At 43.7% G+C, this 72089-nt stretch overlaps 1 non-coding gene and 1 pseudogene across 1 annotated transcript; both read left to right on the forward strand.

The window, feature by feature from the left end:
- The first annotated feature begins 25685 nt into the window (after nt 1–25685).
- LOC139257855 (probable G-protein coupled receptor 139) lies at nt 25686–30664 on the forward strand (annotated as a pseudogene).
- A 21315-nt stretch (nt 30665–51979) lies between these two features.
- trnaa-ugc (transfer RNA alanine (anticodon UGC)) lies at nt 51980–52052 on the forward strand. The gene has a single exon. It is a non-coding gene; the product is annotated as a tRNA-Ala (tRNA).
- Nucleotides 52053–72089: the final 20037 nt, after the last annotated feature.

The raw sequence follows: 72089 nt of genomic DNA on the forward strand, positions 1-72089 counted from the left end.
GATGTGCGGAATGATGTTTGGAATGATGTGTGGAATGATATGTAGAATGACGGATGGAATGTGTTGTGGAATGAGGTTTGGGATGATGTGTGGAATGAGGTTTGGAATGATGTGTGGAATGAGGTGTGGAATGATGTGTGGAATGCGGATTGGAATAATGTGTGGAATGAGGTTTGGAATGTTGTGTGGAATCGTGTGTGGAATGATGTGTGGAATGATGTGTGGATTGATGTTTGGAATGATGTGTGGAATGATATGTGGAATGAGGTTTGGAATGATGTGTAGAAAGCTGTGTAGAATGAGGTGTGTGGAATGACGTGAGGAATGAGGTGTGGAATGATGTGTGGAATGATGTGTGGAATAATGTGTGGAATGAGGTATGGAATGATGTATGGAATGATGTTTGGAATGATGTGTGGAATGAGGTTTGGAATGATGAGTGGTAGGATGTGTGGAATGAGGTGTGGAAAGTGGCGTGGAATGATGTGTGGAATGATGTGTGGAATGAAGTGTGAAATGATGTGTGGAATGAGGTGTGGAATGATGTGTGGAATGATGTGTGGAATGATGGGTGGAATGATGTGTGGAATGATGTGTGGAATGATTTGTGGAATGAGGTGTGGAATGAGGTGTGGAATGATGTGCGGAATAATGTGTGGAATGAGGTGTGGAATGACGTGCTGAATGATGTGTGGAATGATGTGTGGTGTGATGTGTGGAATGATGAGTGGAACGATGTGTGGAATGAGGTGTGGAATGATGTTTGGAATGATGTATGGAATGAAGTTAAGAATGATGTGTGGAATGATGTGTGGAATGAAGTGTGGAATGATGTGTGAAATTTGGTGTGGAACGATTTGTGGAATGAGGTTTGAATTGAGGTGTGGAGTTAGGTGTGAAATGAGGTGTGGAATGATGTGTGGAATGATGTGAGGAATGAGGTGTGGAATGATGTGTGGAATGATGTGTAGAATGAGGTGTGGAATGATGTGTGGAATGATGTGTGGAATGATGTGTGGAATGATGTTTGGAATGAGGTGTGGAATGATGTGCGGAATGATGTGTGGAATGATGTGTCGAACGATGAGTGCAAAGATGTGTGGAATGAGGTGTGGAATGATGTTTGGAATGATGTATGGAATGAAGTTTAGAATGATGTGTGGAATGATGTGTGGAATGATGTGTGGAATGTTGTGTGAAATTTCGTGTGAAATGAATTGTGGAATGAGGGTTGAATTGATGTGTGGAGTTAGGTGTGAAATGAGGTGTTGAATGATGTGTGGAATGATGTGTGGAATGATGTGTGGAATGAGGTGTGCAATGATGTGTGGAATGATATGTGAAATGATGTGTGGAATGATGTGTGGAATGAGGTTTGAAATGAGGTGTGGAATGATGATTGGAATGATGTATGTAATGAAGTTTGGAATGATGTGTGCAATGATGTGTGGAATGATATGTGGATTGATGTGTGGAAGGATGTGTGGAAAGATGTGTGGAAAGTTGCATGGAATGAGGTGTGGAATGATCTTTGGAATGATGTATGGAATGAGGTTTAGAATAATGTGTGGAATGATGTGTGGAATGATGTGTGGAATGAGGTGTGGAATGATGTGTGGAATGAGGTTTGGAATGATGTGTGGAATGATGTTTGAAATGATGTGTGGAATGATGTGTAGAATGACGGGTGGAATGAGTTGTGGAATGATGCATGGAATGATGTGTGGAATGAGGTTTGGAATGATGTGTGGAATGAGGTGTGAAATGATACGTGGAATTATTTGTGGAATGATGTGTGGAATGATGTGTTAAATGATACGTGGAATGATTTGTGGAATGATATGTGGAATGATTTGATGAATGACGTGTGGAATGATGTGTGGAATGATGTGTGGAATGAGGTTTGGGATGATATGTGGAATGAGGTTTGGAATGATGTCTGGAATGAGGTGTAGAATGTGTTATGGAATGATGTATAGAAAGCTGTGCAGAATGAGGTGTGGAATGATGTGTGGAATGATGTGTGGAATGAGGTTTGGAATGATGAGTGGAAGGATGTGTGGAATGAGGCGAAGAAAGTGGCGTGGAATGATGTTTGGAATGATGTATGGAATGAAGTTTGGAATGATGTGTGCAATGATTTGTGGAACGATATGTGGAAAGATGTGTGGAAAGTTGTATGGAATGAGTTGTGGAACGACCTTTGGAATGATGTATGGAATGAGGTTTAGAATGATGTGTGGAATGATGGGTGGAATGATGTGTGGAATGATGTGTGGAATGATGTGTGGAATAATGTGTCGAATGAGGTTTGGAATAATGTATGGAATGAGGTGTGGAATGATGTGTGGAATGAGGTTTGGGATGATGTGTGGAATGAGGTTTGGAATGATGTGTGGAATGAGGTGTGGAATGAGTTGTGGAATGATGTGTAGAAAGCTGTGTAGAATGAGGTGTGGAATGAGGTTTGGAATGATGAGTGGAATGATGAGTGGAATGATGTGAGGAATGATGTTGGGAATGATTTGTGGAATGAGGTGTGGAAAGTGGCGTGGAATGATGTGTGGAATGACGTGTGGAATGATGTGTGGAATGATGTGTGGAATGATGTGTGGAATGATGTGTGGAATGATGTGTGGAATGATGTTTGGAATGAGGTGTGGAATGAGGTGTGGAATTATGTGCGGAATAATGTGTGGAATGAGGTGTGGAATGATGTTTGGAATTATGTGCGGAATAATGTGTGGAATGAGGTGTGGAATGAGGTGTGGAATTATGTGCGGAATAATGTGTGGAATGAGGTGTGGAATGATGTTTGGAATGATGAATGGAATGACGTTTAGAATGATGTGTGGAATGATGCGTGGAATGATGTGTGAAATTTCGTGTGGAATGAGTTGTGGAATGTGGTTTGAATTGAGGTTTTGATTTAGGTGTAAAATGAGATGTGGAATGATTTGTGGAATGATGTGTGGAATGATGTGTGGAATGAGGTGTGCAATGATGTGTGGAATGATATGTGAAATGATGTGTGGAATGATGTGTGGAATGATGTGTGGAATGATGTTTGGAATGAGGTGTGGAATGATGTTTGGAATGATGTGTGGAATGATGTGTAGAATGAAGGATCGAATGTTTTGTGGAATGATGCATGGAATGATGTGTGGAATGAGGTTTGGAATGATGTGTGGAATGATGTGTGAAATGATGTGTTGAATTATTTGTGGAATGATGTGTGGAATGATGTGTGGAATGAGGTGTGGAATGAGGTGTGGAATTATGTGTGGAATAATGTGTGCAATGAGGTGTGGAATAATGTGCGGAATGATGTGTGGAATGATGTGTGGAATGATTTGTGGAAAGGTGAGTGGAAAGATGTGTGGAATGAGGTGTGGAATGATGTTTGGAATGATGTATGGAATGAAGTTTAGAATGATGTGTGGAATGATGTGTGGAATGATGTGTGGAATGACGTGTGAAATGTCGTGAGGAATGAGTTGTGGAATGAGGTTTGAATTGCTGTGTGGAGATAGGTGTGAAATGAGGTGTGGAATGATGTGTGGAATGATGTGTGAAATGATTTGTGGAATGAGGTGTGCAATGACGTGTGGAATGATATGTGAAATGATGTGTGGAATGATGTGTGGAATGATGTGTGGAATGAGGTTTGGAATGTGGTGTGGAATGATGTTTGGAATGATTTATGGAATGAAGTTTAGAATGATGTGTGGAAGGATGTGTGGAATGAGGTGTGGAATGATGTGTAGAATGATGTGTGGAATGAGGTGTGGAATGTTGTGTGGAATGATGTGTGGAATGATGTGTGGAATGATGTGTGGAATGAGGTTTGGAATGATGAGTGGAAGGATGTGTGGAATGAGGTGTGGAAAGTGGCGTGGAATGATGTTTGGAATCATGTACGGAATGAAGTTTGGAATGATGTGTGCAATGATTTGTGGAATGATATGTGGATTGATGTGTGGAAGGATGTTTGGAAAGATGTGTGGAAAGTTGTATGGAATGAGGTGTGGAATGACCTTTGGAATGATGTATGGAATGAGGTTTAGAATGATGTGTGGAATGATGGGTGGAATGATGTTTCGAATGCTGTGTGGAAAGATGTGTGGAATAATGTGTCGAATGAGATTTGTAATAATGTATGGAATGAGGTGTGGAATGATGAGTGGAATGAGGTTTGGGATGATGTGTGGAATGAGGTTTGGAATGATATGTAGAATGAGGTGTGGAATGAGGTGTGGAATGATGTGTAGAAAGCTGTGTAGAATGAGGTGTGGAATGAGGTTTGGAATGATGAGTGGAATGATGAGTGGAATGCTGTGAGGAATGATGTTGCGAATGATGTGTGGAATGAGGTGTGGAAAGTGGCGTGGAATGATGTGTGGAATGACGTGTGGAATGATGTGTGGAATGATGGGTGAATGATGTGTGGAATGATGTGTGGAATGATGTGTGGAATGATGTGTGGAATGATGTTTGGAATGAGGTGTGGAATGGTGTTTGGACTGAAGTGTGGAATGATGTGTAGAATGACGGATGGAATGTGTTGTGGAATGATGGATGGAATAATGTGTGGAATGAGGTTTGGAATGATGTGTGGAATGATGTGTGGAATGATGTGTGGAATTATTTGTGGAATGATGTGTGGAATGATGTGTGGAATGATGTGTGGAAAGATGAGTGGAAAGATGTGTGGAATGATGTGTGGAAAGATGAGTGGAAAGATGTGTGGAATGAAGTGTGGAATGATGTTTGGAATTATGTATGGAATGAAGTTTAGAATAATGTGTGGAATGATGTGTGGAATGATGTGTGGAATGATGTGTGGAATGATGTTTGGAATGAGGTGTGGAATGGTGTTTGGACTGAAGTGTGGAATGATGTGTAGAATGACGGATAGAATGTGTTGTGGAATGATGCATGGAATAATGTGTGGAATGAGGTTTGGAATGATGTGTGGAATAATGTGTGGAATGAGGTGTGGAATTATGTGCGGAATAACGTGTGGAATGAGGTGTGGAATGATGTGCGGAATGATGTGTGGAATGATGTGTGGAATGATGTGTGGAAAGATGAGTGGAAAGATGTGTGGAATGAACTGTGGAATGATGTTTGGAATGATGTATGGAATGAAGTTTAGAATGATGTGTGCAATGATGTGTGGAATGATGTGTGGAATGATGTGTGAAATTTCGTGTGGAATGAGTTGTGGAATGAGGTTTGAATTGAGGTGTGGAGTTAGGTGTGAAATGAGGTGTGGAATGATGTGTGAAATGATGTGTGGAATGATGTGTGGAATGATGTGTGGAATGAGGTTTGGAATGAGGTGTGGAATGATGTTTGGAATGATTTATGGAATGAAGTTTAGAATGATGTGTGGAATGATGTGTGGAATGAGGTGTGAAATGAGGTGTGGAATGAGGTGTGGAATGTTGTGTGGAATGATGTGTCGAATGAGGTACGGAATGAGGTGCGAAATGATGTGTGGAATGAGGTGTGAAATGATTTGTGGAACGATGTGTTAACGATGTGTGGAATGATGTGTGGATTGAGGTGTGCAATGATGTGTGGAATGATATGTGAAATGATGTGTGGAATGATGTGTGGAATGATGTGTGGAATGAGGTTTGGAATGAGGTGTGGAATGATGTTTGGAATGATTTATGGAATGAAGTTTAGAATGATGTGTGGAATGATGTGTGGAATGAGGTGTGAAATGAGGTGTGGAATGAGGTGTAGAATGATGTGTGGAATGATGTGTCGAATGAGGTACGGAATGAGGTGCGAAATGATGTGTGGAATGAGGTGTGAAATGATTTGTGGAACGATGTGTTAACGATGTGTGGAATGATGCCTGGAGTGATGGGTGGAATGATGGGGCCCCAGCCGTTTACATTGTACATTAATGATTTACACAAGTGGATAAAATGTAGTATCTCCAAATTTGCGGATGACTCTACGTTGGGTGGCAGTGTGAGATGCGAGGAGGATGCTATGAGGCTGCAGAGCGACTTGGATACGTTAGGTGAGTGGGCAAATGCATTGCAGATGAAGTATAATGTAGATTAACCTGAGGTTATTCACAGACAGGAAGCAAAAAGGAAGTTGGGGAGCGTTTCTGGTTAAAGAGGAGATTAACACAATAGAAAGCAAGGATATTAGTGTGGAAAATGTAGAATCTATATGGGTAGAGATGCGAAGCACCAAAGGGCAGAAAACCTTAGTGGGAGTTGTGTACAGGCCACCAAACAGTAGTACGGACGTTGGGGATGTCATCAAACACGAAATTAGGGACGCGTGCAAAAAGGTTCCAGAATATAGCATGGGTGATTTTAATCTACATATTGATTGGGTTAACCAAACTGGTAGCAAAAATGTGGAGGAGGTTTCTGGAGTGTATGACGGGTGTTTTCTGGAACAATATGTCGAGGACCAAACTAGAGAGACTGGGCCTTTTGTATAGAGAGAATGAATTAGCAATCGTATCGTTCGGGGCCCTGTGTGGAAGAGTGACCATAATATGGTAGAAATCTTCATTAAGATGGAGAGTGACACCATTAATTTAGAAACTAGGGTCTGAACTTAAAGAAAGGAAAAATCGACCTTGTGAGACATGAATTGACTAAAATAGACTGGAGAATGATACTGACTGTTTTGATGGTACAATGGCAATGGCAGACATTTAAATATCACATGGATGATGTACAACGATTGTACATCGCTGTGTTGGTAAGAATAAAAAAGTGTGCGTAGCTCAACCGTGGCTAACAAGGGAAATAAGAAAAATTTTAAATTTAAGGAAAAGGCATAACAATTCGCCAGAAAAAACAGCAAACCTGAGGACTGGGTGAAATTGAAAATTAGGCAGAGGAGGTCTAAAGGTTTAATTAGGAGGGGTAAAATAGAGTATGAGAGTAAGCTTGCAGGGAACATAAAAACTGACTACAACCGCTTCTATAGCAATGTGAAGATAAAAGGTTTCGGGTTGACAAATGTAGGTCCCTTGCAGTCAGAATCAGGTGAATTCATAATGGGCAACAAGGAAACGGGCGTCCAATTGAAATTTGGTCCTGTTTTCAATGTGGAACAAAAGAATAACCTCCCGAAAATAACAGGGGACCGAGGGACTAGCGAGAAGGGGGAACTGAGGGAAATCCATATTAATCAGGAAATGTGTTAGAGAAATTGAAGGGACTGATGGCCGATAAATCCGCAGGGCGTGATAGTCTGCATCCCAGAGTCTTTCACGAAGTGGACTTGAAATAGTAGATGCAGTGGTGGTCAGCTTCCCACATTGCATGGACTCTGGTTCAGTTCCTATTGCTTCGAGGGTAGCCAAAGATACCGCACTTTTTAAAAATGGATGGAGGGATAAAATACACCGGTAAGCCTAAAATCGGTAGTGGGGAAAATGCTTGAATCAATTATAAAATATGTAATCGCAGCGCATTTGGAAAGCAGTGACAGGTTCGGTCCAAGTCAGTATGGATTTGTGAAATGGAAATCAAGCTCGAAAAATATGATAGAGTTTTTTGAGGATGTAACTCGTGGAGTGGATAAAGGGTAACCAGTAGATATGGTGTATTTGGAATGACAAAAGGGTTTCGACATGTTCACACACAAGTGTTAGTTTGCAAAAGTAAGGCACATGCTATTGGGGTTCATGTATTGACGTGCATAGAGAACAGGTTGGAAAACAGGAAGCAAAGAGTGGGAATAAACGGGTCCTTTTCAGAATTGCAGGCAGTGACTAGTGGTGTGCCGTCGCATTCAGTGCTGGGAGCCGAGCTATTTACAATATACTTCAATGATTTAGACGAAAGAATTGAATGTAATATCACGAAGATTGCAGATGGCACTAAGCTGGCTGTCAGTGCGAGCAGCGAGGAGGACACTCAGAGACTGCAGTGGGATTTGGACAGGTTAGGTGAATGGACAAATTCATGGCAGATACAATATTATCTAGCTAAATGTGAGGATATCCACTTTGGTTGCAAATACAGGAAGGCAGATTATTATCGGAATGCTGACAGATTAGTAAAAGGAGAGGTGCAACAAGACCTGAGTTTCATGGTACATCAGTAATAAAGCAAATTGCATGTTGTCCTTCGTAGCGAGGGATTTGAGTAAAGAAGGAGGGAGATCTTACTGCAGTTGTGCAGGGCCTTGGTTATACCACACCTTCAGTATTGTGTGCAGTTTTGGTCTCCTAATCTGAGGAAGGACATTCTTGCTATTGGGAGAGTGCAGCGAAGGCTCACCAGACTGAATCCTGGGATGGCAGGACTTACATATGAGAATAGACTGGATCGGCAAGGATTCTACTCACTGGAATTTAGAAGAATGAAAGTGGAGCACATAGAAACTTATACAATTCTGACGGCACTTGACAGGTTAGATGCAGGAAGAATGTTCCTGATGTTGGGGAAGTGCAGAACAAGGAATAACAACTAAGGATACGGGGGAAGCCATAAAAGACCGAGATGAGGAGAAACATTTTCACCCAGAGAGTTGTAAACCAGTGTAATTCTCAGCCACAGAAAGCTGTTCAGTCCAGTTCGTTGGACATTTGCAAAAGCGAGTTAGATGTTGCCCTTCCGGCTAAAGGAATCAGGCGATATGGAGAGAAGGAAGTGTTGGGGTACAGAGGATGCATGATGAACCATTATCATATTGAATGGCGTTGCAGACTCAAAGGGTCAAGTGGCCTGCTCCTGCTTCTATTTTCTATGTTTCTTTGTTTCTATGTCTTTGAATTCTCTGGTGTTGCTGGGGATGTTGCATTTTATCAAAGTGGCTCTGAGGGTGTCCTTGCAACGTTTCGTCTGCACACCTGGAGCTCGCTTGCCGTGTAGGAGTTCCGAGTACAGCGCTTGATTTGGGACTCATGTGTCAGGCATGTAGACAATGTGGTACGCCAAACAGAACTGGTCGAGTGTGGTCAGTGCTTCAAGGCTGGGGATTTTGGCATGATCGAGAAAACTGACCGGGTGCGTGTATCCTCCCAGGGTTTTTGCAGCATCTTCCGAATACATTGCTGTTTGCATTTCTCAAGCGATTTTAGATGTTTGCTGTATGTGGTCCACGACTCTTTGTCATACAGGAAGGCGGGTATCACGACAGCCCCGTAGACAATATGCTTGGTGATCTTCCATCTTACGCTGTCCAACCTATGCTATTCCGGCTCCATTGATCCTGAAATTTGCCATAATTATAGGCAGAGAGAAGCATAGGGGTTATTTGCCCTCCTAATCAGAATTTCCTCAATCTAATGGATTTTAAACCACATCGGACCTTCATCACAGCTGAGCACCTGTCGATAGAGAATAAATCTTCCCTTTACCTTGTCGTAATGTTACAGTTACTGCCAGGATCTGCTAGTTTCAGAATATATTCTTGTATATTAATCATTTTGGAGCACAGGGACAGATGGGATGTGCTGTTCCATCAGCAAGTTGACATTCCCTTCGCAGAGGATTCCCGAAGAAAATTTCGTGAAATTTCGTGGTTGGTTCCTTCCGATTGCGAGCCCTGCTTTCCGCCTGCTTGTCTCTCGAACTGTCACGCACATTTGGGAACTAATGAATCAAGGGATGTGGGGATAAGGCGGGAAAGAGGTGCAGATGATCAGCGATGCTAGTCTGTGGATGTGCAAGATCGATGGGCCGCATGATCTACTCCGGCTGCTATTTTTTATGCACTGGTGATCATATGATGGATCAATGTAGAACAATATGGATACCATCTGCAGTAAAGTAGCGCAGGAAGTCACTGTAATGACGCATATTCAGGTACCATTCCCCAATATCATCGAGATTATTTTCTATGCAGCAATAATTTCAAGGTTGTAATACTGAAAATGACATTTGACTATACTCATGGCAGAGGCGAAATATTAATAACTTAACTGGAATATTGCCGGAACGGAAAATATATATTCTACTGTTCTTGGTTTTGCGGCACACTGAGTAGAAATTGGTACAATCTTTAAATGAATGAGCAGGCTTGAACATGGTCAATACAATTGCATGAAAAATGCAACTGAAGCTGCTCATTATTTTTGAATTTGTCAAGTATGAATACAGATTAAAGTCTCATTCCCGAGAGATGTCTGATTAGGGTAATATTGTGGATTTGAGATGTTTGTGTTTCATCGTCCACGTTATTTACATCAGAGTCAAAGCTGCTGATGTAATGTGTTTGTTCTCGTAATTCCAACTAATTGCAATGATCCGTGTCTGTGGAGGCATATCCCCGAAAAATCAGGGCCCATTGCAATGTATAAGCTTAGAATGCCTGCCGGAGCTGTGGGTCTCACTCTGAAAGAAGTCACTGCTTCTCACATACATGGGATATCCTGTCATCCACCAGATATAAAATATTTACTGTCTTGTTCTTGCAGCCGTTGTAGTTCCTGGTAAGTCGTTACCACAGCTTCAAGCGTGTAAATCGATGTTAACTGCGACTTGAACCTGACACAAATTTCTACTCCTACCAGATATGAAAAGCCGCCTGTTTTGTTCTATTGTTTGATGGAAGGATTGCTTTAAGTGTCTGCTCTTTACTTCTTGGATGACTAGTTATAACTGTAATAAGCTTTATTTATCCAAACCAGAAATTTTTGCTGGAATATTTTCTGTATGGAATGCATTGGAATCAAGTGTATGAGTTAAGAGCAGGTATATTTTCATCAGGTCCTGTTATCCTTACAGTTTGCAGAACTAAGATTCCTGGAATATTATTTCATTAATGTGTTTCAATTATTAATATTAAGAGAGCTAACGTACTCAGTGTTAAGAGGAGGCAGCGAAATGTACTCTCTCCGAAACAACCTTTAAGTACACTGAGATTTCAATGTAGTTATTACTTATCACTTTTTGGAAATATTATTTCACTGTGTCTGTATCTGGCGCCGCTTCAGTGTTCTGGCGAATGAACTAAATTTGCTGCTGAGTCTTTCTCATCTCCTTCTCTGGTTCGGTGTGAGTTAATTATCTGACTGTCACTGGACTTCATTGTAAAATGTAATGTTTATGGTTATGCTGTATCAGTTTGCACTGTATCTGTTGGAAACAGGTGTCATTGTATTAAATTGGAGGTTATACATAGCAGCGTTGATGTTGGTGCTACGTTAATTGCAAAATCGCACCATCTCATGCTTTATGTATAATTAAGTGTAAGGAGCTTCAATCATCGTGAGGTTTTACTGGAAGAGACATTAGATGCTCTTTACTCCACGCATTGTAGATGAAGTGAACAGCGTAGTGGAGCAGTTTGGAGATTTAGATGATGTCTGGAAAGAATACAACCTTCCACACAGATTAACACTGAGAATAGGATAGATTGAACACGGGTTGGTGAACTCTAGCAGCTCAGGATATTGAAATTAAATCGGAAGTGAAAAGGAACATTTCGAGTAAAGAGAGTAAAAAAATGATATAGAGAAGAGTGGCAACGTCTGAGGGAAGCAAAATATTTCAATGTTAATAAATTAGCATGAACAGCTTCTTAAACCATTACAGTATGAATGGAAAATACAACTTAAAGATGTTTTTGGTGAGTTGCTAGATTGCTTGAGCCTTTTATTGTTGAACAACCTTCTCATGTTTATTTACCTATCAGTTCCTCTGTCCTTTTTGTTCAATCTTAGATTTTATTACTCTCTATGTTATAACTAAGCACAATTAATTAATTTAAAATTAAGTCATGAGTATCTTCGGATCATAGGAACAGTAATAGGCAAATTAGCCCCTGGAGCCTGTTCCGTCATTCAAGACATATTGGTAAATCTGCTATTGGAAGGCGTATACCCGGCTTTGGCCCATAACCATTAATGCCTTTGGTTCACCGATATTTTTCTAAATTAGAATTAAAATTAGCAATTGACCGAGTACCAATTGCTGTTGGCAGAAGATAATTGCAAAGGCCGTCAATCCTTCCTGTGTAGAAGTGTTTCCTAATCTCACTCATTAAATTTGTGGCTCTAAGTTTTAGACGATGACCCTTGGCTAGACTTCCCAACAGGTGGAAATATTTTTTCTCTCTCTACCCTATCTGTTTACCTTCATATCTGGAAAACGTTGATAAAATTATCCCATTAACATCTAAATATCACGGGATACAATCACAATTTGTGTAAGCTCTATTCGGAAAGAAATAACAAGGGTCCGATTATCAATCTGGTAACGCTATGCTGCACTCCCTCTAGGATTAATAGATCCTTCAACGGGTATGCTGACCAGAACTGCTTTAGTACAGCAGCTGTGCTCTTGCCAATAGCTGCAGAGTATCTTCTATTCCTTGAATTCCAGTCCTCTAGATCTAAAGACCATTAGGCTTGTTGATTATTTCCTGCAACTGTGCGTGACATTTTAATGAATTAAGGGAGGCTGTGAAATTGCGTGGGAGCAGCAGCGGGACCTGATGCAGGGTGGTGCATATAAAAGTAGTGCAGCAAGTGCAGGCTCGACAGAGATAGTGGACCTGTATAGGAGCAGCATTGAAGCTCACGCAGGGTGGAGCATATAAAAATCGTGCAGCAGGTGCAGGCTCGACAGAGAGAGTGGAACTGTATTGGAGCAGCAGTGAAGCTCACGCAGGGTGGAGCATATAAAAGTAGCGTGGCAAGTGCAGGCTCCACAGAGGCAGTGGACCTTGTGTGCGAGTAGCACGGCGAGCTAAAGCAAGGCAGAGCACGTTAAAGAAAGGTTCAACAGTACACATTCGAAAGGAACGTCAGAGATTCAAAGTGACGTTGGCACAAGGGCACGAGCTGATTGAAGACTAGTGGGAGAGTGCTTTATTTTTAATTTAAGTTATTTTTCGTCTTTAAATAAAAGTTTGTTTTTAGTCTTTTACTAAAGGGTGAGGCTTTGTCTTTTAAATAAAGGTTCGCTCTTAGTCTGTAAAATCAAGGGATTGCAGGAATGGCATGGCAGCGCAATCTAGCGGAGTGCACATCCTGTGATTTGTGGAAAGTCATGGACGCTTCGTGCAGCATGTATGACTACAGTTGTAGTAAGTGTACCCAGCTGCAACAAATCGAGTGATGGATTACCGAGCATGAGTGGCAGCAGGAATCACGTTGTGGATCCACGAGATGGGACCTAAGTTCATAGAATTGTTAAAGAGGTGGTCACGCCGAAGACTAAGAGAGAGTGGACAGAGAGCAAGTGGTCGACACCACACAATAGAAGACGAGGCAGATAGTGCAGGAGGCCCTGGAGGGCATCATGCTCACCAACCGGTATTCTATCCTGAGTACTGGTGGATGCGATTGTTCGTCTGATCAGTGCAGTCAAGGCCACGTCCACGGCAGCAAAGGCCGTCTCAACTACACAGGAGGAGTGGAAATAGTGTAAGGGTTGTCGGGGATGCAATAGTGAAAGGAGCAGACAGACGATTCAGTAGACGCAGAATTGACTCCAGGATGTATGTTGCCTCCAAATGCCAAGATCAAGGCGATCAACGAACGGTGGCTTGGCATTCTTGGGGAAGAGGGTGAACAGCCAGAGGTCTTGGTGCATATTTTTACTCGAGACATAGGTAGAAATAGGGATGAGATCCTGGAGGCAGATTTTAGGGAACTTGCAGAGAGATTAAAAGCAGCACCTCAAGGGTAGTAATCTCCAGATTACTCCCGATGCCATGTGCTAATGTGTAAAGAAATAGAAGGATGGATGCGTGTCTGGACCGTTGGTGCTGGAGGGAGGGGTTTGGTTTCCTGAGGCATTGGGACTGTTTCTGCGGAGGCAGTACCTGCAAAAATCGGACGGATTGCCCCTCAACAGAGCTGGGACCAATATCCACGCCGGGAGCTTGCTAATGCTACTGGACAGTGTTTATACTAGCTTGGCAGTGGGATGAGACACCGAGAATGGAGTCAGTGGAGAGGGAGGAAAAACTTGAATTGGAAAACAAAAACGTCGAAGGTCAATTAGAGGACAGAGAAAACAAAAGTGAGATTGCAGTCAACAAGGATGTATGCCTGTATCAAATGGTATATACTTCAAAGGGAGGAGTATAGCGAATAATGCAGATGAGCTGAGAGCACTGGAAGACACTTGATGTACGATATTATAGCTAGTACAGAGACATGGCTAAAATAGTGGCCGGTATGACAGGTCAACATTCCTGGTTACAGGAATTTGAGACGGGATAGAGAGGGAAGAAAAACAGAAGGCGGTTCGTAGTACAGATTAATTAAACTACTCCGTCTATGAGGAGGGATGATATGTTGGAGGGAACATCCAAAGAGGGATGTGGGTCGAAATGAAAAACAAAACAGGGGCAATCACACTGCTGTGAGCATAATCTACACGCTGCAAACAGTGAGTGGGAGATCGAAGAGCAAATATGTGGGCAGATTTCTGAGAAGTGTAAAATCTATAGGGCTGTAATAATAGCGGATTACAACTATCATAATATTAACTGGCATAAAATTTGTGTGAAGTGCATAGAGCGTGCTGAATTCCTAAAATGCTTTCAAGAGTTAATTTGCAGCCTGCACGTCGTGAAATCAACTCGGGAGGCGGATGTTCTCGATTGAGTTATACGAAATGAAGCTCAGCATGAGGAATGGGTATCAATGGGAGGGCATTCAGCCACCAGTGACCATAATTCTTTCAGATTTAATGCAGTTATGAAAAAAGACAATGATAGACCAGGAAGGAAAGTTCAAATTCGGGAACAGCCAAATTTGCTAAGCTGAGAGTTGATTTGGCCACAATGGACTGGAAACAGCGACTTGAAGGAAAATGCGTGTCTGAGCAGTGGGAGTACTTCATGGAGGAGATCTGGAGGTTTCAAACACCTTTGTGCCGTTAAAGATAATGGTAGGGACGAGCACATCCGATGTCGCCTGGATACCCAGGGCATATAAGGTCGAATCAAGAAAAAAATGGAGACTTATGACGGATTCCAGGGTCTAAATCTGCAAAATTTCTGGAGGAGTACAGAAATATAGAAACATAGAAAATAGGTGCAGGAGTAGGCCATTCGGCCCTTCCAGCCTGCACAACCATCCAATATAATCATGGCTGATCATTTTTGCCACTTTAGTACTTAATTCCTGCTTTTTCTCCAATATCCTTGATCCGTTTAGCCGTAAAGGCCACATCTAACACCATTTTGTATATATCTAGCGAATTGGCCTCAACAACTTTCAGTGGTACAGAATTCCACAGGTTCAATATTCTCTGAGTGAAGAAATTTCTACTCATCTCGGTTCTAAATGGCTTAACCCTTACCCTTAGATTGTGACCCGTGGTTCTGCATTTGCCCAAAATCGGGAACATTCTTCCTGCAACTTAACTGCCCAATCAGATCAGAATTTTATATATTACTATGAGATCCCAACTCATTCTTCAAATTACAGTGATTTTAAGCCTAGTCGATCCAGTCTTTCCTCTTATAGCAGTCCTGCCATCCGGGGAAACAGTCTGGTGAACTTTCGCTGCACTCCCGCAATAGCAGGAATGTCCTTCTTCAGATTAGGATATCTAAACTGTACACAACATTCAAGGTGCGGCCTCACCAAGGCCCTGTACAACGGTAGTGAGACCTCCCAGCTCCGATACTCAAATCCACGGGCTATGAAGATTAACATGACATTCGCCTTCTTCACCGCCTACTGTACCCGCATGCTAACTTTCAATGACTGATGTACCATGACACCCAGCTCTCGTTGCACTTCCCCTTTACCTAATCCTTTACCATTCAAACAAAATTCTCTCTTCCTGTTTTTGCCACCAAAGTGGGAAACGTCACATTTATTTTCGTTATACCGCATCTGCCATGTATTTGCCCACTCACCTAATTTGTCGACGTCACTCTGCAGCCTCTTATCATCCGCCTCACAGCTCACACTGCCACCCAGTTTAATGTCACCTGGAAACTTAGAGATATTACATGCAATTCCTTCGTCTAAATCGTTCATGTATATTTTAAAAAACTGTGGTCCCAGCATTGAACCTTGCGGTCCCCGACTAGCCACAGCCTGCCATTCTGAAAATGAGCCATTTATTCCTAATCTTTGCGTCCTATCTGCCAACCAATTCTTTTCCACGTCAAGACATTACTCCCAATACCATGTGCTTTAATTTCGCACACTAATCTCTTGTGTAGGATCTTATTCACAATCCAAATACACAGCATCCACTGGTTCTCCTTTGGCCACTGTAACTTTTAAATCGGCAAAAAATTCTCGAAGATTTGTAATGCTTCATATCCCTTTCATAAATGCATGCTGACTTGGACCGATCCTGTCACTGCGTTTGAAACGCGCTGCCATTACATCTTGAATAATTCATTCCAAAATTTTTCCCACTACCAATGTCAGGCTTACTGGTCTATAAATCGCTGTTTTCTCTCTCCCTTCTTTTTAAAAATGTGGGCTTACATTAGCTGCCATCCAATGCATGGGAACTGATCCAGAGACTAGAGAAGCAAAGCATTTGTTCAATTGGTCTGCCATTTCGTTTGTCGCCATTATTAATTCACCTGATTCTGAAAAACAGTGACCTACACTAATCATTTTCTCTTCACATAGGTTTTTGTAGTCAGTTTTCTGTTCTCTGCTAATTTAATCCTTTTTCCTCCTCTGCTGAATTCTAAAGGTCTACCAGTCCTCAGGTTTGCTGTTTTTCTGGCCAATTTATATGCCTCTTCCTTGGATTTAATACTATCTTTAATGTCTCTAGTTTGCCACGATTGAACCACCTTCCACATTTTATCTGTATGCCAGACAGGGCTGTACAATTTTTGAAGTTCATTCTTGTGTTGTTTAAATGTCTGCCATTGCTATTCCTAAATCAACACTTTAAGTAACATTCGCCAGTCTATCCTACCAATTCACGTCTCATACCATTCGAAGTTACCTTTCTTTAAGTTCAGCACTCTAGTCTCTGAATTAACTGTGTCACTCTCCATCTTAATGAAGAAATCTACCATATTATGATCACTCTTCCCCAAATGGCTGCGCACAATAAAATTGCGAAATAATCATCTCTCATCACACAACACACAGTCTAGGATGGCCAGCTCTCGAGTTGTTTCCTCGATGTATTGTTCTAGAAAACCATCTCTTATACACCCCAGCCTATCCTCCTCCAACGTATTGCTACCAGTTTGGTTAGCCCAATCTATATGCAGATTAAAGTCACCCATGATAACTACTGTACCGTTATTGCACGCATCCCTAATTTCCTCTTGATTCCATCCCCTATCTCACTACTACTGGTTGGTTACGTTTTCCGTAGCTGTAACCATACACATTCAACATTATCAAAGCTAATTTACTTCCTTACAATTGCATCAGTCACCTTTTTAACCAGCAACGCAACCCCACCTCCTTTTACTTTCTGTCTATCCTTGCTGAATATTGAATACCCCTTGATTATGAGTTCCCCGCCTTGGTCATGCTGGAGCCATATCTTCATAATCCAAAATACATCATGTCCATTAACAGCTATCTGTGCAGTTAGTTCATCCATCGTATTACGAATGCTCCTCGCATTGAGACACAGAGCCTTCAGGCTTGTATCTTTAACAATCTTTGTCCTTTTAAAATTGTGTTGTCATGTGGCCCTTTTTGATTTTGCCAGTGATTTCTCTGCCCTGCACTTTTCCTTATCTCCTTTCTACCTTTACTTCTGCCACTATTTTACTTCCCTCTGTCTCCCTGCATAGATTTCCACCCTCCTGCATATTAGTTTAAACCCTACCGAGCTGCACTAACAAACACACCACCTTGGACATTGGTTCTGTTCCTGCCCAGATGCAGAACGTCCGGTTTGTACTGGTCCCACTTTCCCCCAAAACGGTTGCAATGGCCCAGGAATTGGAATCCTCCCTGTTGCACCATTCCTCAAGCCACGTATTCGTTGTAACTATCCTGCTATTTCGAGTCTGATTAAACCGTGGCATTGTAGTAATCCTGAGAACAATCTTTGAGGACCTACATTTTAATTTAAACACCTGGACTCCCTAAATTCAGCTTGTCGGACCTCATTCAGGTTTTTACCTTTATCGTTGGTACCTGTATGTCCCACGACAACTGGCTGTTCACCCTACCCCTGCAGAATTCTGTGCAGCTGCTCCGAGACATCCTTAATACTTGCACAAGGGAGGCAACATACCATCCTGCTGTCTCGATTGCCTTCGTAGAAGCGCCTATCGCTTCCTCCTACAATAGAATTCCCAACCGCTAAAGCTCTCCCACTCTTTTTCCTGCTCTCTTCTGCAGCACAGCCATCCATGGTGTCATGAATTTAGCTGCTGCTGCCTTCCGCAAATGGGTCATCTCCCCCAACATTACCCAACACGGTATATCTATTTTGGAGGGGATGACCGCAGGGGACCCCTGGACTACCTTCCTTCCACTTCTCTGCCTGATGGTCACCCATTCCCTATCTGCCCATGTAACCTTTACCTGCGGTGTGACCAACGCACGAAACGTGCTATTCACGACACTTTGGAAGCTCCAAAGTGAGTCAATGCGGAACTCCAGTGCCATAATGCAGTCTGTCAGGAGCTGCCGAATGGACACACTTCCTGCACACATAGTACTCAGGGACATTGGAAGCGTCCCTGCTTTCCTGCATTACACATGAGAAGCACGACACGCGTCTGGACTCTCTTGCCATGATGTAATCCTTAAATTAACTTAATTTGGCAAAATTGCCAAAATGTTACCTCCAAATATGAAAGAAAACGAAAATGTTTAAATAATCACCAATCCACTAGCCAATCACTTACCCTCTTGGTTGTGACGTCAAACTTCGATTTCTTATTACTTCTTTGTTTACTTTTGTCCCTGCACCAGCTCCTGTTCCCGAACTGCCGCTCCCGAACTGCTGATGGCCTTTTAAAATCCTCGTCCTCGAACTCCCGCTGCACCCGACTGCTGCTCCGACTGCCCAAACTTCAGGCCTTTTATAGGCCACGATCCTCGACCTCACGCTGCTCCCGATTACTGCGTGCAGGGGTGAAATTAAAAAGGATATTAGCTCAGTAAAGGAAGAGCATGGAAACTTCTTGGCAAGTAAAATCAAGGAAAACTCAAAGATTATTTATAAATATATTAAGAGCAGAATTACAACGAAGAAAAGTGGGGCCAATTAGAGAACATGAAGGTGATCTGTGTTTGGAGACGGAAGATGTGGGCATGGTTTTTCTTGAATACTTTACGTCTCTTTTCACAAAGAAGCGGGGCGATGCAGACACTGCTATCGGCGGGGGCGGGGTGGGCGGGGGGAGACGTTTGAAAAAATAGATTAATAAAAATTGTGAGAGAAAAGGTATTAACTTGTTGAGCACAATTTCACGTGGATAATTCCCTTGGCCCGGAAGTAATGTATCCCAGGCAATTAAATGATGCAAGAGAGGAAAGATCAGAGGCTTTGACCATGATTTTCCTGTTCTCTCGGCTTTGCTTTCAGAGGACTGGAGGACTGCTAATGTGGTACCAATATTTAAGAAGCGAATAAGGGAAATGCTGAATATTTGGAGGCCAGTCAGCCTAAACTAGGCGGTGACAACCGTATTGGAAACAATTCTGAAGGACAGGTTAAATCATAATTGATAGAGGCATGGATTAATCAAGGACAATCAGCATGGATTTGTTATGTGAAGGTCGTGTCTGACTAAACTGATTGAATTTTGTGAGGATTTAACAAGCAGCGTCGATGATGGCAGTGACTTTGATATATTGTATATGGATTTCACCAAGGCTTTTGATAAGGCTCCACATAGCAGAGTGGTCTCGAAGATATAAACCTATAGGAACCAGTGAGATGTGACAAGTTGGATCCAAAATGACTCAAAGGCAGGAATCAGTAATGGTTGATGTGTGTTTTTGTGACTGGAAAGCTGATTCCAGTGGGATTCCACAGGGCTCAGTACTAGGTCACTTGATTTTTGTGCAATACGTCAATGATCTCGACCTGAATATAGGGGGTATGATTAACAAGTGTGCAGATGGCACGAACTTCGGCTGTGTGTTCGACAATGAACAAGAAAGTTATTGACTGCAGGAAGATATCTGTCAACTAGTGAGGGGAGAGCTAACAAGTAACACAATACACCTTAAAATGTAGGAAACTGAGAAGTGTTGAGGAACAAAGGGATCTTGGAGTGCAGGTACACAGATCCCTGAATGTATCAGGCAATGTAGTAAGGTGGTTAGGAAGGTAAACGGAATGCTTGACTTTATTAGCCGAGGCCTAGAATAAAATAGCAGGGGGTTATGCTTGAACTGTCTAAAGCAATGGTTGGTCACAGATGGAGTACTGCCCATAGTTCTGGTCACCGCAATACAGGCAATATGTGATTGCTCTGGAAAGGGGTACAGACGAAATTTACGAGGATGTTGCCGAGCGTGGAGAATCTTAGTTATCTGGAGAGACTGGATAGACTGGATTTGTTTTCCTTTGAACAGATGAGGCTGTGGATGCCTCATGGAGCTATATAAAATTATGAGGGGGCTGGACATATTGGATAAAAATGACCTATTTCCCTGAGCAGTTTGTTCAACAAGCAGGGATGATACATTTTAAGTAATTGTTAGAAGATTTAGAGAGGATGTCAGGGGAAATTTCTTCACCCAGAGGGCTGTGTTGGTTTATGCCTCAGTTCCTGAAACGGCGTTAGAGGCAGAAACATTCAACACGTTAAAAAATGCATTTGAAGCGCTGCAAACTGCAGGGCTATGGACTCAGAGACGGAAACTGGGATTAGGCTGGATCGCCTCTTGTTGGCTGACACGGACACGATGGGCCAGAGTGGCCTCCTTCCCTGCTGTAAATATTGAAGGTGCTTCCATTCTACGTACGTGGAGCCTGGACACTTTGATTACCTTCATTGTTTTTAGCGTTTCAGCATTTAGAAAGTAGGCTATGCACAATTTTCTATTCCAAAATAGATGACCTTACAGTTGCCAACATTGAAACCTTTTTGCAAGAGTTTTGCTGACTCACTTAATCAATCAACGCATTTTTGTAATTGTATGCACTGACCACAATTCCATCAATCTTTGTGTCAGCGGCAAATTTTGATGTGTTTCTTTCTATCACATAATTTACTTCGCTAATCAATAGGGAATAGTTCAGGACCCAACTGAGATCCTGCAGGTCACCATTAGTCACATCCTGCCATTAGGAAAATCTTCCCATTGTCCCCGTCTCCGTCTGCTCGGCCAATTTCCTAACAAACTCAATAATTGGCCTTCATTTCCATGGGATTCAATCTTAGATAACAGTCAATTATAACGGACATAATCAAGTGACTTCTAGAAGTTCACATAAATAACATCCATTGACATTCCCCTATCCACTACCGAACACAACACTTTAAAAAAATCTTCAGCTTTGTCAGGCTTGATCTACATTTTTCAAATGCACGCTGGATCTCTCTGATCAGCTAAAATTGTTCAAGGTGTTCAGTCACCCCATCCTTATTTCTGGCCAATTTCCCGATACGAGGTGTTCCAAACATTTCCTGGTTTCACTTGCTCAACATTGCAAAATAACGGAGAGACCTGCGCAATTTTTACATCAAAATAAACATTTATTCATTGAGAGAATTGACAAAGTTTACAGTTAGAGCATTTTCAATGTGCTCGCTTTATTTATTTAAATCACTTGGAAAAAAACCATCTGGTCCTGCGGATCTGTTGCTCCATAGTGCCACTAGTTTCTACATTACAGCGATTTTGCTCTGTCAATTAGATTGAGTCCCTAGTTCATTACAGGATTGCTTATAACTTCCGACATGCTATACTCTTCCTCTACTGTAAACGCTGAAGCAAAGTCGTTGTTCAACATGTCGGCCATCTTAAATGATCATTGACATAACACCGTTATCAATTTTCGAAATGCCAACATTGATCACGAGCAGCCTCTTTTTCCCATTATCATTGTTGTAATAACGTATTTGTTTAAATTGGTAAATAGTGAGTAAACAATATAGGTAGTGTTATTTTATCAGGCTGAATGTGAACATACTTTTCTTATTTAATAATTTAAACTTTTAAGTTAAAACTGAAAGTCAGTGGCAGTTAACATTTAACAGACAATCACCTGTAATTAGGCTAAGGTTAGGGAGTTAGTTATTGTGCAAGCTGATGACAGACTAGTTGTAACTCGCATCGTTTTTGCAGGTAAATATAGAAGGGATATCTGCCAGACACTGAGCTACGTGCGCAGAGCATTGAACATTTTCGAAACGGTGTGGCATGCTCCACAATATGGTAACATAAATTTGGTTAGACAGGAAATTCGGTGCAACAAAACCAACTATTATATATATATCATCATCATCATCGGCAGTCCCTCGGAATCGAGGAATACTTGCTTACGCTCCTGAGGTGAGTTATTTGTTGGCAGAACCGTCCAATATGAGACACAGACTCTGTCGCAGGTGGGACCTTCACACTTCGAGGGAAGCGGTGGGTGGCATTGGTTTGCCTCACGCTCCTTCCACTGCCTGCGGTTGACGTCTGCAGGCTCTCGGCATTGAGCTTCGAAGAGCTCAACGTCCTCGTGGATGCATTTTCTCCACCTAGGGCGGTCTTCCGCCAGGCACTCCCATATGTCCGTGGTGAAGTCGTACCTTAGCAGGGAGGAATCGAGCGTGTGCCTCTACCGGTTCCGATGCCCACCTTTAGTTCATTTACCACGAAGAAACTCCATATAGAGTATTTGCTTGGGGCGTCTCGTGGCTGGCATGCGAACTTTGTGGCCTGGAGCGAAGCTGATCGAGTGTGGCCAGTGCTTCAATCCTGGGGATGTTAACTTGAATGAGGATACTGATGTTGTTAGCTTGGACAGTTATCAAGACGAAATATATATATATAGCACCTTTAACATAGCAAAACATTTCAAGGCGCTTCGCACCAGTGCTGTAAAAAACATTTCAAAGCTGAACCATCTAAGGAGAAATTAGTTCAGCTGAACAAGACATGGCAGTGGAGGTACGTTTGGATGAGTGGTTTAAAGGATGAAAGAGAGATTAAGAGGCAGTGAGGTTTGGGAAGCACTCCAGTATTCAGGGCCATGCCTGCTGAAGGCTAGGCCATCAATAGTTGTGCAATTAAAATCAGGATGCTCAAGAGGCCAGAATTAGAAGAGCTCAAATAGCTCGGGATGGGCAGCGGTGATGTGGGACTGCAGCAGATTACAGAAATAGGGAGGGGCAATGCGATGGAAGGATTAGAAAAAAAATGAGAATATTATAATTGAGGCGTTGCTTGATCGTGGGGCAATTTATGTCAGGGAGAAAACTGGTGATGAATGAACCGAACGTGGTGCGGGTGAGAACACGGGCAGCAGACTTCTGGATGACCTCAAGCTTATGTAGGGTAGGACGTGGGAGGTCAACAAGAGTGCTTTGTAGCAGTCAAGTCCAGAAGTAAATAAAGCATGGATGAGGGTTTCATTAGCAGATGAGTTGAGGCAGGGATGAATTTGGCGATGGTAATTTCAAAGTTGGTGTCCAATATGGCACCAAAGTTGCAAACAATCTGGTTCAGCCTCAGCTGAATGTAAACGAGAGGAATGCAGTCGGTGGAATATATGGATAGCAGTCTTTTGGCACTGATCCTTCCCTAATGATGTGATATGTGTGTAATAGTGCTTGTGGTATCCCGTCGATAACTTGATTCAGTACGCACCTTTTATAAAGTGATTCGTTTATAAATTATTTGCACCTTTTTGTCTTCACTGTCTTTGGGTTGCAGTGGATCTGACAATCAGGTACTGCGCATAACTGACGTCCGATTTAATACCGCCCAATTTGCGCCACAGCCCGTGATTTATTTTCATCCTACATTATACCAGTTTTCATGTTTACATGTTTAGAAATGAAGGACGCTTAGCAGGTGAAATATTTAATGTTTGAAACTACAACGCACCTGACACCGTGTTAAATTAGTTAACGTTAGTGAATGAGCACCAGGAGCCAAATACAGCCAGTTTGGTATGTGCAAAAAATGTTGGTAAGAAGAACGTGCGATTTCCACAGTTGCAAGTAGGTGCAAGAATTGAGATACAGCTAGGGGCTTAGGACTAATGGGCTACGGGAATGAACAGGACTGCGTCCAAAAGCCTGGCGCAGGTGAAAATGGTTGAATATCCCCCTATGTAAATCTATGCGACTACAGTCTGAATGTGCATAAGCATGTATCAGTTTTTTCTTTGACAATGCAAAGGTGACGGTGTTGAACATCTATGAATCCATATCCACCTAATTAGGTGCAAATGTAAGTTGTGAGCAGGATGCAACGAGGTATCAAGGGGACTTAGAAAGACTAGCCGAATTGGCAACAACTTGGTAAACGGAATGTAACATGAAGAAATCTATGTTTCCTCTTTGGTAGGAAAAATAAAAAAGCAGAGTATATTTGAAATGGTGAGAGAAATGCGAAAATGGTGGTGTCCAGAGGAACCTGGGTGTTCTTGTACACGAAGCGCTGCTCGTTAACATACAAGTACAGAAAGCTATTAAGAAAGCAAATGGTGTGTTGGCCTTAAATTCAAGTGGATTTGAGAAGGATAACATTGCTATAGAGGAGGTGCAAGGAAGCTTCGCCAGCCTAGTCCTGGGATGGGGTCAGTTGTCCAATGATGAGAAATTGAGTAGACTAGTGCTATATTCTCTAGATTTCAGAAGAAAAGGAGTAGATATCATTGAATATACAAAATTCGTAAAGGGCAAATGTCAGGAGGCCGTACCCTCTGGCTGGGGTGTCCAGAACCAAGGGACATAGTCTCAAAATGAAGGCATGGCCAGTTAGGACAGAAATGAGAACGAACTTGTTCATTCAGAGAGTGATGAATCTTTGGAATTCTGTCCCCCAGATGAGAATGGACGCTCCGTCTTTGAGTATATTCGCGGTGGATGTCGGTCGATTATTGAATCTTAGGCGAATCATGGGATATGATGACAGTGCTGCAAACAAGAGTTGAGGTTGAAGATCACCCATTACTTTCTTTTATTGCAGAGCAGGCTCGAGGGGGCCGAATGGCCTATTCTGTTCCTAATTATTATCATGTTCTTATTCACTTCTCACGCTTAAAAATGGGGATGCCAGCAATAGACACGGCGAATATCATAAGCTTGTGAATTCTTTTTTTGAAAACAAAAATATTTGGTAAAGCCCAGTTCTTATTTGATACTTTGTATGACAAGATATGAATTGACATATCTATTTGCATTGCAAACTTCCACGGTACTGACTTTGCATGTCTCTAATCTATGCACAATGTTGTGAGTGCAAATTCTGGAAGAGTTAATACAGAATTGACATAACAGCCCATTTGGCAATTTAAAAGCATCATATAAATAAGAAGACTCCTGTAACACAACACTGGTGTTTCGGGAAAACAGTTGTATTTTTATTTATTGTGAATAAATAGGAAACAATATGTTATCGTATGTGTCTGAATACTCATAAAGCTATTTGTATTGCTCAATAAAAGTAGAACATTAAGTGGTTAATGAATCTAGTTGTTCGAGCCAATGTAACTAACATAACGTGTGGCACATTCCCGCGAATTAGCTGCATGGAGGTTCTCTCGTATATCAGTCAATTTCCTTTGAACTAATCTTAATATTTGATCATTTTGCAGCCTTCTGATTAGCAGCACAGATATCGCTGTTTCTCGCGGAAAATGGGATATCCACTAATATATCGAATCGAACGAATCTACTACCCTATGCTTGCAGTCTTTGGTGTCACCGGTAAGATATTACATCCAGTTAGTCATATTGTAACGCCCTATGTGATGATTACTGTTCCTGTAGGGTGGCCAGCCCAGCGACACCTTTGTTACAAATTATTTTCTGTACAGCTTACATTGAACTGGATCATCGAAATGTGCAGGCCAATAAATCCATCTCGGGCAGTGGTTCAAAACGGGCGGTAGAGGATCGGGTGCCCGTTGGTGGCAGCATCAGCTATTCGGTCCCACGTGCAGTCAAAGTTACTATCTATAACGGGTGGACGATCCGTTACCGCCCATTTTGCGAATCGCCCTAGAGCCATTTCTAGAATCAAATGCACTTCTTTGTCGAAAGGTTAACGTTTGTTGAGTATTTGGCAGAAGCAATATTGCCGAATTAGCCTAATCTCATGTGCATTGTGGAATTTTCCATCTAAAATAGACATAGACATCTGATCAGAAATAGTACAGAAACGCTTTGGGACATGTTGGTTTACTGTAATGATTTTAATTAAGTTGTACATGCGAGGACGATTGGGGACAAAAGGGTAGCAATTAACATTGCAGCAGAAAGTAGTTTCCAGTTTCCTAACTCATAAGGTTCACTTTGTTCATCAGTTAATTTGTCTCTGCATAAAAGTGGGATGTTACATATATTCGCTACAGTCGCATCCTGCTCTTCACTTGCTCAGTTAAAGTCTTTGAAGGTGAAATTGTCACCAATATTCAAGTTGCACTGAATCGTATCACAATGAAACAAATCTGATTCTAGAACTTGATGGAAGAATAACCTCATAGACCCCATTCCAGTTGTGTTCACATATTTCTTCATTAACATGATAGCTTGTTATATTATCAAATGTGTTGCCCTCGGGCTGTAAAAGCCACTCCCTTGTTCTTGCCATGAGGTACCATGGAACGATTGAGTCGCCCTGCTGCGAGTATTGCGTGGAATATGTGCTATTGGCCTGGAATTTGTTGTGATTAAGATGGCGAACTAAAATCATCCACAGTTATTATCCCTTTGAACCTGACCACTTGATCATGATTAAGGGCATATGCATCAAACAAGAAAATCCTGAATTTGTAGTCACATATTCACTATTTTACACAGGCTTTGCTGAGCCCCGCCCCTTCTCCACCTCCATTAGCCTGGTTACACTGTAAGCAGGGAAAGTCCAACTAACCAAGACTTGTCTTTTCTGTCTAATCTCGCTGTTAAACGAAAGATTAACATATAGCCTTGTTGCAATAAGGTAACTGGGGTGTAATCGCCTATTGCCAGCTAAAGAAAAGTTATGCTCTTGGAAAATTAATTTGGATTTGTAGCGTGATCAAAGTTTTGCATAACAATGAAAATAACAATTATTATTAAACTTAAAAATATACATTTTTTAAATTATTGCTAGTATTTATATCAGTTTTACCTTGTCCCATGCGAGAACCTCAATATTTATTCTGCTGCCAACAACATTTTTAAACTGTCTGAATAAAAGCAAAATCGCCACATCCTGTTTGCTGGTCGGTGAGAATTATGGATTTTGATTGTCTGCTCAGACAGATTGTTGATGTCACGACAGTTCTCATTTGGGTGTTCCCCCCATTCTGCACTGCTCTGACTTGCACGTCGTCAGAGAGATCGCAAGATGGTTTTGTGCAGCTGTCTTCGGGACCAACAATGATTGCCTTTGCGTCGCTGTTGACTGTATATGCCAGACCAATTCTTTACCTGAAGAAGAAGTAGTGCAGCTGAACCATATAGATGCACGTAAAGTTTGCAACCAACACAAAACTCCACGAAAATAATGTTATTTAAGTTAATTGAGCTGGAAAAGCGATAGGTTAGCGCCTCCTGTCAGGAAGCTAATTGTTTAGTGATTGGTTGCGGTGAATGCAGCAACACACGCAAACCTCGGTGCCGAATTAGCACTTGCGCTAACTCATCGTACCTGTGCCTCTGGTAATTCGCAGATTGTGATGTCATAAAGTGCGCAGTGCTCCATTAGTGCCCTGGATAGAACATTAACTCGCGCACCCTGCAGTATCAATGCACTCCGAAGTTGACAGCGAGAGGATGCGTTACAAATCCGGATTGCCAATAGGCGAGCAGTAATTAAAGGATCTGCTGTTCAGCTCGACTACACTTTATTATTTGCACTCGTCTGGTGACTGTGCAAAGTTTTTCCTGTCTCAGTCGTGCAAGGTGTCCAAGCCCTTCACTTTGTAGAAGTGTTCACGACGATAATGTGAGTCATGCCGGTCGCCTTCAAAACAGAGCTGGCGGACAACTAGCTGATGCAACATCATTGGGCTTTCCATTATGCGTTGGACACAGCTTCACATGCCGTTAGCACTGTGCTCGTCATGGTTTAGTGTTCTTTGCGGCCTCCCCTCTCTCGCACGTTATAACCCTAAGAGAAGATTGGTGCTTGAATTAGCACTCCACTTTCCACTTGGTCTGCCAAAACTAAATACCGCTTAGAGCGATTGATTTAAGTCTAGTACAAATTTTTCCACTTTTTAATATTTAACGCCCAACTGCGGCATTACCGAATTTCTAGAGGATTAATAACTCCGCAGATGTGTATATTGGGCCTTGCACATGATTATTGCTAAAGGGCTGGAATGCAAAGTCGACTGCCGTGGAAATCAGATGAAGCGGATCAGAACCCGATATTCGCACGGCTGATTTCCTTTTTATTTGTACTGCTATTATTTCACTTTTAACGTGACATCTCAACTCATTATTTCATGATAATATTTTATTTCCTTTTTGATATAATGTCTTATATCAATAGTTGATGTTTCCATAATTTCATCGTTCTATGTTCTAATTATTTTAAGTACCTGTTGCTTTTATATTTTTATTTCATTGCAATCTCTCAAGTCAATATGCTACTTCTGTTTTACTGTGTGTTTTACTTTAATGAATGAATCCCTGAATTTACTGCATATATTTGTGATATTTATTGTACTTTCCAAAACCATTACAGGTATTCGTGTTTCAGTTGTCTCCTTACTGTGAGCTGCTAAACCTTTCTTGGATTTATTTATTTTAGTGTTCTTCACTGTCCTCTCAATTCAATGACGTTTGAATACACCTCATATAAACATTCTTATCGTCAATGATCTGAGCCAGGGTCTGCAGTCCAGACTTTATCTCCTCTCCTGTACATTAAGGTGCACGCCCGACTGATATTTTGCAGCACTTTATCCTGGATTCTTCCTAATTTGCACTTTTTAAACTTCCCGGTATATAATCTCACAATTCCACGTTATCTCTCTTGTTTTTAACATAACTCCTTATCTCAAATTAGTATTTGTTACAGCTGTTTTATTTCACACTGTACATGCAACTTCCAAAATCATTATCATTATATTCCGAGCATAAATATTCAATTTGTCATTGATTGTCTACAGTTGACTCTTACGTTATGTTCATCACTGAATCCCTTCTTGCATTGTGATACTTTATATCTTCCATTTAGAGTAATCTCATAAACCTTAATGATTGTCCGACTGTTAAAGGAGTTGCCTTTCTTGAAACCTGGCGATTCGTTATTCAATTCTATTGTGTCATTTCATCCGCCAACAAGATTATTTTAGAGGTCATTATTGATTTGTGGTTTTACTTTAATTCACAAAGCTAGCCATGGAAAAAATATTGTATAAGCCACTCAATTTATTATGGCTCTCTAAATTTTATTGCATAGCTCATCACTGTGAACTTTCCATTCTTTACATGTTTTATTTATTTTTAATATTTCAATCCATTTGAATCCAACCTTTCTTAGTCTCCAATGAATTTCACCATGCTCTTCTATGCGGCTCATTGAAAAATGCATTATATAAATTTCTCTATTTTGTGGTTGTCCAATTTTGCTATTATTTTCATAATATGAAACATGCGTGGGCTACGAGCGAAATAGTCATTTACCAACGGCACAGACCAAAAACCTAGCAGCAATTGACACGAGATTGTGGTAAACAGAACATATTGGCAGAGTCTAAACTAAATTTTGTATTCCTATTTCTTCAAGTTAACATGGTGGCGATTGTGATACTCTCCCGCAGAAAGTGTGGTCTCTCCAAATGCATCACTCGCTATCTGGTGGGAATGGCAGCGGCCGATCTATTTGTTGTTGTCACTGATGTAATTCTGAATCGCATTAATATTATGTATTTTCCTGTTAATTTCTTGTCCATCACTCCTGTATGCTCTGTGTTGGTTGTGTTGTGCATTGCATCCATTGATTGTTCGGTATGGTTTACGGTTGCTTTCACCTTTGATCGCTTTATAGCCATTTGCTGTCAGAAGCTCAGAACGAAATATTGCACGCAGAGAACTGCGACTGTGGTTTAGGAGCCGTGTGCGTGGTTAGCCCTATTAGATGTATCCCCTTTTACTTTACATTCCAGCCTAAAATTATAATTGATCAAGTTCCCTGGTTTTGTTTTTCGAATGAAAGCACTATAATTCGCCTTTTTGGAGCGCATATGAGTGGATTGATAGTATTATAACCCCTTTAGTACAGATCTGTTTAATTGTTTCGTTCAATGCACTAACGGTCAGACACATTATAGCGGCAAATAGAATCCGCAGGGGTCTCCGGAACAATGGTCAGGATCAGAATGACCAAAAGATGGAGAACCGGAAAAAATCCATGATATTGCTGTTTACTCTATCTGGTAATTTCATACTTTTGTGGATGATATATGTAGTTTATTCGCTAAATTGGTTAGTGGAAAACTATAATTATATCGACAAATACCTCAATACTCCGCTGTATCGGGTTCAGCAGGTTGGATTCATGCTGCAGCTTCTTTCTGCTTGGACAAACACGTGTATCTATGGATTAACCCAGACGAAATTCAGAGAGGAGTTGAAGAGTGGGATGAAATATCTGTTTACTCTAAATGGAAAATGACTTAAATAAAAGCATCAAAAGCAATATTTTTTCAATCAAGGTCACTTTTATTTTATTTGGAATGGCTGCTTGGGTAAGTATTGGCCCGAGGATGAATGATGTATATGAGCTTTTTTTAAATTCAAGCACACTGGTGGATTTCAATCGATAGACTTTTCCTCCCACCAACATTACTGCTACCCATTGGTGTTGTCAGAAACCAGCTAATCTGAATATTTATTGATCTACTGCAACATGTGGACAGGAGTTGTGGGTTTACTGAATGTAAACTGGGAGAATTTGACAAGGAAAAAGAGAGAAATAAGTATGTCGACGAAGGAATTGCTGACACAGGAAGCAGATTAATAATATTTTAGTATGCAGGATGTGGCGTGCGTTAGGGCCACCTCCTTCAAGTCGACATGGCACTAGAGTCTCAAAACTCATTTAATCAGCTGATTAAATTGCCAAGGCAGATCGTGATGTAACACTCTGTCAGGAGCGCTCTCGGGCCCCACTTTACTAACTGAAGTTCCGCCTTATGACAGAGGACCTGAAATGTGTATGTAATCGTGCCTGGTCCCGATACATGAATTGGCGTCTTCACTTCGAACACTGAGCTGCGTAGCTTCAGTCTCAGTGGAATGCCCACATCAAGCGGGACTCCAGAAAAGGCAACGTTGGTTTGGGCGGATTCTCATCAACAGAGTATCCACAGGCGAATCTCCCTCACACTGGCTGCATTGACACTGCAACATTATCACCATGAAAAAATGCACTAACTCCGTAGGAGCATAGTCCTTACAATACGAAAGTCTATGCATATGGGCTTTCAATATACTCTTCTGCACCCTTTCCCATCAAGAGGATATAATTCAAATCATGTTGATACATTTCATAGACGTCGCTGTTGATGGGTAAGTGGAAGCACCACGGGAGCAGCAGGTTAGATATTCTATTTTGAAAAAATACATGTTGCATACAATGTTTACATCATGGGTAGATTATGAACATTTATCCCCTTAGAATGGAATTTGCTTAATTTATATAACGACTGACAGAACACCCAACATAGGAACAGGGTTAATTTCTTGAGCCTTTCGAGACTGTTCCACCATCCATCATCATAGGCGGTCCCTCGGAATCGAGGAAGACTTGCTTCCACTCTAAACATGAGTTCTTAGGCAACTGAAGGCCCCGCCTGCACGCTGAAGTGGATGGAAAAGATTGAATAAGTGCAGGGGACATATCCCCGGAGACCTGACCAATATTAATCACGCAACCAGCTTCATTAAAAAAAACTGATGATCTGGTCATTATCATATAGCTGTTTCTGGGAGCTTGCTGTTTGCAAATTAGTTGCCGCGTTTCCTACATTGCATCAGTGAATGCACTTCAAATAACACATCATTGCCTTTAAAGCGCGTTGGGACTTCCTAAGGGCTTGAACGGTGCGCTGTAAATACAAATCTTACTATTTTTCCCCTGCAGTGACATTTTGCTCTACATTTTGTTTTGGAAATAAATCCCCAGCTGATTTAGGGTGGTACCGATGCAAACATGAAACCTCCGTTCAAAGTAACTGTTTAGATTCCCAGCTCAGCGAGCAGGACATGGTCACAATCGCGGGTTAATGGAGGAGAGCAGCGACTGTTAATCTATATATTCATCGCTCTTGGTATGCAGAAAATCCCCCTTATATCAACAAAACTTTATTTAATCCTGGACACGCAAACTGATCCTTTACTGCCAACTTCACCACTGATCGTATAATCGTAGAGCGATACAACACAGAGGATGACTGTTCGGGCCCATTTTACTTGTGCTGGCTCTTAGAAAAGCTTTCATATTCATCTCATTAAGCTGCCTTTCAACCGTATCCTTTCACATATTTCCCTTGAGTATTTATACAATTACATTTTCAAGGTTACACTACACTTTCATTGCAGTACATTACAGACGATAAGAACTTACTGTGTAAAACCTCACCTTCTCCCCTCTGGTTCTGTTGCGAGTTACCTTAAATCTGTATTGTCCAGTTACCAACTATTTGGCACAGAAAGCAGTTTCTCTATTTTTGCTCAATCGCAGCTAATCGTTAAATATATTCGCTTCTTTTAAATCTCCGACCATCCTTCTCTGATCTGAGGAGGAAAGATCAACTTCTCCCGTCTCACCACAGAATTGAAATCTCAAATCCCTGGTACACTTCTTGTCAATCTCCGCGTTACCATCTCTTTGTCCATGACATGCTTCCTCAAGTATGACGACCTGCGCTGGACACAAAATTCCATCAGGGTTAAATAAAGTGATTTTTGAAAAGATTTAGCATATCTTACTTGCTTTTATATTCTATCCATTTATTTACAAATTTTACATAACAGCCTTTTGAACTTTTCCCGCCATCTTAGAAGACATGTGCATGTCTCCCTGAGCATGCACCCCGTGTAAAATTGGTTTATATTTCGTTTAGTTTATTGCTCCTCATCCTGCCTTCTAAAACCCCTCATTTCACACTTTCCTTTGTGACATTTAATTATCCATATGTCAGCCCAATTTTTGAATCCGTGCATGTTCTCCCCCTGTATGTTACTCATCGTCACTGGCTGTCCCTCGAGCGAGTTTGACATGATTCCACACCAAAGGGAAGGAGTTCGCAGATATTTAAATGAAGGTTCCGTTATTCCAGATGTGAAGTCCACGATTGGAAGATGCCTGTGCGTGGATTCTTTTTATGTCTGCTGACCGTTGCACATCAGCGACGGCACGAGTTTGAGCCGGTGCTTTATTCTTTGCAAGGGTCAGGCAACTAGATCTGCCGCACCGACCTCGTACAGCAGGAGTATAAGAGCTGGAGCTCTGGCCCCTGCAAAATAATCGTCTACCCCGACCTGCGGGAGGACACCACTCCAGTCCCGGAGTGTAAGCCTTTCAGTATGTTACTAACCTCCAATTGTTCTTTGCTGTTATCTGCATATTTATGTCCTGTATACCGAAGCGTAGGTCATTCATATTACAGTTCGCAAAGTAAGTTTGTGTTGCATTTGAAGTCGACTGTCGCGACTATTTGTTTCCATTTACAGGCCGTCACAAAACAATTATTTCTGTGGATTACAGTGTAATATCCCCCGGGACATTCCTGCCCTCACATGTTGCTTTTACAGACAAGGAGAAGCAAATTACATGGATTGCCAGCTTGCAGCTGCAGGGAGCAAATCTGTCACCATCACCATCAGGAATATAGACCACACCAAAGGAGGAAATTATACCTGTCTGCATGAAGCGGAAGTGCGGGGAAAGCGGTAACATCAGATCGGAGTTATCTTGCAAATATAGCTGTAAGAGGTAACTGCGATTCAAAGTGTTATTTTGTTCATCCGATCCCAGTTAAATGTGTTTCTGTTTCATTTGTAGGCTGCATCAGCTATTTTATTTAAGGACAGAGAAGGAAGTATTTTAAACTGGAAGAAGGGGTCTACCCAGCCATTATATGACAGTCAGAATAATCTCGGTGTTGGTAATATTATTGTAAAAAATCCACTCAATTTAGAAATACATTGTTTGATGAATGGCATTTAATACGTAATATTAAGGCAAGGTCGCATCTGACCAACGTGATTGAAACTTTTGAGAAGATATCGAGTAGTTTCAATCAGCGTAGTGCATTTGATGTAGTACACATGTTTTCAGTAAGGCTTTTGACAAGGATATACATGATAAACAGGTCAGAAAATTAAAAGACCACCGGATGAAAGGAAACGTATGTTGGATCCAACATTCACTCAGTGGCAGGAAGCAAAGGTTAATGATCGGCGCGTGTTGTTGCGAATGCAAGGCTGTTTCCAATGTGGTTCCGCCAGGATGAATACTACGTTCCTTCTGTCGCACATAGCAGTGATTTAGATTTCGAAGTAGTAGGCATAATCAAGTTTGCAAATGATGCAGAATTTGGCTTTGCGGTTAATATTGAGGAAGAAAGCTGTGGACTGCAGGGGAAGATACAGTGGAATGATGAGCTGGGCAGAAACGTTGTAAATGAAATGAAATCCGGAGAAGTTTGCGATAATGCATTTGGGGAAGGCTGACAAGGAAATACACAAATACTGAGAAGTGCAGTGGAACGCAGAGACCTTGGAGTTCATGTCAATATACTCCTGAATGTAGCAGGACAGTGGAAAGTTGCATAAGAAGGCACATGTGATAAATATATGTTTTTTAATTAGCAGATTCATAGATGTAAAGAGCAGGGAGGTTATGCTTGAATGGTTTAACACAATACAGCTAGAGTATCTCGCGACGTTTTGGTTTCCACAATACAGGAAAGATGTGATTGTGTGAGAGAGGTTACAGAGATTATAAATGATTTGCCAGGACTGTAAATATTTTGCGATGATTCGATAGGCTGGGTTTCCTTTATTTGGAACAGAGCAGACCTGGGAAGGTTTGTTGATATGTAAAAAGTTATGAGTAGTCCAGACACAATGGATAGAGATGACATTTTTCCCGTAGCAGAGAGGTCAATAACCAGGTACATATATTTAGTGTCATTTGTAGAATGTTTGGAGCGGAGTGGAGGGGAATATTTTTCGCCTGTAGGGTGACGGGGTCTGGAACGCACTGCCAGAAAAGTGGTAGAGGCAGCACACCTAATCAGTTAAAACGAGTGCTTGTATATGCATTTAAACTGCTGTAACGCACAGGGCTATAGAAAAAGTGCTTCGAAGTAAGTTTAGCCTGAATAGGGTTTTCTGCGGCCTGCGCAGTAAACATAGGCCGAATGGCCTCCTTCTGTGCCATAAATTGCTATGTTTCTATGATTAGAACAGGTGCAAAAATGATATTCAGATGTATCAATTCGCCATGGATGGAACGCGTCAGCCGTCCGGTTTACACCCCGCCCAATATTCAGGTGCATTGGCTTTAAAATTCGTCTCGGCTTGTGGCCCAAATCGGACGATATCGGATCGGTCCCCCGGTATATGAAGCACATGAGATCCATCGCCATTGTCTGAAATAGAGCTGACTATCAGGCAGGGCATAAAAGAGGCAGCTGATGTTGCCACGGATAAATATCGCTACCAGTCAAAGAGTTTCCAATCAATTTTTTGCTATTTATTCATGTACTGAAGGAAGAACGAATGCAGTAAACATCGAATGACTTAACTTCTACAATACCGATTAAAGGTTCGATTCACTAGTTTTGTCCTATACTTCTTCACGGATCTCCTCAACATCTAGGATAAAGGAGAGACTGTGAAGCAATAGCATTTCAGCTGACTATATTTTGTAAAAGGTAATTTTAACCCTGCAAGCGAAAAGCACAGAAGGGTCAGATGTTGGAAACAAACAGGAAGTCTGTCGACGTCTGGGTAGCGAGCCGAATGTCCTGACCAAGACCCGCACCTAAAACTTTAGCTCATCTGTTTCTCTCCACATTTGACTCAGTGATCATTCAGAATGAAACTAACATAATCGAACTGATTAATTTCCACACTGTCTCTAATATTTTTGCTGCCAACGAGAATAATTAAACACTCGAGAGGTTCCAGAACCATGGTTAAAATCCAATGACGGTATCAATTAATGAGGCAATTAATACATCGACCAAACTCGATTAATACATTGAGTTTGCACAACACCATATTTATCAAGGTGCACTGTGACATCACCTGCATGACAAACCCCTGCCAACTTACTGATAGCTTTCTTCTGTGGCACTGCATTACTGTTTTTAATTAAGAATACACTGTGAGACAATGTGTCAGTAACTGAGCAATGTTTTCGTAAATGCGCAAAACTAAATAATCGCTGAACAATGATCGTGAGTTTTAGAAACGCTCAATGATGCTATATGGAATGGTACACCTTCGAGCAGAGAAGGATATGGAGGAATTAATAGAACAGTTCAAAATTATGAAAGTTCTTCAACGGCTAGATAATGAGAAACTGTTTCCATAGGCAGGATTGTGAGTAACCAATGGATACAGATTAAAGTCGTTTGGCAACAGAACCACGGCGAAGATGAGATGTTCTTTGATATAGCGAGTTGAATCGAGTTGTTACGATCTGGAAAGTGCTGCCTGAAAGGATTGCGAAGGCAGATTCAAGAGGAACTTTCAAACGTTAACTGACAGGCAACAACAAAATCGAAATTGCAGAGCAAATAGGAAGGGACAGGAGAATGGGAAAAATTGGATAGCTCTTTCAAAGAGCCGGCTCGGGCACCATGGGCCGCTTCAGCTACGTCTGTGCTGCAACATTCTGTGATGCCACCTCAATCATTGAAATTACAACGTTTATTCTGGAGCTCACTTTAGATAGGCTAGTTGTCCAGAGACATTTGTTGTCCTCCCTCAAGCGGCAGATTCTTGATTCTTTGTAGAAGCTGTTTGATAGCTTTGTTCCAACGTGAACATTCATGACATTTAGAAAAATCCATGGTGCTGGAAACTGGTTTTGGCTCTGCTGTGGGTCTGATTTTGATTCTTGCTCTGTCGGGTGTGTGCTTCTGGAAACATAGAAAATAGGAGCAGTAGTAGGCCATTCGGCCCGTCTTCCTGCACCGCCATTTAAAATATTATAGCTCATCCTCTGACACAAAACCGCTTTTTCCAGAAACACCTTGATGCCTTTTGTTTCTAGAAATCTATTCAGCTCCCTGCTCAATATATTTAGTGACTTGACATCCACAGCCTTCTTTGGTAGAAAATTCCACAGGTTCACCATTTTTGAGTGATTTCTTTTCATCATCTCGGTGCAAAAGTTCCTACCCCAGAACCTGAGACTGTGAACCCTTGTCTTGACTACCCAGCCAGCGGAAACATACTCTCCGCATCCAGTTCATCCAAACCTGTCAGAATGATATACGTTTCAATGAGATCCCCTCTCATTCTTCTAAACTCTAGTGAATATTGGCCCAGTCAACCCAATCTCTCCTCATATGACAGTCCTGCCATCCCTGGAATCAGTCTGGTGAACCTTCGTTTCACTCCCTCTCTGGCAAGTATATCCTTTCTTAGGTAAGGAGACGAAAACTTCATACAATAATCTAGGAGCGGTCTCACGAAGGCTCTGTCTAACTGCAGTAAAACATCAATGATCCTGCGCTCAAATCCTCTTGCAATGAAGGTCAACATACCATTTACCTTCTTAAGTGCTGGCTGCACCTGCATGTTTGCTTTCGATTACTCGTGTACAAGGACACCCAGGTCTCTCTGTACATCGACACTTCCCAAGCCATCAGCATTTAAATAATATTGGTCCTGATGTTTTTCATAACAAAGTGGATAACTTTTATTTTATCCACGTTATATTGCATCTGTCATGTGTTTGCCCACGCACTAAACCTATCTCAATCGACTTGCAACGTCTTTGCATGTTCCTCACAACTCAAAATCCCACGTAGTTTTATGTTGTCAGCAAACATTAAAATAATGCATTGTGTTCCCTCATCGAAGTCATTGATATATATTGTGAATAGCTGGGACACAAGCACTGATCTCTGTGTCACCCAACTAGTCACTGCACGTCCCCCTGAAAAAGACACGTTTGCTCATACTCTCTGTTTCCTGTCATTGACCAATTTACAATCCATGCCAAAACATTGTCATCAATCCTATGTGATTTAATGTTGCACACTAATCACTTACGTGGGAGTTTTCAAAGACCATCTGAAATTCCAAATACACTATATCCTTTGGTTTTCCCTTATCTATTCTATCTGTTACATTCCCAAATAACTCCAGTAGGTTTATGAAACATGAATTTCATTTCATAAATCCATGTTGACTTTGTTTAATCCCGTTGATATTATCTAAGTATGCAATTATCACATCCTTTATTATAGACTCCAGCATTTTCCCTACTACTGATGTCATGCTAACCGGTCTGTAGTTGCCCGTTTTCTTCTCCCACATTTTTTAAATAGTGGGGTTACTTTTGCCACCCTCCAATCTGCAGGAACTGTTCCACAAACTGCAGAATGTTGGAAGATGACAAACAATGCATCGATGATTTCCATAGCTACCTGTTTTATTACTCTGGGATGCTGATCATCAGGCCCTGGATATTTATCAGCATTTAATCCCATTAGTTTCCCCAGCAATATTTTCTTAGCAATAAGCTTTTCTTTTATTCCACTTGTTCACTAGTCTCTTGGTTCCCCAGCATTTCTGGGCCGTTATTTATGTCCTTTTCCATGAAGACAGTATCGAAGTATTCATTTAATAGTTCCGCCATTTCTTTATTCAGTTTCTGGCCGTAATGGATCTATATTTGACTTCTGAAAGAAAGGTGGGTTCAACAATATGTCGCAGCTGTTCCATACAGACACACTGTCTAGGGTAACTTTCACCTGTTCTTCACTAGTAGTAACCATCTCCCCCAACCATCTGTTCCCTTTAACCTCTGGCAGTCGGTGTATAGCGATCTCAGCCTCAAAGATGAAATAGCAAATGTCGAAGCGAAGAGAGACTGCAGTAAAAATTCGATCTGGGTGTCAGCAGAACATTGGCCATATCGTACAAGCCGCTTGTTAACTCTCCTCTTCCTCCTGAACCTCTTCTCTCGTTTTAAACGTTGGTAATTGCAAAGTTATTTCTGGTTCTTCATAGACAGCGTCCCTGCATCCATTCTCTGCCATTTGCACAGCAAGCTGCAGCAGCCTAGTCATAACATTGCATCCGATGACATCTTCAGCCTTTGCTGGGAAGTCACAATTGCTGTGTCCATGATTGTGCACTTTGAACCACCCATTTACATCAACTATATCCTGCACATTAATTATTTGGCTGATATGTCTGTGGCAATCTTTACTCGCTACCTTCACTGCATTCAGTTATAATTCTTAACCTCCACAATAGGAAAGATGCTTCATATGGCCCAGAAAATCGTTTCTGACGGTGGCGCAAAATCGCCTCTCTTTATATGCAGCGCGTGATATTCAGTTTCTTTGCAGTAAATTATCTGATACCGCACTTTTCACGCCCCAGGCCAAGACGAAATTATAGGCTGGGGTCTGACATAAGAAAGCAAGAACTTAAGATTTTGGTGCAGGGGCAGGCCATTCAGCCCGACGAACCTGTCCGTCATTGAATAAAATCATGGCTGCTTTGACCATGGACTCAGCTCCAATTCCTTGCCCTGTGCTAATAATCCTTCAATCCATTATGGAACAGCAATTGTCTATCTCTACCTTAACTATGTTCAATAACCCATTCTCCACAGCTCTCTGCGGCACATAATTCCACATATTTCCTACTCTTTCAGAAAATAACTTCCTCCTCATCTCAGTTTTAAATGGGCGACGTTATTCTTAAACAATACCGCCTCGTTCTGGATTCCACATCGAGTGGAAACATCCTCTCTGCATCCATCATGTCGAGCCTCACCAGGACGTTATATGATTCAATAAGATCTGCTCTCATTCTTCGAAACTCTAATGACCATATGCCCAAACAATTTATCCGTTTTTCATATCTGCTGATTTCCTGAATCATTCTAGTGAACCTTCCCTGAACTGCAAGCATATCCTCCCATAAATAAGGAGAGAAAATTTGCACCCAGTGCTCTAGGTGTGGCCGCACCAAGACCCTGTGCAGTTGTTCCAGGACTTCCCTGCATTTATACTCACCCTCTTGCAATAAAAAAATAACACTCTATTTGCCTTCTTGATTATTTGCTGGAACTGCCAACGAACATTTTTTTATCATGCACAAGGACTCCCAGGTTCCTCTGAATTGCAACTTTTTTTAGGTTCTCTGATTTAAATAATAATTAGCTTTTTGTGTCATGCAAAAATGCATAACTCAGTCATTCCCACATGATACTCCATCTGCCAAATTTCTGCCAAACTTGCTTATCCTGTTTATCTCGCTTTGATGATTTTTGTTTCCTCCTCACAATTTGCTTTCCCACCCTCTTTGTATCATCGCCAAAATTGGCTACATTCCACTCAATCCTCAAAGAACTCCAGCAAATTTGTCAAACGTGATTTAATTTTCACAAAGCAATGCTGAATCTGGTTGACACTATTATACACTTTTCCAATTACCATGGTTTCAGGGTGGCCAAGTCTGGGAATTAAACATACAGGGTATCTGACGATTCGGAAAGATAGACAAGAAGTGCAAGGAGGTGGGGTAGCTCTCTTAATAAAGGATGATATCAGGACTATTGTGAGAGACGATATTGGCTCGAATGAACAAAATGTTGAATCATTTTGGGTGGAGATTAGAGATAGTAAGGGGAAAAAGTCACTGTTGGGTGTAGTTTATCGGACCCCAAATAATAACTTCACTGTGGGGCGGGCAATAATCAAGGGAATAAAGGAGGCATGTGAAAAAGGAACGGCAGTAGTCATGGGGGATTTTAATCTACATATCGATTGGTCAAATCAAATCGCACGGAGTAGCCTGGAGGAGGAATTCATAGACTGCATACGGGATTGTTTCTTAGAACAGCATGTTAAAGAACCTACAAGAGAGCAAGCTATCTTAGATCTGGTCCTGTGTAATGACACCGTAAAAATAAACGATCCCTGTGTAAAAGATCCTCTCGGAATGAGTGATCACAGTATGGTTGAATTAGTAATACAGACTGAGGGGGAGGAAGTTTTGTCAAAAAAGAGCGTACTATGCTTAAACAAAGGGGACTACAGTGGGATGTGGGCAGAGTTGACGACAGTAGACTGCAAACACAGACTAAACGATGGCACAATTGAGGAACAGTGGAGGTCTTTTAAAGAGCTCTTTCATAGTGCGCAACAAAAATATATTCCAGTGAAAAAGAAGGGCGGTAAGAGAAGGGATAACCAGCCGTGGATAACCAAGGAAATAAAGGAGGGTACCAAATTAAAGTCCAATGCGTATAAGGTGGCCAAGGTTAGTGGGAAACTAGAAGATTGGGAAAATTTAAAACAACAGCAAAGAATGACTAAACAAGCTATAAAGAAAGGAAAGATAGATTACGAAGGTAAACTTGCGCAAGACATAAATCAGACAGTTAAAGCTTTTACAGATATATAAAACGGAAAAGAATAACTAAAATAAATGTTGGTCCCTTAGAAGAGGAGAAGGGGGATTTAATAATGGTAAATTTGGAAATGTCTGAGACCTTAAACAATTACGTTTTATCGGTCCTCACAGTGGAAACCATGCCAAAAATTGCTGGTCAAGGGAAAGTGGGAAGGGAGGACCTTGAGACAATCACTATCACTAGGGGGGTAGTGCTGGACAGGCTAATGGGACTCAAGGTAGACAAGTCACCTGGTCCTGATGAAATGCATCCCAGGGTAATAAAATAGATAGCGGAAGTTATAGCAGGTGCATTCGGTATAATCTTCCAAAATTCTCTGGACTCTGGGGAGGTACCAGCGGATTGGAAAGCAACTAATGTAAGGCCTCTGTTTAAAAAAGAGGGCAGACAAAAGGCAGGGAATAATAGGCCGGTTAGTTTAACAACTGTAGTGGGGAAAATGCTTGAAACTATCATTAAGGAAGAAATAGCGGAACATCTAGATAGGAATAGTGCAATCAAGCAGACGCAGCATGGGTTCATGAAGGGGAAAGCATGTTTAACTAATTTACTGGAATTCTTTGAGAATATAACGAGCATGGTGGATAGAGGTGTTCCGACGGGTGTGGTGTATTTTTATTTTCAAAAGGCATTCGATAAGGTGCCACACAAAAGTTTACAGCAGAAGGTAAATGTACATGGAGTCAGAGGAAATGTATTAGCATGGATAGAGAATTGCCAGAAGAACAGAAAGCAAAGAGTCGGGATAAATGGGCCCTTTTCGGGTTGGAAATCAGTGTTTAGTGGTGTGCCACAGGCATCGGTGCTGGGACCACAACTGTTTGCAATATACATCGATGACCTGGAAGAGGGGACAGAGTGTATTGTAACAAAATTTGCAGATGACACAATGATTAGTGGAAAAGCGGATTGTGCAGAGGACACAGAAATGCTACAAAGAGATTTAGATCGGTTAAGCGAATGGGCTAAGGTTTGGCAGATGGAATTCAATGTCGGAATGTGTGAGGTCATCCACCTTGAGAAAAAAAAAACAGTAAAAGGGAATATTATTTGAATGGGGAGAAATTACAACATGCTGCCGTGCAGAGGGACCTGGGGGTCCTTGTGCATGAATCCCAAAAAGTTAGTTTGCAGGTGCAGCAGGTAATCAGGAAGGCGAATGGATTATTGGCCTTCATTGTGAGAGGGATAGAGTATAAAAGCAGGGAGGTCCTACTGCATCTGTATAGGGTATTGGTAAGGCCGCACCTGCTGTACTGCGTGCAGTTTTGATCACCTTACTTAAGGAAGGATATACTGGCTTTGGAGGGGGTGCAGAGACGATTCACTAGGCTGATTCCAGTGATGAGGGGGTTACCTTATGATGCTAGATTGAGTAGACTGGATCTTTACTCGTTGGAGTTCAGAATGGTGAGGGGTGATCTTATGGAAACATTTAAAATGATGAAAGAGATCGACAAGATAGAGGCAGGGAGGTTGTTTCCACTGGTAGTGGAGACTAGAACTAGGGCTCAAAGCCTCAAAATACGGGGGAGCCAATTTAAAACCGAGTGGAGAAGGAATTTCTTCTTCAAGAGGATTGTGAATCTGTGGATTTATCTGCCCAAGGAAACAGTTGAGGCTAGCTCATTGAATGTATTCAAGTCACAGATAGATACATTTATAACCAATAAGGGAATTAAGGGTTGCGGGGAGCGGGCGGGTAAGTGAAGCTGAGTCCACGGGCTGATCAGCCATCATCTTATTGAATGGCGGAGCAGGCTCGAGAGGGCAGATGACCTACTCCTGTTCCTAATTCTTTTGTTATGTTCTTATCTTCTTATGACTTTCAGTCGGTAGGTCATTTCGTTATGTTAAGAAAATTTAAAGTTTACAGATTTTATCAACAAGAAGAGCAACTGGAAACAAATAGGCAGCGTGCAGTGGAGAGAGAGAGATAGAGGGGCGTGGGATCAGGAGATGGAGGGTGTTGAGAAAGAGAGAGAGAAAGAGAGAGAGAGGGAGAGAAAGAGGAAGAGAGAGATGGAGCAGGAGAGAGAGAGAAAGAGAGAGTGTGAGAGAGAGAGAGAGAGAGAGAGAGAGAGAGAGAGAGAGAGTGAGCGAAAGCGAGCCAATTTACCTGTTTTTGAGCAAACACTCCTCTTTCTAAATGTAATTGCTTTGTTTCTGGAGCTACTTCCTCTGCATTGAACACATTTCCGTGTTTCTGGAGTATCTAATTCCCCAGTTTCTGCAGCGCCCAATTCGACAGTTTCTGTAACTCCTATTTCTCAACTTTCTAGATGTAATTACCCTGTTCCTGGAGTTAATACCCCTGTTTCTGGAACTCATGTTTTTTCTCGAGTTACTAATATCGAGATTGTGGATATCATAGAGCATCTGATTCTGGAGGTAACTCCTCTGTTTCTGGTCCTAAATCAACGGTTTCCGGATCTAATATGCTTTTTCTGAGGAAGATTCCTGTGGAGTCATTAATTTCCTTTTTTTGGTGCTCCAAATTGTGCAGTTTATGACGCGCATAATTGTCTTTTTTACGGGTCTAGTAGTTTGCTGATATATATGGCTCCGAATTGTCCTGTTTATAGTGCGCTCTCCTAATGACCCGTTAACATGAACAGAAAATTCCCCTTTTCTGGAGGTAACTCTCCTCTTTCTAAACCCAATTGGTCTGTTTCTGCAGATCATTGCTCTGCACTTTGATCATTTCTGTGTTCCTGGAGCACGCTTCCTCTGTTTCTGCATCTCCTCATTGCCATGTTTCTGGAGCTAATTCACTGTTTCTGGCGATTTTAATTTACCAGTTTCTGAAACCCCAACGTTTCATCTTTCGAGACCTAATTCCACAGTTTCTCGACTTCATTCCCTTGTTTCTGGAGCTAATTACGTTATTTCTTCGCTAATTCCCGTGTTCCTGGAGCTCCTACTTCCCCACTTTCTGTGGCTCCTAATTCCGCTGTTCTTGGGCGCAATTCTCCTGTTTGTGTAGCTAATTCAGCTGTATCTGGAGCTAATATCTTTTTTGCCGGAGAAAATCCCATAGTTTCTCGAGATACTCGTCCCCCTCTTTCTGGAGGTTTTTAATTGTTTGCGGAGCAACTTTTTGACCTTTTTCTGAAGCAACTAATTATCGTATTTAAGTGTCTCCTGGTTTTATATATATATATATCTATATATCTCTGAAATGTCTTGTTGATGGTGCGCTCTCCTAACTCCCCTGCTGCAAGGACCTCCTTCTGGAGCTAACTCTGCTCTTTGTAAACGCAATTCCCTTGTTCCAGGGGCTAATGACCTCGCAACTGTAGCTGAAATGTTCTCTGTTTCTGTCGCACCTGATTCTCTCACTTTCTGTAGCAAATCGCGGCATAATTGACCGCTTTCTGGAAGTCCTCATTCTTCTGTTTCAGGTGCACTTAATTACCCAGTGTGTGTTTACTCAAATATTTCCGGAGGTAGTTCCCTGGTTTACGGAATAAAATCTTGTAATTAAGGATATCCCACTCCCTCTGATTCTGGACATATTTTCATTATTCCGGGGTTAGTTTCAATGCTGTTGGAGCTGCTAAATGCCATTGTACGGGAGCTCCCAGTGTGGCTGTTGCTGAAGTTCCTACTGCCCCAGGTTATGCTCGTCTTATTTCCCCTGTTTCTGGAGCTATTCCAGTTGTTTGTGGCGTTCCTAATTCCCCTGTTTCTGGAGCTCAAATTGTGCTGTGTATGAAACACCTAATTGTGCTTTTTATGTTGCTAGCATTTACCGATATATTTGGCCCCGAATTATTCTGCTTATGGTGCGCTCTCCTAATTCCACTGCTACAGGAATAGCTAGTTTACCTGTTTCATAAACCAACGTTTCTCTTTCTAAATGTTATTCCTTTGTTTCTAGAACTACTTCCGCTGTGTTAGAAAAATTCCTGTGTTTCTGGAGCTCATAATTCCTCAGTTTCTGCAGCGCTCAATCCGGCAGCTTCTGTAACTCCTAGTGCTCATCTTTCGAGTTCTATTTCGCTTGTTTCTGGAGCTAATACTCTTGTTTCTGAACTAATTCCAGTATTCCTGGAACTCCTAATTCCCCTGTTCCAGGAGCTACTTATCCCTGCTTCTGGAGCTCATCTTTTTCTGCCGCTCCGAATATCCCACATTGTGGATCTCCAAATGCATTTGTTTCTGGAGCTCAATCCACTGTTTCTATTGCTAATTCACTGTTTCTGGAGCTACCGATTTTTCTGGGGAAAATTTCTCTGGATCTCCTAATTTCCCTTTTGTCTGGAGATCCAACATGTGCTGTTTATGAAGCACATCATTGTCCTTTTTACGTGTCTAGTAATTTGACGACATATATGGCTCCGAATTGATCTGTTTATGGTGCGCTCTCCTATTTACCCTATAACATGAACAGAAAATTCATCTTTTCTGGAGGTAACTCTCCTCTTTCTAAACGTAATTCCCCTGTTTCTGGAGCTAATTGCGCTGTACTGTGATTATTCCTGAGTTCCTGGATCTCGCTTCCCTTGTTTCTGCAGTTTCCATTGCCCTGACTCTCCCGCGAATTCCACTCTTTCTGGAGCTGCAAATTTACCAGATCTATAACTCCTACGTTCATCTTTCAAGACTTATTCCACAGTTTCTAGACATAATTCCCCTGTTTCTGGCGAAAATCTCCCGATTCCTGGAGCACCTACTTCCCCTCTTTCTGCGACTCCGAATTTCGCTCTTCCTGCAGGAAATACTGCTGTTTCTTTGGTAATTCAACTGTTTCTTGTGCTAAAAAAAAGGAGGGAACGAGGAAACAGGTAATTATAGACCGCTTAGCCTGACATCAGTAGTGGAGAAAAAGTTGGAATCAATTATTAAAAACGAAGTAGCAGCACACTTGGAAAGCAGTGACAGGATCGGTCCAGGTCAGCATGGATTTATGAAGTGGAAATCATGCTTGACAAATCAAAGAATTGTTTGAGGTTGTAACTAGTAGAGTGGACAAGGGAGAACCAGTGGATGGTGTATTTGTACTTAGAAAAGGCTTTTGACAATTTCGCACACAAGAGATTGGTGTGCAAATTTAAAGCACGTACTATTGACGTGGATAGAGAACTGGTTGGCAGACAGAAAGCAGAGAGTCGGGATAAACGGGACCTTTTGAGAATATCAGACAGTGAATGGTGGACTGTCGCAGGGCTCACTGCTGCGACCCCAGCTATTTACAATATACATCAATGATCTGGATGAAGGCATTGAGTGTAACATCTCAAATTTTGCAGATGACACTAAGCAGGGTGGCGATGTGAGCTGTGTGGAGAATGCTAAGAGGCTGAAGAGTGATTTGGACAGGTAACGTGAGTGGCCAAATGCATGGCATATGCAGTATAAAGTGGCTAAATGTGAGGTTATCCACTTTGGTGAAAGAAACACGAAGTCACAATATTATCTGAATTGTGACAGATTAGGAAAACAGGAGGTGCGACGAGACCTGTGTGTCATGGTAGTTCAGTTATTGAAAGTTAGCATGCAGATGCAGCCTGCGGTGAAGAAGGCAAATGGAGTGTTGGCCTTCATATCAAGGGGATTTGAGTATAGGGACAGGGAGGTCTTTCTGCAGATTTACAGGGCTTTGGTGAAGCTTCACCTGAGGTATTGTGTTCAGTTTTGGTCTCCTAACGTGAGGAAAGACGTTCTTGCTATTGAGGGAGTGCAGGGAAGGTTCACCAGACTGATTCCTGGGATGGCAGGACTGATATATGAGGAGAGATATGGATCATCTGAGCATGTGTTCACTGAAGTTTAGAAGGATGAGAGGTGATCTTATATAAACATAAAACATTGTGACGGGACTGGACAGGTTAGATGCAAGAAGAGTGTTCCTGATGTTGGCGAAGTCCAGACCCATGGGACAGAGTCGAAGGATAAGGGGTAAGCCCGTTAGGACTGAGATGAGGAGAACCGTCTTAACTCAGAGAGTTGTTAATCTGTGGAATTCTCTACCGCAGAGAGTTGTTGATGCGAGTTCATTGGATACATTCAAGTGGGAGTTAGATATGAGACTTATGGTTAAAGGGATCAAGTGGTATTAAGAGAAAAACGGACAGCGGTACTTCGGTGAATGATTAGCCGACCGGCCTACTCCTTCACATATTTTCTATGTTTCTATGTTTCTACTACCTTTTTTTCTGCAAAGATATCCATGGTTTGTGGAAGTACTAGTTCCCCTCTTTCTGGAGATTCTGAGTTGTTTGTAGAGTCCCAAATTGTCCTTTTTCTGGAGCTCCAAATTGCACTGTTGATGAAGCACCTAATTGTCCTATTTAAGTGTCTAATAGTTTTATATATATATGTATATGTACAAAATGTCCAGTTTATGGTGCACTCTCCTAATTCCCCTGCTGCTAATTCACCTCTTTCTAGAGCTAACTCTTCTCTTTCTAAACATAATTCCCCTGTTTCTGGAGCCAAAACTCTAGTCTCCGATCTAATTCCAGTATTCCTGGAATTCCTAATTCCCCTCTCTGCAGCTCCTAATTCCCATGTTCCCGGAGATAATTTCCCTGTTTCTGGAGCTCATATTTTTTCTGGAGTTCATAATATCCAAATTGTGGATCTCCTAATTCATCCTTTTCTGGAGGTAGCTCCCATGTTTCTGTTGTTAATTCAACGGTTTCTGAAGCTAATATATTTTTTTGTCTGGGGAAAGTTCCTGTGGAGCTCTTAATTCTTTCTGGAGCTCCAAATTCCGCAGTTTATCAAGCACATAATTGTCCTTTCTACATTTCTTGTAGTTTGCCGATATATATGGCTCCAAATTGTCCTGTTTATGGTGCGCTCCCCTAATGACCCTGCAACATGAATAGAAAATTCACCATTGCTGGAGGTAACTATGCTCTTTCTTAACGTAATTCCCCTGTTTCTGGAGTTAATTGCGCTGTACTGTGATTATTACTGTGTTCTTCGAGCTCTCTTCCCATGCTTCTGCAGCTGCCCATTGCCCTGTTTCTGGAGCAAATTAATCTGTACATTGATTATGAGAAGGGGGATGAGATGATGAGAAGGGAAGTTGAGAAAGGGATTTAATAATGGGAAATGTGGAAATGGCTGAGATCTTAAGCAATTATGTTGCTTAGGTCTTCACAGTGGAAGACACAAGAAGCATGCCAAACATTGCTGGTCACAGGAATGTGGGAAAGGAGGACCTTTGAGACAATCTCTATCACTAGGAGGATAGTGCTGGACAGGCTAATGCGACTCAAGGTAGACAAGACCCCTGGTCCTGATGTAATGCATCCCAGGGTATTAAACAAATGGCTAAAGTTATAGCAGATGCATTCATCATAATCTACCAAAATTCTCTGGACTCTGGGGAGGTACCAGCGGATTGGAAAGCAGCTAATGCAACGCCTCTGTTTATAAAAGGGGGCAGACAAAAGGCAGGTAACTATAGGCCGGTTAGTTTAACGTCTATAGTGTGGAAAATGCTTCAAACTATCATTAAGGAAGATATAGCGGGACATCTAGACAGGAATAGTGCAATCAAGCAGGCGCAGCATGGATTCATGAAGGGGAAATCATGTTTAACTAATTTATTGGAATTCTTTGAGGGTATAACGAACATGGTGGATAGAGGTGTACCGACGGATGTGTTGCATTTAGATTTCCAAAAGCTATTCGATAACGTGCCACACAAAAGGTTACTGCAGAAGATAAAGGTACGCGGAGTCAGAGGAAATGTATTGGCATGAATCGGGAATTGGCTGGCTAACATAAAGCAGAGAGTCGGAATAAATGGGTCCTTTTCGGATTGGAAATCGGTGGTTAGTGGTGTGCCACAGGGATCGGTGCTGCGACCACAACTGTTTACAATATACATAGAAGACCTGGCAGAGGGGACAGAGTGTAGTGTAAACAATTTGCAGATGACACAAAGATTAGTGGGAAAGCGGGTTGTGTAGAGGACACAGAAAGGCTGCAAAGAGATTTAGATCAGTTAAGCGAATGGGCTAAGGTTAGGCAGATGAAATACAATGTCGGAAAATGTGAGGTCATCCACCTTGGGAAGAAAAACAGTAAAAGGGAATATTATTTGAATGGGGAAAAATTACAACATGCTGAGGTGCAGAGGGACCTGGGTGTCCTTGTGCATGCATCCCAAAAAGTTAGTTTGCAAGTGCAGCAGGTAATCAGGAAGGCGAATGGAATGTTGGCCTTCATTGCGAGAGGGATGGAGTACAAAAGCAGGGAGGTACTTCTGCAACTGTATATGGTATTGTTGAGGCCGCACCTGGAGTACTGCGTGCAGTTTTGGTCACCTTACTTAAGGAAGGATATACTCGCTTTGGAGGGGGTACAGAGACGAATCACTTGCCTGATTCCAGAGATGAGGGGGTTACTTTATGATGATATAATGAGTACACTGGGTCTTTACTCGTTGGAGTTCAGAAGGATGAGGGGTGATCTTGCAGAATCATTTAAAATAATGAAAGGGATAGACAAGATGGAAGCAGAGAAGTTTTCTGTTCTGGTCGGGGAGACTAGAACTAGGTGGCACAGCCCCAAAATACGGGGGAGCCAATTTAAAACCAAGTTGAGAAGGAATTTGTTCTCCCAGAGTGTTGTGAATCTGTGGAATTCTCGGTCCAGGGAAGCAATTGAGGCTAGCTCATTGAATGTATTCAAGTCACCGATAAGGGACTCAAGTCACAGATTCCCAATAAGGGAATTAAGGTTTATGGGGAGCGGGTAGGTAAGTGGAGCTGCGTCCATGCTCAGATCAGCCATGATCTTGCTGAATGGCGGAGCAGGCTCGAGGGGCTAGATGGCCTACTCCTGTTCCTAATTTCTATGTTCTTATGTTCTTATTAATTTTTCCTGTGCTCCTCAGCTCACATCCCATGTATTTGCAGCTCCCCAGTGCTCTGTTTCTGGAGCGAATTCCTACTGTTTCTGTAGCTTCTAATTTACTAGTTTAGATAACTCCTACTTTTCTTCTTTCAAGACCTAATTGCACATTTTCGAGAACTAATTCCCTTGTTTCTGGCGCTAATTCCCTTGTTTCTGCGCGACTTCCCCTGTTACTGCAGCTCCTTGTTGCTCTCTTTCTGTGACTCCTAATGTCCGTGTTCCTGGAGGGAATTCCTCTGTTCTGTAGCTAATTCCGCTGTTTCTGAACATATTATCTATGCTTGCAGAGCAAATTCGATAGTTTTTGGAAGTCCTTGTTCCCCACTTTCTGCAGATTCTGAGTTGCTTGCGCAGCTCCAAATTGTCCTTATTCTGGAGCTCCAAATTGCACTGATGATGAAGCACCTTATTGTCCTATTTAAGTGACTATTAATTATATATATATATATATGCATCTTGGAAATGTCCTGCTTATGGTGCGCTTTCATAAATCCCCTGCTGCAGGGACAGCTAAGTCGCCTCTTTCGAGAGCTAATTCTGCTCTTTCTAAACACAATTACCCTGTTTCTGAAGATAATTCCAGTATTCCTGGAACTCCTAATGCCCCTCTCTGCAGCTCCTACTTCCACTGTTTCTGGAACTAATTCCCCTGTCTCTAGAGCTCATGTGACCATTGCTGTGACCATGTAAGCAGTGAAATATATTGAAGAGCAAGGGTCTGGTTATTGTGAAAGAGCAAACAAAATATACATTGTGGAAGAATAACATCGAAAATAAATGTGACCCCAACAACCAGAAAGAAGATTAAATGCTGAGTCCTTTTAGCAAAAAACTCCTTTCCCAAACATTTCTCTGACCGAAACTTCACAAAACAAAAATTATGCATTTAAAGTCATTACACCCGAATCTTCGCGCACCCGAATCTTCTCCATCAGATGCCGCTAGTTGTGCCGAATGAATGCATGTCCCTTTGCAATATTCAGCTTCGAGGCACACTACTAAATGTGCCACTAAGTTATTGAATAACAGAATAATGGAATGGTTACAGCACGGAAGAAGGCCATTCAGCCCATCGAGCCCATGCCTACTCTCAAGAAGTCCCACATCCGCGTCATTTACCAGCAGCTGTGCATTTTTTTCCTTCAGATACTGATCCAACTCCCTTTGGAAAGATAAGATTGAGTCTGCCTCCGCCGCCTTTAAAGCAGTGTATTCCAGATTCTAACCATTTGCTGCGAGATGGCCACCTCCTGGTCCTATGTATAAAGTCCGAGAAAAACGGGATCAATTCCTACCACACTCACAACCTTGCTAAATATAGCAACTTCATTCTGTTCGCGCAATGCAAGCTCCTGATGTGCAGGGCAGCTGTTGAGGTTAAAGCTCTGTTTAGGTTCCCGACATTTATTCTGTCGCAGCGTTTCCGTACTGTAGTGGTTATCAAGTTTGCCTTGCACGCAAAAAGTCCCCGGTTCGAAACCGGGCGGAGGCATTTCGCAAACCTGTTCAATTATTGATTAGAAAAAATTGAATAATTCATATTCATGGTTCAATATTAACAGAGTGCAGTGCCTCACGACGATGTTGCATTTGCTGATTTTGTGTACCGTTCTGTACAAACTCAAACTCTACACAGTGTCTCTCAGTTCGTCTCGTTTCCAGCCCTGAAGGGGATAAACACATCTGAAAGCTGCACATTCCATTCACTCAGTTGACCTGTGGGAGACTATTAAAGGATCCTGCCGCGCTGCCTCGCTTCACAACAGAAAATCGAAGCCACAAAGAAACCAAGAGACTAAACGCTCTTCCCCAGCTCCAGATTTACTGAGGGCGGGACAAGCCCCAACATTCCAGTCACGCGAAGTCCAGAACCAGGGGACATCATCGAAGGATAAGGATTAGAACTGAGATTATGGAGAAACATCTTCACTAAGAGAGTTGTTAACCTGTGGAATTCCCTACCGCAAAGAGTTGTTGCAGCCACTTCATTGGATATATTCAACGGGGAGTTAGATATGGCCCTTATGGCTAAAGGGATAAAGTTGTGTGGAGAGAAAGCAGGAAAGGGGTACTGAGGTGAATGATCAGCCATGATCTTATTGAATGGTGGTGCAGGAAGAAAGGGCCGAATGGCCTATTCCTGCACTTATTTTCTTTGTTTCTATTTTTCTATCCAGATGATAAATAGCATTCATGTATAAGCTGACAGAAATCAATAAACTGCTGTCTGTCGCTCTTTGAGGAAAAATGGAGCCAGCTGATATATCACTACGGCCATGCCAGTCTGAAAAAGTCTATTCTCGGAGACGAGACAGACTAACACCTGGTAAGTATTTGGAAGTGAGACGGACTGTGAATACGACGTGCTGTAGACTGTTGCTTCCACCATCGGCTGCTCACAACATTCACACGGGCTTCAACCAATCAGCAAACAGTTAGCATCTCCCCCCTTCATTCAATTTCTCTCTCACTCTCTACTTATTTTTCCAAATCTTTGCTGTTCATTCTCCTGCTGCCTCAATAAAACGGAGATATTGTGCTATAAATATCACATCGTAGCTTATTTGTGTCACAAAGTAGGAACAGGTCTGATATGTACTTGGATAGAAGTCTTAATACCAGGTGTACTCGGCTTTTCCAATTAATGGAGGTTGTCGCTGCCTTCATTCAGCACTCCATTTGGAGTTCATTCCTACGCTTTCAACAACTCTCCCTCTAGCTCTCCCTCTCGCCCCCTCTCTCTCTCTCTCTCTCTCTCTCTCTCTCTCTCTCTCTCTCTCTCTCTCTCTCTCTCTCTCTCCAATGGACTCAGACCTGATTTGTAATTGCAATGGAGACTCGGGCTTATATTTTTTCTGTGTTAGCCAGTGATGGCGCGAAGATAGACAGAAAAGAAGGAGGAAACAGGTAAAAGGAAACGTAAGAAGTACAAATGCTTATGAGCTGTTCGGTAGCATTCAAGTATGGCCTGACAGAAAGCAATAAGCTGCTGTCTATCGCTCTATCTGTAAAGAGAGAGCCAGCTGTTAGATATCTACGGCTATACCAGTCTGCAAAAGTCTGCTTTCACATGCGAAGCAGAGTAAGGCCTGGTTAGTACTTGGAATGGAGACCGACAGGGAATACCAGGTGCTGTAGACTTTTGGTGCCACCACAGGCTACTCGCAGCATTCACACTGCCGTCAAACTATCAACAAGCTGTTCGGTGCTCCCTTCTGCATTCAATTTCTCATTCACCCTCTTGCCTTATTTTTCCAAATCTTTGCTGCTCATTCTCCTGCTTCCATAGAAAGTCAAGGGGGTCCACACACAACTGAACAAAAAATACAGCAACAAAACAAACGAGCAAAACAACGCACGCACACCTGTATGTCCTTGTCATCCACAACATTTTCGATCAAACTCAGACATTGCGCTATAACTACTACAACGTAGCACATTTCTGCACCAAAGTAGGGACAGGTCTATTTAGTATTTGGATATGATTCACAATGCCAGGCGTACAAAGCTTTTCCTATTAGTCAAGATTGCTGCTGCCTTCATTCAGCACTCCATTTGCTGTTTTTTCCAATGCTTTTTATGCAAATCTCACTCTCTCTCTCTCTCTCTAATAGCCACTGGCCTGATTGTACTGAGCAAAGCAGGCCCGGGTTTAACTTTGTGTGTGTGTTAGCGAGAGATGGCGCGAAGAGAGATTGAAAGCAAGGCGGGAAGGCAGGTAAAAGGAAATGTAAGAAGAGGAAATGCTTCCGAGTTGATAAACAGCATTCATGAATGAGCTGACTAAAATAAATAAGCAGCTGCCTGTCGCTCTTTGAGTAAAGAGAGAGCCAGATGTTATATCGCTACGGCCATGCCAATCTGAAAATGTCTGATCTCGGATACGAAGTAGCGTAAGGTCTGGTTAGTACTTGGACGGGAGACCGACTGCAAATACCAGGTGCTGTAGACTTTTACTGTCATCACAGGCTGCTGGCAACATTTACACTGCCATCAAACAATCAACAATTTGTTCACTTCTCCCTCCAGTATTCAATTTCTCTCCTACCACCTCCCTTTATTTTTCCAAATCTTTGCTGCTCATTCTCCTGCTGCCATCGAAAGTCAAGGGGGTCCACACACAACTAAACCAGAAACACAGCAACAAAATAAACGTGCAAAAAAACACACCCAAACCTATAAGTCCTTCGCACGCAAAGCATCCTTGACCAAACCGGCCGCTACTGTCCCTGACCGAAGGGTCCCCGTATCGGGCTCTTCTAGCACTGTCCGAAGCGGCCCCGTACCGGTCGCTACTATCCCGGGCCAAAGCAGTCTGCAACGGATTCGGGGAACGCATAGCCGGCCGAAGGGCCTCCGCGACGAGATGCCAACAGGATCCGAGGAAGTGGAACCGGCTGAAGGGACTCCGAGGCCGCCGCTCAATCCACCGAAGTGAATCCGAGGCCGGCGCTGACTCGACGGAAGGGACCGAAGAGGTGGCGTCGTCTTACATGCCCAACCAACCTTTATTAATGTTTAAACGTTTACCCAACTTTTAAACTTAATAAACAATCTGGGAGACCTTTTGAAGCTTAGAGTTTAGATTCTCAATCGAAATAATATTAAATAGCTATTATTAATCCACATCTTTGACTTTTAACAACTTTTAGAAACTTTATAAATTGGGGAAAATTTTTTAATCTATTATTGATTTACATCTTAGACTTTTAACACCACTTAGAAACGTTTTAAAACTTTCAACAACCGTTAGAGTCTCTTGAAATAAATTGGTAATCTTTATCAAATTTTAATTTTTATAATAACTTTGGAAGTCAACTTCCTAATGCCGGCCCCCTAACCTAGCCTCGGAGAATCTACCTTCAATGGCGCTATCCGGCGCTAGGCTGGCGGCCAACACTTAGCTCGAGGCAATTAGCTTTATAGAGCTGTGCCTCGGCTTCAGTAGCCTTGGACCCTCTTGCCACTGGACGAAGACCTTAATCTAAGCCCGTGTGGTTGCCGGTGTGCAGCGGCCACCAACCTTAAAAAAACCCACGCACACTCATCTTCCACTTCGTCAGTATGAAGTTTTGGACATCGAACTTCAGGTCCCTCAAAGACAATCCTCACAGCATCAGGTCGGTATGCCGCGCAGCCATAGTTGCCCGGGCACTCAGACGTTTTCACTTTGACATCGCCGCCCGAAGCGAGACGTAGTGGGCAGGGGAAGGGCAGTTCAAGGAAAATGGTCGAGGTCACACCTTCCTTTGAAAGGAAAACCAGAGGCAGAACGCAGCCTTCAATGAGTCGGCTTTGCCTTCAATAATGTGCTGGTCGACCGCCTCAAAGATTCCACCTGTGGGGTTAACGAATGCCACATGACTCTCCGTAGCATCCTATATCGGAGCCAATGTGCCACAGTCATCAGTGCGTAGGCCTCTACCCTCGATGCAATCGATGAGGCTAAAGAGGGATTTTATACCAAACTCAAGACATCCTTGTCCCACGTCCACACGGGCGACAAATTGATCTTCCTGGGTGATTTTAATGCCAGGCTTGGGAAAGTCACAGTCCTCAGGGGAGGCGTGATTTGCAGAGAGGGGAAGCCAACTTCAGTGATACCCTACTCCTGACAAAATGTCTAGAACATGGACTCCTCATCACCAACATCCTATTCCACCTGAGGGATAAAACCAAGTCATCGTGTCAACACACTCGCTCCAAACAGTTGCACCTGCTTGACTATTTCATCGTCCAAGCCAGGGATTGCAAGGATGTGCGCATCACCCGCGTCATGACAGGAGCTGACGACTACTGGACGGCCCATCGCCTAATCAGATCAATCATCATCATTAACATTGCCCTAAAACAGAGGAGACAATAGAAGCAGTTCCACAAAATGTTAATGCACTGTCACTGAGAGAGCAATCTAAGAGTGCCATATACAGTCAGCCCCTCACAGCCTTGATTATCCTGAGATGCCGTATCCCCATAGCGCTTGGTCTGCACTCGAGACCTCTATAACAAGTGCCTGTGAAGAGACATTTCGTCACTCAACCAGAAAACACCAGAACTGATTTGCTTAAAATGATCAGGAGTTCGAAGAACTAATAAATCGCAACCGCAAACCATTTCTGAGCATCAAGCAACAGCCCAACTCGAGAGCTGAAAAATCACAATACAGACGGCTCAATGCTCAGGACCAACAAAAAGCCCAGGCCGTAAGAACAAGTGGTGGATGGAGAAAGCACAGGAGACACGACAACTGGTCGACAGCCAAGATATGCCAGGATTCGTCACTGCAGTCAAGGCCACCTACGGTCTGAACTGCGAAGGACCCACGCCACTCCTGACCAAGAACATGAAAACAGTCATGAAGGACACCGACGTTGTCAGGGCCCGATGGAAGGAACACTTTGAAGATCTCCTCAATCGATGGAGTGGAATTAACTTAAGAGCCAGTGGGGAACTTTTAACCGATGCCGCCTCCAGGCCAGGTCCAAGATCACCCTAACTCTGTCATTGAGTTGCATTATGCGGACGATGCCTGCCTCTGTGCACATTCAGAAGCTAAACTCCAGGATATAGTCATTGTATTCACTGAAGCAAATGAAAGAATGGGCATTACGCTTAACATCCGTAAGACAAAGGTCCTTCACCAGCCTGTTATTGCCACACAACACTGCCCTCCAATCATCAGGATCCTATGCGCGGCCCTGGACAACGTGCACCATTTCCCATATGTCGGAAACCTTTTATTAACAAAGGCAGACATTGATGCGGAGATTCAGCATTGCCACCAGAGCACCAGCGCAGCCTTTTGCCATCTGCGGAAAAAGTGTTTGAAGACCAGGCACTCAAATCTACCACCAAACTCATGTTCTACAGGACTGTAGTAAAATCTGCCCTTCTGTATGGACGATGTACAGAAGGCACCTCAAGTCGCGGAAGATATTTCACAAACATGTAACCGCAAGCTTTTGCAAAGCTCCTGGGAAGAAATGCGCACTAACATCAGCGTCCTCGACCAGGCTAACATCCCCAGTAATGCTGCACTGACCACACTCGATCAGCTTCGCTGGGCAGGCCACATAGTACTCATGTCAGATACGAGACTCCTTCAGCAAATGCTTTATGCTGAGCTCCTTCATGGTAAACCGACCAAAGAAGGACAGTGGAAATGTTATAAGGGCACCCTCCAAACCACCCTGGTAAATTGCGACATCGCCACTGACACATGGGAGATTTTGGCCGCAGACAGCCCGAGTTGCAGAAAGTCGATCCGGGAAGGCGTTGCGCTCTTTGAGTCTCGTTGCAAGGGGGATGAAGTGGTCAGGCACAGGAAGCGGAAGGAGTGCGCGGCAAACCAGCCATACCGACCCCTTCCCCCGACGAATGTTTGTCCCACCTCTAACAGGATGTGTAGCTCCCGTATCGGACGTTTCAGCCATTAAAGAAGTCACTTTGGGAGTAGAAGCAAGTCCTTCTCGATTCCGGGGTACTGCCTATCATGATGATGATCCTTACCAACGGATCCGTTACAGATCCAATCTGCGTCTGGATCGGGGTTAAACAGGGCTGCATTATTGCTCCAACCTTCTTCTCAATCTTCCTCGCCGCCATGCTCCACCTCACAATCAACAAGCTACCCGCTTAAGTGCAACTAAACTACAGATCCAGTGGGAAGCTGTTAAACCTACGCCACCTCCAGGCCAGATCCAAGATCACCGCAACCTCTGTTATTGAGCTGCAGTATGCGTAAGACGCCTGCGTTTGTGCACATTCAGAGGCTGAATTCCGGGATATAGTCAATTTATTCACTGAGCATATGAAAACATGGGCCTTACGCTTAACATCCGTAAGACAAAGTTCCTGCACCAGCATGTCACCAACGCACAGCACTGTCTTCCAGGTATGAAGAACCACGGCGCAGCCGTGGACAACGTGGATCAGTTCCCATATCTCGTGAGCCTCTTATCAACAAAGGCAAACATTGATGGGAGATTCAGCATCGCCTCCTGTGCAGCAGCGCAGCCTTCGACCGTCTGAGGGAAGGTTTGTTTGAAGGCCAGGCCCTCAAATCTACCAAGACACTCATGGTCTGAAGGGCTGTAGTAATATCAACCTTCCAGTATGGATCTGAGGCATGGACGATGTATAGGTTGCACCTCCACTCGCTGGAGATATATCACCAACGATGTCTCCACAAGATCCAGCAAATCCCCTGGGAGGGCAGGCGCTCGAAGATTATTGACTTCGACCAGGCCAACATCCCCTTGTATTGAAGCACAGACTACACTCGATCAGCTTCGCTGGGCAGGCCAGATAGTACGCATGTCAGATACTAGGCTCCCGAAGCAAATGCTTTATGCGGAGCTCCTTCATGGTATACCTGCTAAAGGAGGACAGAGGAAACGTTATAAGGACACCCTCAAAGCCTCGCTAGTAAAGTGTGACTTCACTGCTGACATTTGGGAGATACTGGACGCTAATTGCCCGAGGTGGAATAAGTTCATCCGGGAGGGCATTGAGCTCTTCGAGTCTCAACGCAAGGATCAGGAAGAGCCCAAACGCAGGCAGCGGAAGGAGCGTGCGGCAACCCAACCCCACTGAACACTTCCCTCGATGAATATCTGTCCCACCTGAAACAGGGTCTGTGGCTCTCGTATCGGACTGTTCTGCCAAAAAAGAGCTCCCTCTTGCAGTGGAAGCAAGTCCTCCTCGATTCCGAAAGACTGCCTATGTTTGATTGATTGAGATCAATCTGAGGCATTGCGCTATAATTACAATATCCTAGCTCACTTCTGCAATAAAGTCTGCACAGGTCTGATTTGTACTTAGATTGGAGTCTTAATATCGGGTGTACTAGGCTTTTCCTATTAGTCGAGATTGTCATTGCCTTCATTCAGCACTCCATTTGCTGTTCATTCTTGCCCTTTCCACAACCCTCTCTCTCTCTCTCTCGCTCTCTAATAGGTACAGATCTGATGTGTACTTAGCAATGAAGGCTCGGGCTTGTATTGTGTGTGTGTTAGCGAGAGATGGCTCGAAGAGAGGTAGAAAAGAAGATGGTAAGGCAGGTAAAAAGCAATGCATAAGATACAAATGCTTCAGAGCTGTTTGATCGCATTTACCTGTTTTATAGCATTCATGTATCTGCTGACAGAAAGCTATAAGCAGCTATCTGTGGCACTCTAAGTAAAGAGAGAGCCAGCGGTTAAATATGTACAGCCATACTAGTATGAAAACGCCTAATCTCGTCGGATCTCGGATACGATTCAGAGTAAGGCCTGGTTAGACTTGGATGGGAGACTGCCTGGGAATACCAAGTGCAGTAGGATTTTACTGCCGCCACAGGCCGCTCATGGTTCTGCACACACACTGACGTTAATCCATCAACAACCTTTTTGCTGCACTCTCTCTCACTTTCCTTTCACCACTTCTTTCCTGTACATTCTCCTGCTGCTACACAAATGCAAGGAGGTCGACGCAGGGGGCGAAAGAACGCAGAAGAACAAAATAAGATTGCAAAAAACCACATGTTGGCGGAGCGGCACCAGGACGCAGCAGCTGAGAGGAGAGACAAAATGCATCGAAACCTGGGAGGGACAAAAAGCAACAGAACAAAGAATAGTGTTGGAAGTGCAGCAATTCAATGCAGGAAAAAAAGCAAAGCCAACTAGCATGCTGCCGGAATGCATGTGTGTTAATGTGATAAATGTTACAACTGAGATTGACGAGTAGCAGGCGCCACTTGCCAGGTGGGGTTATGAAATGTGGCTATAATGGAGATCTGGATCAAAAATGGGTAGGATTGGAAATTAAACAATCTTGGCGATTTGGGGGCGGTGGAAGCTTTTTATTGGGAAGAGTGATTTGGGGATGGGAAATATGGGGGTGGGAGCGATTTGAGGGACGAGAGATATTGAGTTTGGCGAGCGTGAGATTTGGGGGTGAGTGAGTGAATGATGTGGGCGCGAGTGAGGGAAGGGTGAAGGTCATACAGATTTGAAGCTTGAGGCAAGGCAATGAAAGTGGTAGGGCTTGTAGTCTGTTTGTCTGGAGGTGATGGAAGGCAAATGGCGAAATCAAAATTGAGTGTGGATTACTTGCATGAATGCACAGACTGAGAAAACGAAACGAAGAACAGCCGTATGCCTGTTTAAGTAAAGAGCAAGCAAACTGCTGCTATTTATGGCTGCACTAGTCTAAAAACGCCCAAACTCGTCTGATTTTAGAAGTTAACCAGAGTCAGGCCTGGTTAGTATATGGAAGGGAGACCGCCGAGCAATGCCCGTTGCCAGGTGCTTTTGCTGCCGCCACAGGCCGCACATGGTTCTTCACACACATTGCCACTAATCCATCAACAACCTTTGTGCTGCTCTCTCTCTCACTTTTCTGACAACATTTCTTTCCTGCACATTCTCCTGCTGCTACACAAATGCAAGGGTGTCGAGACAGATGGCGAATGAACGCAGAACAACAAAATAAAATAGCAAAAATAGCAAATAACAATGGCTCGAAGAGAGATAGAAAATAAGGTAGCAAAGCAGGTAAATTAAAAGGAAAGTAGTACTAAAAGGAAAAAAAACAGCTTCAGAGCTGTTTGATAGCATTCATGTATGAACTGACAGAAAGCAATAAGCTGCTGTCTGTTGCTCATCGAGTAAAGATAACACCAGCTCTTATATAACTACGGCCATACCAGTCTGAAAAAGTCTGATATCGGATATGAAGCAGAGTAAGGCCTGGTTACTACTTGGAAGGGAGAACAACTGAGAATACCAAGTGCTGTAGATTTTTGCTGCCACCTCAGCCTGCTTGCAATATTCACACAGCCGTCAACCAATCAACAAGTTTTTCGATTCTCCCTCGTGCATTCAGTTTCTCTCGCACATTCTCCCTTAATTTTTCCAAATCTTTGCTGCTCATTCTCCTGCTGCCATAGCAAGTCAAGTTTGTCCACACACAACCAAAGAAAAATACAGCAAAAAAGTAACCGAGCAAAATATTGTGTATGGAGAAAGTGTCAGAGTGAACACTGTGAGCTCGAAGTAAAGTATGACCTTATTATTTTATTGCAGGTCTCCAGAGTGCCTCTCCAATCAGTGAAACCGTTCTAAATACCAGTGCTCCCAAGAGATTATGCGATCGCTTCGGACTCTGGGGAAGGAACCCTCTGTTGGTTGTACAGAGTCAATACAAGTCCACCTTTCTAACAACATTCCCCACCAAAGTTAATAGTGTAAATATTTACAATGTGAGTTGATCTGGGCCTTTATTGCCCTGGTTGATTGTCTCGATGTGATAGCTAGTGTTGTTGAATCATTTGTTGGGCCCTCGCTGGGCTGCTGTGCAGCTGGCCTTCCTGGGATTCCTGGTGGGTTGCTAATTGCAGGGCTGCTGTTGATGATGGTTTCTGTTTCGTGGTCTGGCGTGGTGTCGGTTGGCACTGGTGTGTGCGCTTGGGAATCAGAAAAGGTAAGGGCTATCTTGGGTTGCTCAGGGTGGTCCATTAATCTGAGTTTGACTTGGTCCAAGTGTATCCAGTGAATGAGTCCATTTGAAGGTTTGACCCGACACACCCAGGTCCCCTCTGTGGGCACAACAGTGCCGGGAAGCCACTTTGGAACTTGTCCGTGATTTAATACAAATACAGTATAATTGACTTCAATCTCGCGTGACACATTCACGTTATCATTGAATGCACTTTGTTGAAGCCACCTGCTGTCTACCTGTTCATGCAGATCAGGGTGAACTAACGAGAGCCTTGACTTAAGTGCTCTTTTCATGAGCAGTTCAGCTGGTGGTATCCCAGTGAGTGGTCTTGTGCGGTAGCTAAGCAGAACTCGGGATCGGCGAGTTTCCAGTGAGCCTTCAGTTACGTGCTTCAAGCCTTGCTTGATGGTTTGCACTGCTCTCTCTGCCTGACCATTGGACAATGGTTTCAACGGGACAGATGTGACATGTTTGATCCCCTTACGGTTCATGAATTCGTTGAACTCAGCACTAGTAATACACGGCCCGTTTTCGCTCACCAGGACATCGGGTAAGTCGTGTGTGGCAAACATGGCGACCAGGATTTCAGTTGTAGCAGTGGACGTGCTAGCTGACATTATCTCACATTGAATCCACTTGGGTTACGCGTCTACAAGCACAAGCAATATTTTACCCAAGAACAGGGCTGCATAGTCGATGTATACCCTAGACCACGGTTTGGAGGGCCACAGCCGTAAACTTAGCGGCTCTCCCTGGGTACATTGCTAAACTGCGAGCATGTATTACATCAGGGAATGCAGGACTCTAAGTCTGCATCGATGCCGGGCCACCAGAGATGGGATCTGGCTATCGCTTTCATCATTATGATGCCTGGGTGTGCACTGTGGAGCTCGTTGATTAAGGTGTCTCTGCCCTTCTTGTGCACCACTACTCAATTGCCCCAAAGAAGGCAGTCTGCATGTATAGATATTATATCTTTGCGCCGCTGGAACGGCTTTATCTCTTCCTGCATTTCCACTGCGACACTGGACTAGCTCCCGTGAAGCAGACAGCTTTACACTGGAAATAATAAGATGTCCTTGCTTGACAAGGTTTTGGTCTGGCGGGCAATGACGGGTGATTGCTCACTCTCAACTGCTTCCATCACCTTAGCTGGATCTGCGGGCTGCGCCATTTCCACCCCCGTGGCGTGCAATGGCATCCTACTGAGAGCATCGGCGGCTTTTCTTTGCCTGGCCTGTGGTGAATGGCCTAGTTGTATGCGGACAAGATGAGCACCCATCTCTAGATGCGGGCCAATGCGTTGGTATTTATCCCTTTACTATCAGAAAACAGTGATATAAGTGCCTTATGATCCGTTTCCAATTCGAATTTTAGCCCTAACACGTATAGATGCATTTGATTGACCCCATGGACACACGCTAACGCTTCTTTTTCAATCATCTGCAGGCTGTCTCGGCCTTAGACAGATCCTGGATGCATAAGCAACCAGTTTCAGGTTCCCGAAGTCATTAGTTTGTTACAATACACACCCGACGCCATATGACGACGTATCACATGCCAGTGCCAAACGCTTACATGGATCATACAACACAAGCAATTTGTTTCAGCATAACAATTTTCTCGCTTATACAACGGCATTTTCTTGGCTTTTGCCGCAAACCTATTCGCATCCTTTTCATAGAAAGACATGTAGTGGTTCTAGCAGGGTGCTCAGTCCCGGTATGAAGTTACCAAAGTAGTTCAAGCGTCCCAGAAACGACCGCAGCTCCGTCACGTTCTGTGGCATGCGTGCCTTATCGAGTGCTTCAGTTTTCACGTTGGTGGGCCTGATGCCATCTACCGCAATTCTCCTTCCCATGAACTCGACTTCAGGCGCCATGAAAACGCACTTCGAGCATTTTAACGTGAGCCCCACGCGTTTGAGTCAACTACGAACCTCCTCCATGTTCTGCAGCTGGTTGGCTGCGTTCCGACCTGTGAACAAGGTGTCGTCCTGCAAGACCACGGTGTGTGGGACCGACTTCAGTAAACATTACATTTTTCTCTAGAATATCGCCACCGCTGATCGAATTACAAACGGGCATCTGGTATAAAGAAAAATACCTTTGTCCTTGTCGATGCTGGTGAGGGCATTCGATGATTCCTCCAATTCCTGCGTCGTGTCGGCTGAACTCAGATCCAGCTTCGTGAACGTCTTTCTTCCTACCAGCATTTCAAAAAGGTTGTCAGACTTTCAGAGTGGGTATTGGTCCTGCAGGGAAAAACGTTTGATTATTAATTTGTAATCGCCGACAATTGTGACGGTGCCATCTTCCTTGAGAACTTGGACAGAAGGACTGGCCCACTCGCTTAACTCGATCGGTGAAATGCAGCCGCTCTAGCTCGATCTCTGCCCTTTCTCTCATCATGTACGGTACGGTTCTCGCCTTGTGATGGATGGGTCGCGTCTACAGAATTAGGTGGATCTACACTTTTGCTCCTTGGAATTTGCCGATGTCTGGTTCGAACAGCGAAGGAAATTTGTTTTAGACCTGGGCAGGACCGGATCCAATATCCTCGGGGGAGTGTTTGCCAATGCTGTTGGGGAGGAGTTACACTAATATGACAGGGGCATGGGAACCTCTGCAGCGAGACAGAGGAAAGTAGAATGGGGGAAGAAGCAAAAGAGAGAAAGAGGAAAAGTAAAAGTGGAGGGCAGAGAAACCTAAGGCAAAAAGCAAAAAGGGCCACATTACAGCAACATTCTAAAGGGGAAAAGTGTGTTTGAAAGACAAGCCTGAAGGCTCTGTGCCTCGATGCAAGGAGTATTCGGAATAAGGTGGACGAATTAACTGCACAGATAACAGTTAACGGGTATGATGTAATTGGTATCACGGAGACTTGGCTCCAGGGTGACTAAGGCTAGGAACTGAACATCCAGGGGTATTCAACATTTAGGAAGGATAGACAGAAAGGAAAATGTGGCGGGGTGGCATTGCTGGCTAAAGAGGAAATTAATGCAATAGTAAGAAAGGACATTAGCTTGGATGCTGTGGAATCATTATGGTGGAGCTGCAGAATACCAAGGGGCAGAAAACGCTAGTGGGAGCTGTGTACAGACCACCAAACAGTAGTAGTAAGGTTGGGGACAGCTAAAAACAAAAAATAAGGGATGCATGCAATGAAGGTACAGCAGTTATCATAGGTGACTTTAATCTACATATTGATTGGGCTAACCAAACTGGTAGCAATGCGGTGGAGAAGGATTTCCCGGAGGGTATTAAGGATGGTTTTCTCGACCAATATGTCGAAAAACCAACCAGTGAGCTGGCCATCCAAGACTGGGTTATGTGTAATGAAAAAGGACTAATTAGCAATCTTGTTGTGCAAGACCACTTGGGGAAGAGTGACCATAACATGGTAGAGTTCTTTATTAGGATGGAGAGTGAAACAGTTAATTCAGAAACTAGGGTCCTGAACTTAAGGAAAGGTAACTTCGGTGGTTGGAGGCGTGAATTTGATCGAGTAGACTGGCAAATTATACTTAAAGGGTTGACGGTGGATAGGCAATGGCAACCATTTGAAGATCACATGTTTGAACTTCAGCGATTGTACATCCCTGTCTGGAGTAAAAATAAAACGGGGAAGCTGGCTCAATCGTGGCTAACAAGGGAAATTAAGGATAGTATTAAATACAAGGAAGAGGCATATAAATTGGTCAGAAATAGCAGCAAACCTGAGGACTGGGAGAAATTTAGAATTCAGCAGAGGAGGACAAAGGGTTTAATTAAGAGGGGGGAAATAGAGTACGAAAAGAAGCTTGCCGGGCACATAAAACTGACTGCAAAAGCTTCCACAGATATGTGAAGAGAAAAAGATTCGTGAAGGCAAATGTTGTAGCCTTGTAGTCGGATTCAGGTGAATTTATAAAGGGGAACAAAGAAATAGCAGACCAATTGAACAAATACTTTGGTTCTGTCTTCACGAAGGAAGACACAAATAAACTTCCGAAAGTATTAGGGGACCGAGAGTCTAGTGAGAAGGAGGAACTGAAGGATATCCTTATTTGGCGGTAAATTGTGATGGCGAAATTGATGGGATTGAAGGCCGATAAATCCCCGAGGCCTGATAGTCTACATCCTAGAGTCCTTAAGGAAGTTGCCCTTGAAATTGTAGATTCATTGGTGATCATTTTCCAACAGGCTATCGACTCGGGATCAGTTCCTATGGACTGGAGGGTAGCTAATGTAACACCACTATTCAAAAAGGGAGCGAGAGAGAAAGCGGGTAATTATAGACCGGTTAGCTCAACATCAAGTGTGGGAAAAATGTTGGAATCAATTATTAAGAATGAAATAGCAGCGCATTTGGTAAGCAGTGACAGCATCGGTCCAAGTCAGCATGGATTCATGAAGGGGAAATCATGCTTGAGAAACCTTCTGGAATTTTTGAGGATGTCACCAGTAGAGTGGACAAGGACGAACCAGTGGATGTGTTGTATTTGGACTTTCAAAAGGCTTTCGACAAGGTCCCACACAAGAGATTGCTGTGCAAAATCAAAGCAGATGGCATTGGGGCTAATATATTAACGTGGATAGAGAACTGGTTAGCAGACAGGAAGCAGAGATTCAAGATAAACGGGTCCTTTTCAGAATGGCAGGCAGTGACTAGTGGAGTACCACAGGCCTCAGTGCTGGGACCCCAGCTCTTTACAATATACATCAATGATTTGGATGAAGGAATTGAGTGTAATATCTCCAAGTTTACAGATGACACTAAACTGGGTGGCGGTGTGAGCGGCGAAGGGGACGCTAAGAGGCTGCAGGGTGACTTAGACAGGTTAGGTTTCTGGGCAAATGCATGGCAGATGCAGTATCATGTGGATTAATGTGAGGTTATCTACTTTGCAGGCAAAAACGCGAATTCAGAATATTATCTGAATGATGGCAGATTAGGAAAAGGGGAGGTGCAACGAGATCTGAGTCTCATGGTTCATCAGTCATTGAAAGTTGGCATACAGGTGCAGCAGGCGGTAAAGAAGGCAAATGATATGTTGGCCTTCATAGCTAGGGGATTTGAGTATAGGAACAGGGAGTTCTTACTGCAGTTGTACAGGGCATTGGTGAGGCCTCACCTGGAATATTGTGTTCGATTTTGATCTGCTAATCTGAGGAAGGACTTTCTTACTATTGAGGGAGTGCAGCGAAAGTTCACCATACTGATTCCCGGGTTCGCTGGACTGACATGTGAGGAGAGACTGGATCAACTAGGCCTTTATACGTTGGAGTTTAGAAGGATGAGAGGGAGTCTCATAGAAATATACAATATTCTGACGGAACGGGACAGGTTAGATGCGGGTGAATTGTTCCTGATGTTGGGGAAGTCCAGAACGAGGCGACACAGTCTGAGGATAAGGGGTAGGCCATTTAGAACTGAGATGAGTAGAACCTTCTTCACTCAGAGAGTTGCTAAACTGTGGAATTCCCTGCCGCAGAGAGTTGTTGATGCCAGTTCATTGGATATATTCAACAGGGAGTTAGATGTGGCCCTTACGGCTAAAGGGCTCAAAGGATATTGAGAGAAAGCAGGAAAGGGGTACTGAGGGAATGTTCAGCCATGATCTTATCGAATGGTGATGCGGGCTCAAAGGGCCGAATTGCCTACTCCTGCACCTATTTTCTATGTCCCCATGTCCCCATTTGCGCATGTCCCCGTGTCCTCCTGTCCCCATGTCCACACATTGTCCCCATGTCCCCATGTCCTCATGTCCCCATGTCCCCATGTCGCCGTGTCCCGCTGTCCCGATGTCCCCATGTCCCCATGTCTCCGTGACCTCGTGTCCCCATGTCCCCATGTCCCCGTGACCCCGCATCCCCATATGTCCCTATGTCACCAGTGTGTCCTCATATCACAAGGTCCCCACAGAGTCCCCATGTCCCCATGTCCCCCTGTCCCCCTGACCCCATGTCCCCAAGACCCATATCCCTGTGTCCCCATATCCCTGTGTCACCATGTTTCCATATCCCTGTGTTTCCATGTCCCCATGTCTCCATATCTATGTGTTCCCGTGTCCCCATATCTCTGTGTCCCCATGTTCCCATGTCCCCATATCTATGTGTTCCCGTGTCCCCATATCTCTGTGTCCCCATGTCCCCATGTCTGCGTATCCCTGTGTCCCCGTGTCCCCATACCCCTGTGTCCCATGTCCCCTTTTCTCTGTGTCCCCATGTCCCCATCTCCCCATATCAATGTGTTCCCGTGTCACCATATCTCTGTGGCCCCATGTCCCCATGTCTGCGTATCCCTGTGTCCGCATGTCCCCATATCCCTGTGTTCCCGTGTCCCCATATCCCTCTGTCCCCATGTTTCCATATCCCTTTGTCTCCATGTCCACATGTCCCCATATCCCTGTGTTTCCGTGTCCCCATATCCCTCTGTCCCCATGTTTCCATATCCATTTGTCTCCATGTCCCCATGTCCCCATATCCCTCTGTCCCCATGTTTCCATATCCCTTTGTCCCCATGTCTCCATGTCACCATGTCCCCATGTCCCCATGTCCCCATGTCCCCATGTCCCCATGTCCCCGTGTCCCCATGTCTCCATTTCCCCGTGTCACCGTGTCCCATGTCTCCATGTCCCCGTGTCCCCGTGTCCCCATATCCCCATGTCCCCGTGACCCCATGTCCCCGTGTCCCCGTGTCCTCGTGTCCACGTGTCCCCATATCCCCATGTCCCCGTGTCCTCATGTACCTGTGTCCCCATGTCCCCATGTCCCCGTGTCCCCATGTTCCATGTCCCCGTGTCTACATGTCTCCATGTCCCCGTGACCCCATGTCTCCATGTCCCCGTGTCCCCGTGTCCCCGTGTCACCATATCCCCATGTCCCCATATCAGCATGTCGCCATAGCCCCATGTCCCCATATCCCCATGTCCCCATATCCCATGTCCCCATATCCTCATGTCCCCATATCCCCATGTCCCCGTGTCGCCGTGTCCCCATATCCCCATGTCCCCATATCCCCATGTCCTGTTATCCCTATGTCCCCATATCCCCATGTCCCCATATCCCTGTGTTCCTCTGTCCCCATGTCTCCATATCCCCATGTCCACATATACCCATGTCTCCATATCCCTGTGTTCCTCTGTCCCCATGTCTCCATATCCCTGTGTCCCCATATCCCCGTGTCCCCATGTCCCCATATCCCTGTGTTCCTCTGTCCCCATGTCTCCATATCCCCGTGTCCCCATTTCCCCATATACCTTTTTCCCATGTCCACATATTCCTGTGTCCGAATATCCCCCTGTCCCCATATCCTCGTGTCCCCATATCCCTGTATCCCCAAGTCCCCATTTCCCCATATCCCCGTGTCCCCATATCCCCGTGTCCCCAAGTCCCCATGTCCCCAAGTCCCCATGTCCCCAAGTCCCCATGGCCCCATTTGCCCATGTCCACATATCCCCGTGTCCCCAAGCCGCCATGTCCCCAAGTCCACATGTCCCCATGTCCCCATATGCCCATTTTCCCATGTCCCCATATCCCCATGTCCCCATGTCCACATGTCCCCATATCCCCATATTCCCATTTGCCCATGTCCCCATGTCCCCATGTCCCCAAATCCCCATTTGCCCATGTTCCCATGTCCTCATGTCCCCATATCCCCATGTCCCCATATCCCCATTTGCCAATGTTCCCATGTCCCCATATCCCCATGTCCCCATATCCCCATGTCCCCATGTACCCATTCCCCATGTCCCCAAATCCCCATGTCCCCATGTCCCCATATCCCCATGTCTCCATGTCCCCATTACCCCATATCCCCATATCCCAATTTGCCCATGTCCCCATATCCCAATATACCCATATCCCCATGTCCCCATATCCCCATATCCCTATATCCCCATATCCCCTTGTCCCCATGTCCCCATGTCCCCATGACACTAATTCCCCATATCCCCATATCCCCATATCCCCATATCCCCATATTCCGATGTCCCCATGTCCCCATATCCTCATATCCCTATGTCCCCATATCCCCATGTCCCCATGTCCTCATATCCCCATGTCCCCATGTCCCCATGTTCCCATGTCCCAATATCCCCATGTCCCCATATCCCCATATTCGCATGTCCCCATATCCCCATGTCCCCATGTCCCGATGCCCCCATGCCCCCATGTCCCCATGTCCCCAAATCCCCATATCCCCATATCCCCATATCCCCATATCCCGATGTCCCAATGTCCCCATGTCCCCATGTCCTCATATCCCCATGTCCCCATGTCCCCATGTCCCCATGTCCCCATATCCCCATGTCCCCATATCCCCATTTGCCAATGTCCCCAGATCCCCATGTTCGCATGTCCCCATATTACCATGTCCCCATGTCCCCATGTACCCATGTCCCCATGTCCCCATGTCCCCATATCCCCATGTCCCCATATCCCCATTTGCCAATGTCCCCAGATCCCCATGTTCGCATGTCCCCATATTCCCATGTCCCCATGTCCCCATGTCCCCATATCCCCATGTCCCCATATCCCCATGTCCCCATATCCCCATATTCGCATGTCCCCATATCCCCATGTCCCCATGTCCCGAAGCCCCCATGTCCCCATGTCCCCATGTCCCCAAATCCCCATATCCCCATATCCCCATATCCCGATGTCGCCATGTCCCCATCTCCTCATGTCCACATATCCCCATGTTACAATGTCCCCACTTCCCCATGTCCACTTATCCCCATGTCCTCATACCCCCATTTGCCAATGTCCCCATATCCCAATGTCCCCATATCCCCATGTGCCTATGTTCCCATGTCCCCATATCCCCATGTCCCCATATCCCCATGTACCCATGTCCCCATATCCCCATGTCCCCATATCCCCATGACCCCATGTCGCCATGTCCCCATGTCCCCATATCCCCATATCCCCTTGTCCCCATATCCACATTTGCCCATGTACCCATATCCCCATATACCCATGTCCCCATGTCCCCATATTCCCATATCCCCATGTCCCCATATCCCCATGTCCCCATGTACCCATATTCCCATATCCCTATATCCCCATGTCCCCATATCCCCTTGTCCCCATGTCCCCATGTCCCCATGTCCCCATGTCCCCATCTCCCCATGTCCCCATGTTCCCATGTCCCCATATCCCCATATCCCCATGTCCCCATATCCCTATAATCGCATGTCCCCATGTCCCGATGCCCCCATGTCCCCATGTCCCCATGTACCCAAATCTCCACATTCCCATATCCCCATATCCACATATGCCGATGTCCCCATGTCCCCATGTCCCCATGTCCTCCTATCCCCATGTCCCCATGTCCCCATGTTACCATGTCCCCATATCCCCATATCCCCATGTCGCCATATCCCTATCTCCCCATATCCCCATGTTCGCATGTCCCCATATCACCATGTACCCATGTCCCCATGTCCCCATGTCCCCATATTCCCATGTCCCCATGTCCCCGTTTCCCATGCCCCCATGTCCCCATGTCACAAAGACCCTATGTTCCCATGTCACCATGTCCCCATATCCCCATTTCCCCATGTCCCCATGTCCCCATGTCCGCATGTCCCCATGTCCCCATGTTCCCATGTCCCCATGTGCCCATGTCCCCATGTCCCCATATCCACATGTCCCCATGTCCCCATGTCCCCATATCCCCATGTCCCCATGTAACCATGTTCCCATGTCCCCATGTCCCCATATCACCTTGTCCCCATGTCCCCATATCCCCATGTCCCCATGTCCCCATGTCCCCATATCCCCATGTCCCCATAGCCTCAGGTCCCCATGTCCCCATGCAACCATGTCACCATGTACCCATGTCCCCATGTCCCCATGTCCCCATTTGTCCAATTTCCATTTGTCCATGTCCCCATTTGCCCATATCTCCATGACCCCATATCACCATGTCCCCATGTCCTCATGTCCCCATGTCCCCATTTGCACATGTTCACATTTGCACATATCCCTATTTGCCCATGTCCCCATTTGCCCATATCCCCATATCCCCATGTCACCATGTCCCTATATACCCATATCCC

Source organism: Pristiophorus japonicus, unplaced genomic scaffold, assembly GCF_044704955.1.
Source record: "Pristiophorus japonicus isolate sPriJap1 unplaced genomic scaffold, sPriJap1.hap1 HAP1_SCAFFOLD_92, whole genome shotgun sequence".
Lineage (NCBI taxonomy): Eukaryota > Metazoa > Chordata > Chondrichthyes > Pristiophoridae > Pristiophorus > Pristiophorus japonicus.